General features: G+C 40.8%; 2 protein-coding genes across 3 annotated transcripts in view; both read right to left on the minus strand.

The window, feature by feature from the left end:
• STK24 (serine/threonine kinase 24) overlaps positions 1-21,997 on the minus strand; it is a 51,596-nt gene extending 29,599 nt beyond the window's left edge. The window contains exons 1-2 of one of the 2 annotated variants that reach the window (XM_041478252.1): positions 21,836-21,997; positions 10,340-10,570 (exon numbers count right to left, since the gene is read on the minus strand). The gene's annotated coding sequence lies outside the window, so the exon portion shown is untranslated. Of the gene's footprint in view, positions 1-10,339; positions 10,571-21,446; positions 21,524-21,835 lie in introns of those variants that run through there. The other variant, XM_041478253.1, reaches the window with a different exon arrangement.
• Positions 21,998-34,483: 12,486 nt separating this feature from the next.
• On the minus strand, positions 34,484-60,748 carry SLC15A1 (solute carrier family 15 member 1). The gene is made up of 23 exons (XM_041478298.1): positions 60,738-60,748; positions 57,827-57,863; positions 54,622-54,706; positions 54,397-54,538; positions 51,523-51,642; positions 51,270-51,369; positions 50,941-51,031; positions 49,019-49,102; positions 47,846-47,928; positions 45,258-45,344; positions 44,215-44,304; positions 42,908-42,952; positions 42,778-42,807; positions 42,568-42,656; positions 41,298-41,379; positions 40,411-40,536; positions 38,893-39,042; positions 38,417-38,466; positions 37,667-37,777; positions 37,426-37,522; positions 36,829-36,975; positions 35,870-35,977; positions 34,484-34,891 (listed from the first exon to the last, which is right to left on the minus strand). The coding sequence occupies exons 1-23, from the start codon at positions 60,746-60,748 to the stop codon at positions 34,703-34,705; spliced, it is 2,154 nt and encodes a 717-aa protein (XP_041334232.1). The 3' UTR covers positions 34,484-34,702.
• Positions 60,749-60,948: the final 200 nt, after the last annotated feature.

Below are 60,948 nucleotides of genomic sequence, written 5' to 3' on the forward strand. Positions count from 1 at the left end.
CTTCTTCCCAACTGCCCAAAAATACAATTGCTCTAATGCTTACATCTGTTCCTGTTTACCCATTACATCAAATTAAATTCAAAATGAAAGTTACAAATCAGATTTACTTCTTAGCTCAGATATCAATCCATTTATCAGTTTAATCCCTTTTTTACCACTTACCACAACTTCCAGCATCTTCTGCACCCCTGTTCTGCAGCCTATCAAGCGATAACCCGCTTTTCCTACCCCTTTTGCATTCACATGCTATTAAATTCCATTACTCCCTTCACAGAACACACCTTCTAGGCCAATCCTTCTTCAAAACTCTTACGACTGATGGCGTTGTACACACATATCAACCCTACAATAGCTCAGCATCTTCAACTCAGATTTCTGTCAAGCTCACTGTCATGGATTGACCCTGGCACAGTGCCAGTGCCCCCATTAAAGGTGTATTTCCCAAAATGGTTATCACCATTCCAGTCCCAACAACACATAATTTTTCTGGAAACCCCTTATTATTTTCTACTTTTTGTCTTTACAAATTTTACCCTTACTCTTAATTACTGGTAAAATCACCTTATATTCACATAAATAATTTCCATTCTCCCTTCCTCTTTTATGTTTTTGTTCTGCTCTTAGAACTTGTTGTTTCAAGGAACTATTGAAGGAAGCAGAAAGGGAGAAAGCTCAGTACCTCCAAATGATCATTTTTATCTCAACTGTTATGCAACAGCACAGATTATAATAGTATAAAGAAAAAGCCTTAAGAATTTGTTTGAAAACACTAGCTACTGAATACAAGAACTGCAGTGTTTTAGAACTACTACAGTCCTTAAACCTATTAATTGGGCAACTTCCCTTTTAAAGTTCAGCATTTCTGAGTCTAACCAACTTTTTCCAAATAACAATTTCTGAACGTTCAACATTCAACCATTTAAAAATGCTTACTAACACATTTTGCAACACGCCATAATGTCCCTTAAGTGTAAAGAATGTGACTCCTCTGCTTTTATACCACTATGTCCACACAGAGCACACAGACACTTAGAATAAGTAATTTGACCCAAAAAGCTGCATAAATGCCAAAGCATACTTAAGTAAAATAAAGTTAACTGAGCAATGCAGACTACCTAACATTCATATTCAAGATGAAACAAAAACACAGCAACTACGTAAGAGCACCAGATTATGATGGACGTAAGTAAAGAAGTTTTCAACCAAAATGCTTTAGAGGCTCATGAGAACATCAGATCAATAGGCTGGCAGCCCAGGGCTAACCACATTCTAGATGAAAAGCTTTGTGCCAGAAGTGTATCCGAGAAAAAAAAGGGGAACCAGCCCACAAAACTAATGCACCTAAACCTGGGCATAAATACATACACACACTCTCTTTTTTCAGTTCTGTTGCTGGCTGGCTGATGGAAGAACCTCCATAAACATTGGCAGTGGGCTTGCATAAAACTTTAGACTAATCTGAACCATCAGTGTACAATGCTCTAATTCTTAAGACAGAAGATATAAAAACATAAATTAAAAAGAGTTAATTAGTTCCCTACTCACTCAGTGAGCTGAACCACTTCACTGAAAGTTCCAACAGCCTCTGTGGCCTCTTGTAAGGCACAGTTGGACCTCCTCTTTGCAGCAATAGCAGCAAAAATTTACACCTCAATGCCACATTAATACTCTCTAGTTATTTCAATTAATAATTGAAATAATTAATTTCAATTATTTCAGCAAGAAGTGTGGCAGTTAATGCACAAGTTATAGAAGGATATTTGACACAAGACTACATATGATTAGAAAGCAATGCTGTGTCATCCTCATCTGTATGGTCAAACTAAACACAGGGCTTCATGTTACAGCTAATCCAGAAGTAAGCCATTACCAAAACCTGTGGTACTTTTCTCTGCCCCTACCTCCCAGTTTTTAGGCCACCCAAGTCTACCATTGTTTTATATATTTTTTTTTTTGCCCCTGACCTAGCAGTTTCGTAGACACAAGTCAGAACTGGCTGATCTGTTAGTGTTCAGGGTTTGCTCTTTTCAAGGTTGTTTTTGGTAGGGATGGGAAAAGATATTGAAGAAACTTGTTTCCCAGATGAACCAAGTCATGATGCAGCCAACAGATCCAGCACAAGTTACACGGCAGGAACAGGTAAGCAGGATGAAGAACAAGATACTGCTGCTGCTTTTTTCATACGTGTTAGATCTGCCTAAAAGCAGGTACCAAGATGTGAAATTACACACATACCATTCAGAGATCAGCAATCACAGCAGTACCGAGGCAGCTGTTAAGGCCATCACAAGGACAACACAAACATATTACTTCCAATAAATTATATTTCCCATTAAGCTTTCTAAATTTTTATTCAAAGCAAGATCAGAATAATATGACACAGTTAAGTACTTACACAAAATATTAAATATAATTACTACAGACTCTCAGTTTTCTTTGACATACACTAGGTGATGCCTCCCAACCTTGATATACCTGTACAGTAAGAATTACTTAGCCATAAAAGGCTAAAAGGGCAGAACTGATTACACCGATGAACAGCAAAATTCTTAAAGTCACCATTGTTTACTGGGCAGATTTTTCAGCAGATGTGAAAAAACAGGGCAATATGATGCAGATTCCAAAAAGTGCTAAAAATCCCTCCAACTGTTAAAGGAAAATACTGGAATAACAAGTTACAAATTGAAGTTACAATTTGAAACAGTACCTTTGAATAAAGACAATGCAAATTAGGGACTTTTTATCATTAAGAGCACAGCAAATGATTACAAGGAAAGACAGTAGTAAAGACTCTGGACAACAAAGGTTTGGAGTTTAAGGTAACATCTCTGAAATAAGAAGAGACCAAACTATTTTAAATATGAAAACAGGACTTCACAGCAAAACAACATGACTCTAGAAACAGAGTTTATGGGTTGTCTGGCATCCTTTTGCCTTTGTCTTATTTATGTCTACTAGGGGCTCTATCAATGGAAGCTTCCTACTCGTTCTCTCAACCAGTAGACTGACAAGATCTGAGAGCCTATCAGAGCCATTACCAAAACCTATGTGCTACCTCCCTCTGAGCAGTCCAGCCAGATGTCATCACCACATTTAATACAGATAAATGAAGGCAACACTCATGCAACTTCTCTGCAGGCCAGGGCTGCCAAATGAGAACAGAGGGTTACTGGTCCTTCAGAAGAAGAGTAAGCATATCAGAACATGGGCTGGCTCACAGGAAAGTGAGCCTCATTTTGTTCTCAGCATTGCCACAAGAACAGAATTTGCAACCCCAGCCTTCCTCTCATTCCAGCTGCAGGAATTCCTAAAGGCAAAGACAATTCCTTCTAGCTTTGGTCAACAGAATGAAGAAGGCATTTCAGGACTTCAATGCCTCATAAAATGCAATGACAACATGATTGCAACTGTAGCAGGAAAAAAGAAAGATGTTTACAGCTTTTTAAATTTAGTCCTGCCTAAATGAGTCCAGAGGACAATGGGGCTAGGGAAGGGTGTGGAGCACAAGTCTCATGAGGATTGCCTGGGGGAGGTGGGGGAGAAAAGGAAGCTCAAGGGAGACCTTATCACTCTCTATAACCACCTAATGGGAGGCTGCAGTGAGCTGGGGGTCAGTCTCTTCTCCCAGGTAACAAGTGACAGGATGCGAGGAAACAGCCTCGAGTGTACCAGGCGGAGAAATTTCATCACGGAAAAATTTCTTTCACTTTCTAGAAAGGATTGTAAAGCATTGGAACAGAGTACCCAAGGAAGCAGTAGCTATCAGCCCTGAAAGTGTTCAGAAAATGTGAACACATGGTTTAATGGTGAACAAAGTGGGCGTGGTGCTAAATTGATGGCTGGGCCTCATCTTGAAAGGTCTTCTCCAGCCTTAACAATGTCATGACTCTATGGTTCTAACGCCCATCCAAAGTTCAGGGACTGTAGTTGCAAAAGTCAGCTCTGCAAGGGCACGAGCCGCTGCTGTGGGGCTGGGCACACAGCACAACGATGGATCATCAAGAAACTACTCACACATTTCACTTCTCCCTGTGCTGAGGTAGCAGCCCCTGTTGCAGGGGATTCTACAGTAATGAGGTAAAGCAAGAAAAATCTCTGTTCTGTCTCCCACCCCGACAAGCATGATGAAACGTGCCAAAGGCTGCCTGCTATATCAAATGACGACAGAATGCACTAAGTCCATTAACTTCTGGTGGACCCACAGCATACATTTAAGGTCACACCAGTACAGAGATGCTCGTAAATGTTAAAGTAAACCAGTTAAACCTGTAAAGCAAAAGAACACCAACTTTAAACTTATTGAAGTCCCACAAAAACACCCACATTCCAGGTTACATTACCTAGAATATTCAACACATCCACATTAAAGTTCATGAGTCTCCTAAAGCATTCAAGCTCAGGCTTTCTTAAATTCAGCAAACACTGACACAAAAAAAACCCCAAAAACCTGCTAGTGGCACAAAACCCACCTCATATAGCCTGTTCCAATATTTAAGCTGTCTACCCTTTAAAACAGTACACAAGATTATCTGACCACTCAACAAGTACATCTTGTCATATTTTGGCATAACTGATTGGAAAGCTCTAAACTATCAGAAAGGGCTTTCCTATATACACACTGAGTCACTTCCAACCTTCTCTTGAAAAAACAAAACCTAGCATGAACTTCAGGCATCCTCCGGAATACAGGCTTCCCAAACCTTAAACTGTTCCCGAAATGCTCTTTACTTTCTGAGTATCACTGATCCTGTGTATACCAAAGCCCTAACCAACACCACAAGACTTGCTACGGCTCAGCCACAGCACTGATTACCTCACATCGATCTGATTACCAAAAATAAAACCGCACATTAATTTCAGAATTACCACATTTCATAAATAATTTTTTGTTCTTGCAGGAGTTCATTTGCCAGAACTCACTGTACTACAGAATTCAGTTAATTAAACTTCATAAAGGCACTTTTTTTTTTAAATTAGGGTAGACTGTGTCACTCATAAAAGTTAACCAGAAGCTATTTTCTGTGTTCTTGCTGTCTACAGAAACACCAGCTTGACTTTCAGCAGTAGGTATAGTACATCCTAGACATGAAATAAAAAGCCATGCAGGTCTTATGTAACATAAAGCCTAAAGTTGAAATTATTGGCAGCTATCCTTTATGAACCTTCTATCACTGTTTTCTATATATTTTTTTTTTTTTAATTCTTAAAACACATTTATAAAATGGGAAGCTGTCTGTGTGAATTAAAGGGGGAAATATACTGTAAGTCTTATTCTTCTTGGGTCACTAAATTTAACAGTTCAAAAGAGGGTATTCTCTGAAGCTCCAAAGTGTGCTAGAAAAAATATATTTGGAGGATGAAGAAACAAGCTTAGAGACAGTAATATTTTTTAAAATACATACTACAAAACTAGGTCAATACCAGTTTGATATCATTTGCACCTAGTTACAATGGATGATGGAACTACTTATAAATTATCTGCTCTGCCATTACACACATATGTACAGAAGTCTAAGATGAAGAAATGAAAGAATTTTTAACATATACATACACATAAACACATCAATCTCAGCTTTTGACCATATACACTTATTAACCTAAGTTTGAAGTGTAATGTACATATACATATATGAAAAAACGTCAAAGGTCTTTAACCTTCAATGTTTTAAATATAAACACAAATTAATATGCTCATATATTTCTAAATAACAAAACAAGATCAAGACATATAAAAACACTATTAAGTTATAATAAAGCCATCCTTAAAGTTATTAACAAAACTGAAGAAACATTACCAGAGAGACACCTGAATCTTGAAAATAAAACCAATTTCAAACAACAAGGACAGGAGAAACAGCCATAAAACCCAATTTAGCTAAACTCTTGAAAAAATGGTGAAGCAGAATAAGATGCAAAAAGCAGAGTTGACAAGTTTCTAGACAGAAAAAGTTTTAGAATAAGTAGCATAGCAATACTTCCTAAGAGTTCCAACTCCGCAAAACTCAGAAGAGACAGCAAATTTCAGCAAAATTTATAAGAAATTTTTTAAAAACTAACAAAACAAAAAGAATCCCTAATCCATTACAAGGAAGAATGTGGATGCTGTTAAGCTAAAATCTAAAGAAGTAAACAGATCCAGAGAAGTTTCTTTAATTAATTCTGTAAGGATCTTAAAAGAACTACTATTCTTCTATCCTTGGAGCATTTAATCAGATCACAGAGGAACAGATGAACATTTCATTTGGAAGACAGCAAGAACTATTAACACAGGTTTTTAACACACCATGGCAGACAAGGAATGGCAATCCCTGTAGATATCTGCAACCATGTAAACCATGGAACTGTAATTTACTTGAAGAGCAACACTGCAGTTACTTAGTATATTCTACAGACAAAAGACCTTTCTTCCCAATAGAATGGGAACATTAAGATGTATTTAAAAAAGCAATGCCCTTAGAAAAAGGCATTTCCATTTCTGTTTTATATAAATACATCTTAATTTCTGACAAAAAGGTGTACCACAAAATAAATTTATATTCAGAATGACAACCTAAACTGGTACCATTTCACTATTGCTTTTGCTCTATTTGCATGAACTCTGATCACAGCAACTGCACATAAACCTCCAAAAACAGATGCACAGAACAAAGTCTGGAAGGAATGCAAGACTCGCTTTATGGGAGGAATAAGTTGCTTCTTATTTAAGACTCATTGTGCTAAAGCAATAATATTTCATATGAACAGATATGGCTTCGTTTTTGGATATAAAAGAAGAATTTGCTATAAACACACTTCCAAAATATTCAAATAGGATATACAGAGAATTGCAGAGTAAGAAAATTTAACAAGGCTTTTGGGTATATCACACTATTCTAGGTAGAACCTAAAAACTAACCAGTGTTTTTTAAAAAGTTACTAGAACAAAGAAACTTTCATTAACTCATTAAATTGTAATAGTTATTTCAAGCTGTCCTGCCATGCATATCATGTAGAAGGCAACAAGAGCTTGAAAAGCTCTTCTCACATCATCTCAAGACAGCAAGAGGCCTCAGGCAAGCACAGTGGTATTATATAAGCCTTCTAAAATTTCTAGCAACAGGTTCCTGTACACACTGGCATACAAAATCACCTAGCTTAAAGGAAGAAGGTGTGGAGTAATGTAGAATGAAGAACAATATAAAGATTTCTCAAAAACAGATTATTTGGTTTACTAAAAAATAAACAAAAAAACTCAAGCCCAAAACAATCTGCCTACTTAGAGAAAGGATAGCAATTCCAAAAACAATTTCAATCTGTCTGCCAAAATAATTAATAGAAAATCAAATTAAGAGTTCCCTACAAACAGTAACTCTTTCCATCTAACATCCATCAGAAACATGGTCAACATGCATGAGACCGCACAGACTAGAGAATGATAACTGGTGAAGTGGCAGGCAATATAAACTGAGATCCTATTGTTTTCCTACTTGCTTACTTCAAAGAAGTTTGTTCTGTGACAAGACATTATTATCTTTCTTGTAATTATTGCTAAACTGTCCAATCACAGAAGAAATACTGTCTCCTAATCACTCAACACATGGAAAATTAATGTATTGAACATTCTCAGTGACGGATTATCTGCACTGTCAGAAACAGAGCTAAAACATGGTCAGACCCTTAGAACTACATATGGCAATCCTGGCTTCCAAACACAATAGAAACCTGCAGCAAATAAACTTTGATTTCTAGCCAAGAATATGAACCAATTCATTTAAATATTAATATAATCCCTTTTGTGTGTGTGTGTATATATATGTGATGACAATATCTCTACCTGATAACAAGACCTTACTCTTATTTTAGAAAGCAAATAGAACTGCAAAACGTTTCTTTTGCACAGATTCTACCACTTATCAGGAACACCTAGTAACCACCACATATTAATTTTTAACAGCATAAAGAAATCAGCTTTTTGTTTTGAAGACCAAAAGTCCTACAGTAGCAAGTGTCTTACAAACAACACACATTCACAAAGAACTGAAGCAATGAGTACGTGAGTAGCTTCACATTCTACTAACCGTAGAAAGAGCTGTACTTCACCGCAAAAGTAACTGAGTCACACACAGCCACTATTGGTCCTGTATCTTGGAATGCTGACACAAGCTGAAAAACTCACAGGCTACTACACTGAACAGAAAAAACGGATTTAGAAGGTATCAGACGGTCCCCCTCACAACAATGAGCACAAGAATCCCTATTAACCCTTCAAGCCAGCCAAACTCATTCAGGGTACAGAGCCCTACAATCTTCTTTCACTTTCCACTAGGAAAAGCAACCACTGTCATAACACCTTCAAAAAACATCAACATTCACTTAGTTCAAATTTGAACACTGGATTTTCTTTTTCAGCCTTATTGTATTTATACACATCTTTAAAACTAATAAGAGGTTTTCCCATCAGACTTTTTCTTATATTCTGTTTCTTATCCTGTAAGAGCTAACACCCCTTGCTGGTTTCTCATGTAGGCACAAACAACAACAAGGGTAATAGGAACCATCACATTCAATATCAGGGCTCTGGAGATGAGGGTCTGGAGGCCCAGGTAGTCTTTTCCTTAATTATGCCACTTTGGGTAAATGATGAGAGGAGAAGTAGATGGATTTACAAAGTAAACTGGCTGCACCACTGGCGCTGGCAACAAGTTTTTGGTTTAGGACTCTGCTGATTGGAGAGATAGAACCCACCTCATGAAACAGGTCACATAAGCCTGTGCCAACAGAATGGCCAACCTGGTAAAGTGAGCTTTGAACTAGAAGTGGGAGAAGAGGAAAGGACTGTGTCACAGACATTCCCTTGCATCCCCAATTGATCCACACACAAATACCTCTGTGAAGTGCTGGCACACCAATGAAGGCAGTAGAGGGAACAAGCAGCAGGAATTTGAGATCTCTGTGCAGTTACAAGGCTTTGATCTTATTGCAATTACCAAGACATGATTGGACAGCTCACACAGCTGGAATGTCACAGGGAAGGGCTACAACTGTTTAGAGCAAACAGACCAGGAAGGCACAGTGGTGCAGCTGCCATACTTCATTTAACTATCAGTCCTTGACAGTGTAATTTCAAAAGCAGTGGTAGAAGCCATGAGGAAAACTTTATCCAATTTACTGTGCTCAATTAACTACCTTCTGATGCTTCTGAGATCAAACCCATACCTAACACAGAAGTCCAGCTCTGGTAACAGGTTATCAGGTCTAAAAACCATTACCAAAGCCCTTCACTGATAAGATATACAAGCAAACTGGTTCAGAGCACAAGGAAGAAAGGAAAAACTGTCTCTCATTTGAGTAACGCATATCCCAGATCCAGAAAAAGTCCTTTTTTCTTTGGAAATCAACTGGTAATCACACAAATACAGAGAGAAAGCAGGGTCCCCCTTTCAGAACCTTCATGTCTTTGCAGATAAATAGAATACTTCTACAAAAGCAAAAGCAGACTGAATAAAGTATTTTCTGCCTACTTCTTACTTCAAATCCTGCCAAGACAACAATCTCTTATCTAGATTCTTATCTCACTCTCATAAAAGAAAGAGCTGTTGAGACGGGAACAAAGTGTGCCCAAGGAATAAAGTAATACCAAAAGCTTCCAGATACTTCCACTACCTTAAAGATGCAATAAATCATTACATCCATCCAATTAAAAACAATTACAAAAAAAGAAAACCTTAACAAAAGAGCAAACTATCTGGCACACTTCAAACCAAATCCTGACAATAATAATAATGTGGCAGTGGGAGGAAAGGGAAACAGATTCACAAGACATTTAACAGAAACCCCTTCCATTATTAGCTTCACTTATGTATAACGTGCAAAATTATTTACTTTCAGATTTTAATTTTTAAATCACTCAGATGAAGGCTGAGTTCAGTCTCCTCAGAAGAATAACCTAAGAGCTTAGAATGATCAGGGATCAAACCTTGACAAAAAATTTCAAGCTTCACAAAACAGCTGATACTAATTGCTTTTAGTGTTTTGATAATTCAAATGCAGACTTAGGTTGAATTTTCTGAATTTAAATTAACTAATATTAAGAGAATCTAAACATATTAGAGCTCAACAAACTCATGTTATTTAAAGGGGTTTTTGTACAGAAATAGCAATAGACGTGCATTTTTTCTTATTAGATTCTGTCACTTCACAAAATACAGTAACGCATTCTTTCTTTAGAGTTGAAAGGACAAAAATATATTTTTCGTCGACTGAGGTTTGACAAACCTCACCAATAAAAACAGGCACAACTGGACAGCCTGGAAAGGAATTACCTGTAAAATCAAATCACCACCATCTGTGAGTATCTTACCTTTAAATAGGATCCATAATATTTAGTTACATATGGACTGTCACACTGACTCAACACCGTGATTTCTTGCTGGATGTCTTCTATTTCATCTTCTGCTTCTTCTAGGTCAATAATTTTTATAGCAACAACTTTCTGAGTCCGATTGTCAATTCCTTTAAAAACTTCACCAAAAGACCCCTTACCAATTCTCTCCAGTTTCGTAAACAGTTCTTCTGGATCTGCCTTCAGAGTCTGTTAAAAAGAAATATAAAAAGACAAGTTGCTCAGTATTTGTAGCAAAATATGGTTTTTTAAAGGCAACAAATGCTTCAAATTCTGCATATTCCTATTTATCTAGCTACCTTTTTCTACCTCCATATAATTGTCTAAATTATGCTCTAAATCCCTTATATGCACACACTGATATGTTTCTATTTTGCTGTACATAAAGAACAAATTTAACACTGTCCATGTGTCAGGGTTTTATCCTATTTGGCAACAGAAAATAGTGCCATCTCAATTTCTCTTTCTTTGCCAATAGAGTATCCAGAAAGGAAGATCATTACAAAGATTTTGTTTTTATTAAAAGCAAATAGATCAAACACCACTACCCATAAAAGTAAGCCTTTAGTCTAACCTTTTCTCTGTAAATTGGCTCTCTCCTAGATCCCAGAATCCCTCTTTCATATTTTTCTCATATCTCATCCTGCCAAGGATTTCATTCACCTTCTTCAGTGCACAGAGCACTATTTCCTTTTGTTTGTGTGACAAACAATCCTCTTCAATTTTCTCTTACTAAGGATCACCTGCAAGAACAGCCATGCTTCCTCCCTCTCCCTGATGCCACAGTCTTCTCAATCAGGATTTATCTTTTTCTTCGTCTCTCAGTTGTGTAAAGTCATTCACTCCTAGAAAACATCCTGTTCCCAGCTTTCTTGATTTGAGCAGTCACACAAAAGCCACAAGTGCTCACCTAAACATGCAAATGTAGGACTGAGGTGGACCACACCACCACATTTGCTTTTTCTCCACTATTAAGTATTCAGTTCACTATTGCTTCTCACTTTCAGTGCACAGATGGTAAGTTCCACAGTATACCTTCTAATCTAACAGCATGGAGTCTCACTAGCTAACAAAAAATACATACATTACAACTACAGAGGGGTTGGACTGTATGACCTTTAATGAGCTCTTCCAATCCAAACTTTTCTATGATTAAACTGAAAAAGTCATAAATAGAGGTAATAGTCATAAAATTAAGACAGGACAGGATTATTTAGAATCTGGTCCTTAAAAAATAAAATTAATACTTCAAAAGACTTCAGACATTTGTATTTTAAAAGGATGACACTCATGCTAGCAAAGTGAAAATACATAGTTCATACAGAAAAAGGCTCATACAAGAAGAATTCAGTAATGCCTAAATAAACATAAAACCACAGGTTTATGCTTAGCTGAACTGTGTAGTAGCATGAAGAGGGAAATGAGAATTTCTAGGTGACCACTGACAAGCACTGAAACAACATTTTCTTTAACAATTGAATTTAGCTTATAAAGCACCTCCCATCTACACTTTTCTGCTCTCACATCTCAAAGTTACATAATTAACCCATACAGCTGCAAGAGGAAGATAGCCTAGAACACAGATTCTCCAGAGGTATCTAAATTTCACAGCTGAAAGAAGTGTTTTGAGGACCAGGTAGCTGGGACTGACTGAACCCAAAGATAAACCCATTGGTTCTCAAAGCACTTTATCATCATCTGGCACAAACTGGGCGTTCAACTTTTAGTACTTTAAAGTCAGCTGTAAGACATCGCAGCTTTCAGATAATCATTCCAGGAACACATCACTTGTGAGATCAGCCCAAAGCAAAAACACTCTAAGTGTACCTACTGCATGACTTCAGCAGCCCCAAGAAATTCCCCCTGCTTTACATCTTACTGATCCATCCTTTTATCCAAAGTCAATTTTGGGAAGCAAACAGAAGGGCATAGGGTTATATCACCCTCTTGCCATTAAAGGAATGGAGCAAAAGATCCACATCCCTTCCACCAAAAGCAGCTTGTTCCTCCGTTAATTTCAATGTAAAGAGAACAATATACTATTACACACTATTAACTATTACATAATATATCTATATATATATATATTTATGTATCTCACACTTAAGAAACCAGATGAGGGCACTTCATGTTTTCCCACAGTCATCCCTGAGGTGCACAGTAACCCATACCAACACTTCCAGAGACACAATTTCTAAGAGATCACTAAACTACAAACCAAATGGTGCTTACAGGTTCTTCTCATGCCTCACAGAATGCTCTGCTCTCAATATTCAAACCAGTCTTCTCTGAGAACTCTCCATGAATAAAAATAACCTTAACACCAGCATCAGATGTTTTCCCTTGTGGAAAACAATTATCTGTCTACACTTTCATACATCCTGTGCTAGAATTTGAGATGATGTGCTGTAGAGAGCTGTGCACGCCTAATCCAACCACACAAGCCTTCTAGTTCCTTTCACTAGCCACAGGAATCTGAGCATTACATCATCACAAAGGCATCTGGGTAAACCACAAACCAATCCCAGTTGCAGCTGCCTAAAACATTCCATGTTTCACCTCCTGAGACTAAAAAGCCAGCACTGCTCAGTTGCAGTGCACTGCAGTTGTTCATATGGAGAAAATGCAAGAGCTACCTGCCAGCAGCTTTTTTAAGTTCTGCTGGCTGTATGTATACACCCCCTATTTTCCCTCTTCCCCTCAACAATCTATGACTATCGTATATTAAAGCTCCTTGTTTCAGAGCACCGCAGTCTTCAGAGACTTTCAGGAACCTCACAGCTTCTTTTCTACAGTGTCAAGCTCCTGGGATTCTGGTGTTAGGCTGGCAGTTCTAAAAGACAACTGTAAAACAGAATTGACAATTACAGAAAAGTGAGGAAGATAACTTGCTGGAAGATCAAAGAAGAAGGGAACAACTATTAGCTTAAATTTTTATAATCAAAATTTTGCAGCCATTTTGAAATGTTAATTGTTCAATAATAACTTAATGGGATCAAAATCATTATCAATAATGAAGCTTCCTGTGAAATGAATTAAACATCTTAATCCTAATTATTAAACAAACAAACCCTTCCTTCCCAGTTCACAACTTTTGTAAATTCATTCCTTTGTTCTAAAATGTAACAGTTGCCATTCCTGAATATTCTTCTGAGCAACAGGAGGTAACAGTTGCTTCAAAAAACCCAAACAACACCCTCTTGCTCTGTAAGAAAGGTCTCAGTTTTCTTCTCAGAACACCAGGTGTTTGAAGTGAGAGCCTTAAACCACTGGCAACCTGTGTTTTTGCAAGAACTAAGAGCTGGTTTCTTTAATGACCTGCTGTCTTTCAAAAAATATAGAGATCAGGTCTCCAGATACTTAATGAACTGCTTGAATCTGAAAGTGCATGAGTGGTCAATTCCCACCCTTTTTTCCAAAAATCACATCTGGAAAGGTTTCTTGCCAAATTTGATTTTGCTTGGTTTTCTAAATACTTCCAACAGAGACAAAATAAACAAATAGCTTTATAAATACTCTCTCTACACAACCACACAGAGAAAATTACTTCCACAGACAGTGTCACTATAGTTTTGCTGATTCTATTCTTTGCAAACTTTTACTAAGCACAGAGTTTATTCTTACTAATATTAAAATAATGGAAGCTGATAAAAGAACTTTCATGTAATGGAGCCCATCAAATATTGCTAGAAACCACAGATGAGAACATCAATATCTGCTGCAAATGGGTAAAGCTGATCACCTTGATAAAGAACTAAATTTCTACCACTACAACATTTTTTTCAAAGCTTATCACAAAATACATACAAATCAAAAACAAGTTATGGAGCATTCAGATTGAATGATTCCGGAACTTTTGATTTACACAGACACTTGAATTACTTTGGTTTTTATTTCAAATAGTTTTTCACACTTCTGAACACAAACTGCAACCATCTTGTCTCACAGTCCAGCTTGTTCAGCCATGCAGAACAAAGTCCTTTTCACCATAAGCAAAGCCACCATTCATCCAATAATTTGAGTAATCTCTCTGTACTTGTTCCACATTAGATTCATTACTTTTGACCTTAATCAGCCAGAAAAACATACTCCATTTAAAATTAACTCTTCTTAGTACCTAACAACACTGTTGCCTACTTCTACAGAATAAAAATAGTCCAATACATTCTCAGATCCTATTTGTTCAATTTGGTCTCATTGCTCAGCTGCAGCCAACTAAACCAAATCACCTCCTCCTAATGCTCAGTATTTCCAACTAATGAGCTGCCAGACTTTTGCAAAGTCTCTCTCAGCTCTTTGTAGCACTCATGACAAGCTGCACTTTATGCTCTTTTGTTCAATAATTCCAATCCCCAGGGTTGCACAGTTCTTCAGCACTGCCTCTCACATATAACAGGTGCCTTTAAATTTTGTCTTTTTCAGGCGTTGCCTTTTTCTATGCAAAGGTCACTTTTCAGTCAGCAATTGACAGGAACAGTCCTGGAGGAACCAGCAGTGTCACCCACTCTGACACCACCTCTGCAGTACCCTCTTCACACTCAGGATTACATACATCTTGCAAAATATTTATTTTTATGAATCCCTAATTCTCATCCACACTAACTGTCCCTCAAACCTCAATAGAAAATGTCACTGTAATTTAAACTAGTTACATCCAACTTTATCCATAACATTCTGAGAGAAGATAGAGCTTTGAGGCATTTTCCACATCTCACTCCACTTCTTATTTCTAACCTCTTTTTATGAAGAGTTGTTCCAGTTAGTCTAGAAAGCATTAAAAATATTTCTCTTTAACTTACAAGAATTATAAAGCAACTCCATAATTCAAGTTCCTAAGCTTTACTGTGCAACTGATTGTACTTGCAGATCTGTTACGTCTATTTGCAGCTTGTTTGAAATAGACAATCATCTTTTAACATCTCATTTTGTACACTTTTCATTTCACCAAATCAATTTCCCATTTTTCAGTCCAATTCTCATTCCTTATCAAGACTAAACCCAAGATATGATAATCTGAAGAGGCTCAGAGATTTCTGGGGATTGTTTAGCATGGAAAAGAGAAGCCTGGGCAGCTGGAAGTTTTACTGTGTGTAACTACATTCCATATTTCTCACTTTCCATCTCCAATACTATAATTATTCAATTCAGACACATGCTACCATAAGGAAATCGTGTTTTTCTGGGAGAAATACAATATGCCAAAAATACGGAGAATTAGCAATAGCGATACTTTTAACTCTCGAGAAAAAGGATCAACTGCCATACATTTTGCTGTGAAACTTCAACGGGTTGAAACAGGGGAGAGAGGAAGCAAAAAATAAAGCTGTAAACCTTGTAACTCAAACACTGAAGGTAAAAACATTTAGCATGAATCACTATGGCCTACTAATACTCATATTTGTCACACAGTTAACTCTCTTGTTCTGATTTCTACCTATAATGAAACAGGGTGTAAGCAAGTTAGCCTATCATAAAAGTATTCCTCAGCCCTTGTATAACTCTCTTTACACTTATTTTCAAGGAAGGTGCACTTATCTTACATTCAGAACACAAAATATTCAATTCCTTATCAGTAACACAAATATGCAAAGCATGCTTCCAAATTTCTAATTAACCAATACCATTTTCTGGGTGCAATGTGGCCTGCACAAATCAGTCTGAAACTTTCTGATATTTTTCATTCAGAAAACTGCTTAGTGTAGACCCCTAAGAGTTTAATTCCAAAATAAATAGTTACCTAACTGTAGCCTGCTTCCAGAAAACATATTTAATTTGAATTTTTTCTGAGTTTTTAGCACAACATCACAAAAAACTTTCATAATGCCGTACCTGACTTCCTCCCTTCCATCCATTACACTTCTAAACTCTAAATTACTTCAATTAAAAATCCCTCCATGCCTTGGGCACACAGTGAAAACAACACGCCAGTATCAGCAGTATGTACAATATAGCAATGAAACACATGATGCATTTTAGACACCAAGAGAAAGATAGCTAAGGAAAAATGTCCCAAAAACAGTTTTAGAATAATGTCTCTCACTTGTTTACACTTGCTAAAAAGCTAAAACTTCCTTGATGAAAATCACTCTTAATTAGTTAAGCTACTGATAAAAAGAAAAATAAAAAAGTAGCTCTTTAGGGAAAACCCCATCATTATGACAAATGGCTGAATAAAGAATGCTAATAGAGGCAATTAGAAAGTTATGTTGCATTAATACTACTTGAGAAAAATAAGAAAAATAGTGAATTTCAGGTTCTACAGCAATCCCGTAATTTGAGGGGAGACTCCTCTTGCACCCATTGTATCTGACAGAAAACCCAGATGTCTGTCTCAAGAAGCTGCCAAGCAGAGCAACTATGAATACAATAAATTCTCCTGATTCAAGCCTCACTTTTTATCAAGTTACACTGCAGAAGGCTCTTAGTTCTATACTAATATACAACAGCACAGTCTGACATTTGTGCATACCTGCACATAGAAATTTACCCAGATCAACAAAGAATTTACAAGTAAAAACAGTTTTGGTTATAAAGCTGCATCCACACAAATTATAATGTTTCAGGCACACAGAGCATCTGTGTTCTAAATTAAACGGTACTCCACAAAAGGCGGATCATCATAAAAGCAATAACCAGATCAAAACTAATCACAGTCATAGGGCACCAGGTTGGAAGGGATCTCAAGGAAAACCTGGTCCAACCTTTCTGGTCCAAAAACACAGTCTAGACAAGGCAGCCCAACAGGCAAGACTTAAAATTTTGAGTCCAGCATTGGGGAACCCACCATCTCCTCAAGAAGATCATTCCAATGGCTGACTGTCCTAATTGTGAAGAATTTTCCTTTTGTGTCCAATCAGAACCCTCCCCAGGTGTAATTTGTACCTCTCATCCCTCATCTTTCCATGGGATTCCTAGTAAAAAGGGAGTCTCCTTCTTCTCTTCAGATACCTTTTAAATACAGGAACATAGTGATAAGGTCTCCTGGGCCATCCTTTCTCAAGGCTAAACACATCCAGCTCAGTCCTCCCATGTGAAAGGCTTCCCAGTCCTCCAGTTATCTTTGTGGCTCTTCTCTTGATCCTCTCCAGCTGTCCACGTTATTTTTTGTACAGAAGGGACCAAATTATTATAGGATGGATGCAGTATTTTTTATTATTATTAATTTATATTCAATGCCTTGTTGACTTTGTCCATCAGTGTTTTGTGCATCTTCTATTCCCCTTCCCATCCCACCCACAAGAAAGGGAGTATGAGAAGAATTTAAGCAAATTTTGAAAATGCAGCCAAGATAATTTTCTACTTCAGAAACACAAAAGATGCCACTATGTAACAGCTGACATCAGAGCTTTGTACACCACTCCTAGCACAAGGCCCGGTATTTAAATGTGTCTGCTGCATCAGTAGCCTTTTGTCTCTCTGGGGAACAAAGATGCCAGCTGGCTAAGAGGGTACCCTACACACACATGAAACTTGCCACAACACAGGGCCAGTGTGGCTGGTCTGTGAGGACACCTGAAGGACACAATCGCCGTAAGCCGCATCTATTTACCTGTTCTGGAAGGCCACACAATGGAAATAGGTTTTCCTGACTCTCAAACAGCTCCATACATCTCTTACACAGCGCTGAAACAGCCTTTGACTACAGAGTGAGAAGATGCCCACTTCTTTTTCACCAAATAAAACTCTTCTGTCCTGGAACCCGAGGGCTGGGCTTGTAATATGTCACAGAACCATGACATCTGTATTCAGGCTATTTTAAAACTGATTAGCCAAGATCATAACAATCCAAGGATCTGTCCAGTATTTAGGTGCTGTAAGTTACTGCAAGGTTTTGTCAAACTGTAACATAAACAGTAACAGTGAGCACAAACTCGAAAAGGAAAAGGAAAAGGAAAAGGAAAAGGAAAAGGAAAAGGAAAAGGAAAAGGAAAAGGAAAAGGAAAAGGAAAAGGAAAAGGAAAAGGAAAAGGAAAAGGAAAAGGAAAAGGAAAAGGAAAAGGAAAAGGAAAAGGAAAAGGAAAAGGAAAAGGAAAAGGAAAAGGAAAAGGAAAAGGAAAAGGAAAGAAACTGGGGAAAGCTAAAAAGCTAATCTCCTACACAGAAGCTGCAAATGGAAAGCGGGAGAAGCTAAGTGGCCTTTCCACAGTGCCTTTGATTTAGCAACACAATATTTTGCAGTTACCAAACACAGAGCTCACACGGGAAGTACTTAAAACAGTTTATTGTAAAAGGAGAATGAGTTACAATAAGGAACACGGTAATACCTATAGTGTGTAACTACGAAAGAACAGCCATGCCAGATCAGAACAATGGATCCTCTAGGCCAGGACACTTTTCCTACAATAGTCAAAAATTAACATCTTGGGAACAGCGCAGAAATAGACAAGTAAACAGCAGCATTTCCCAAAACACCCTCCCAGTCTCCAGCAAACTGACACTTCAGACACTTTCTGTGCCCAAAATGGTGCCTTCATGCTTAAAAACCTTTTCTGTTCATTTGTCAAGTTCCCACTTAAATTTAGTTAAACTTCTAGCATTTCTTGAAGCAACACAGCTTGAATGTCAACGCTTATTTACATTTTGCATTAAGAACCTGCAGCTCTTGTACTGAAAATACAATGAAGAATGAATAAAAATAACTTACTGCATAAACATTGTTATTGCCACAAAAACAACTGAAAAGGGAGGAAGATAAAAAAAGGGATTTATCACACAGAAGAGGCTTGTCTTAAAGATGATGGAATTTTAAAGCACCACAGGAATTTATTACCATAAATTTATAAACACAGTACTTGATTTAAAGTACAGCTTCCTGAAAGAAGCTCCAGAAGCTTACCACAGCCTTAAAATGCAGGCCAGTCTAAAAAATCAAGGTCGTATACATACACTTACTCCGAGCCAGTCTTGCAGGAATCTCACACATTTACAGGCAAACACTCTGCCCAGGCCACTTCCACAAGGCATGAAGAAGCAAGACAACACATCCTCAGTTTAGTCATAATGCAGCTTCACCCTGCACACTCAAACTCATATCTATACAGAGCCCTCAAAACAACAACAGCAAAAACTTTGAGTCCAAACTTAAACTGCACACACAGAAATTTAGGTCAAAACCCAACTCTGTTTTTATTCAGGTTACAACATGCCCACTGTGCAGCAGACAGCAAATCTCAGGTTTTGACAACCTTCCAGCACCATCCTACATTTCCTCCACAGTTTTTCATTCCTTTGGCTCACTCTCTACCCACTCATTTTATGCATCACTCTTCAAACATCGATCAGACATCTTACTTAGGGAGAAATACATCAATCCTTTATTCCTCTGCTCTACTGACACTAACATGCTGACGCCAAACAGCATTAATAAAGTGATGTCCCTCCAAGTAATTTTTTGGGGCCAAGAAGTTACCCTGCTCACACAAGCACAATGGCTGCTCTCTTGTGTGAGCACAGCAAAGAATGTCAGAGAAAGCTGCACAACTTGTCACTGACACTGCTTGCATCGTTTGTGGCAGAAGCTGGTAGGTGGGGAGGAGGGATCACACTACAGAAAAAGAAGAGATAGTCCCGTGATTTAGGAAATTTAATTATAACCCAGAGAACTAAGCTCTATTCCTCTCTTCTACACAACAAAAAAGTCCCAAATCTTTTTCTTATCTTAGCAGATGTCACACATTGTATGCACTTTACTCTTTGAACATTTATTTGGAAGTAAAGTCAAAGAGAATCGTGTACTGAAAACAGACCGCTAGAAAACTGCTATATATTCTGACAGAATGGAAATGGATATAGACATCTTGAACTGGGCACAGACAATTAGTAAGCAGCATTCACATTACTCACAGATTTTATGCCTTTACCTATCAGCAGATCTCCAGTTTGGTGTTCTGGGGATTTTCTTTAGACCATGAAAATTCACACTTGAGCAACTCTCATAGTAATAGAATAAAAATCATGAAAAAAACCCACTATTTTGAATAAAACTATTTGAAGCAAAGTCCCAAATTACATAGACTAACAAGAACCCTGAAGATCCACACATTTAGTACAGCTAACAGTACTACAAAGCAAATAATAAATCAAGTCAATAAAAAGCAGAGGTCCTTGAATCATGCAGTGACATACATCATCAGTACATGCATACTGATGGAATAATCTTCATTCCCTCCCTTCCAAGCAGCTACAAATCTGATTTTTAAATGCTAAAGTGTTATAGGTTTTGTCTCAAAGTAGGTAGTTGTCTTATTTCTAATATGTCTCAAAGGAATAAAAAAAAGCCCAAACAATATCCATAGCCAACCAAGAAACCCTCATTCCTCTGTCTCTGGCAATCAGCAAACTGCTCATATTTGGAAGGTGAACTTGAACTCTCAACAGCAGGACCTACACAGCAATAAATTAATTAGCTCAGAGAGTGGGCCTACATAGGCTACGGGGCATCCGGTACTATGTATGAGCACATAATTCATGCTATGCCTAAGCATGTAACATTTTCAATTCAAATCCTCAGATTTTGGAAAGAAAAGAGATTCATGACTTAGAATCCTGACTCACAATAAAACAAACCACGGTAAATCAATATTTAAACCAAATTATGCACAGACACTTTCAATCCAGAGAACAAATTTGAGAGAGACTCTTACATGTCATTCAGAAGTTATTCCTTTGGAGATAAGGACAAGAAAGTTTCTAATCAGATGTGGGAAATATTACAGTAACAACACACAGATACCAATGACCTTAATGTTTTCCTGGCAGCAGCTTCCATTCAAACCAAGAAAAACGAGGTGTGTGTGGGGGGGAGGCTCAGACTGAGCCAGCTCAGCCAGCACAAAAACGCACTAGGTTATTTCAAATATATAGTTAAGACACAGAACGAGCAAATTCCACCGCATAACAACAGCAGCTGACCAACTCTCGGAATCAAACACAGGAGCCAAACACGATCCCCGAGCACCCACCACGGAGCAGCACCACAGACATGGACACTGCAGCATGCGTTGAAGGTCAACATTTCCAGGCCCTGCTTGTACGGACTGGTTGTACGTATGCTTCCCCTACGCACCTCAAACTAACGGGGCCGAAAATCGCCCACTGAGCCGCGGCTGCCTTCAGGAATTAAAACACCGAGAAGAACTCCCGGCCGGGGGAGGGGGCCACCCGCTCCGCTCCGCACGCCCGCAGCGACAGAGCGGCTGCCGAGCACGGATGGAGGGCGGCGGAGGCAGGCAGGGACCGCCGGGCGGAGGGACCTCGCTGGGCTCCACGCCAGGCGCTGACAGCACCTTTCGTCTCCATCCCGCTCCTCTGCCCCCAGCCCAGCCCCTGCGGCCGAGCCAGGGCCAAGAGACGCTTTTTCCCCTCGCCCTGTCCCCCCAGCCCCGGGAATTCCCCCTTGACACCCAGCCCGGCCCGGGGTGCGTGTCCGTGCCTGCCCTTGGGGCAGCCGCTCACCTGCATCCCCGGCAGCCCCGCCTGCACGGGGGAGTGAGCCATGGCGGCGGCGGCGAGGGAGGCTGGGAGGCAGCCGGGTCTCCTCAGGCGGCTCCAGGACACAGAGCTGAGCTCATCTCCACGCTCTCTCACACACAGCACCGCCGTCCTCCTCCTCCTCCTCCTCCTCCTCCTGGCCCTTTCCCCGGGCGAGCAGCGCCTGTGCGCCGGCGGTGGGAAAGGGGCCGTCCCAAGCCCGGGCTCTCCAGGCCCCCGTCACGGATGCAAAGGCGGCAGCGGCTTCCTCATCCCTCCTCCTCCTCCGGGCCGTGCCGGCGACACGATGACAAACCTGAGGCGGGAGGAGGAGGCGAAGGAGGAGGGGGCGGAGCGGCGGCGGCCCCGCCTGCCGTGCGCGGTACCTGCCCGCCCGCCCGCCGCCATGGGCGCGGCAGGCTCCCCTCACGGCGGGGCCGCGCTGCTGCCGCCGCCCCTCGGCCCGGGCCCGGGGAAGGCACCGCAAGGCCGGTGCTCCGCCGAAGGCTGCGCTGCCAGGAAGCGCTTGGCTTGCTGTCAGAAGCTGCAGAAGCCCCAGCCCAAAATGCCAGTCGTTCTTCTCCTGTAGTTCCTAAGCGGGAGCACAGTGGGTCAGCACTGAGGTCTCTCCCACGCTGAAGTTCTGCGTGCATGCAAATCCCTTGAGAACTCGACAATGTTCTCTTCTTTGTTACAACTGGAATTTAGCAGCTCAGTCGCGCAGCTTCCCATGTGCTATGGAATACCCTAAGATTCTCTCCTTTTTCCGCCAGACACAAAAACCTAGGGAGTTTCATGAGTGTTAAAAGTTTTTGAAACCTGTCAGTCCCGGTGGGGCGGGGATCCATAGGACAGCGAGGCTCGCTGTCTTTTCGAGTGATTTTTTTAAATGATGCGAGCATCCACTGCAGCACAAGTTGCTTTTCATTAGATAATTACTAAAGTTTGTACAAATCTCTTAACTGCAAGAAGCATTTGAAAATAGAAAATGGCCTTATTGAAATGTGGTTGGAACTTCCACTGAAGTTTTTTCTACAGTTATGATATTCTTTGTTGTCTTATGTGGGCTGAGTTAATGCTACACAATCTGGTTTTCCTGAAACTTGGAGATACATAAATGTCTACTCAGAGTATTATTCAAATAAAACTAGCCAACAGCCTTATGCAGGCAAATAAGTGTGCCCACACACAAGCACTTTGGTTTTTTACCTGAGAAACTATATCGGCCCTTGAGTACAGTGAAACAGGAAACGAGGATTCCTTTTTCAGTTGTTCATGAATGAGTTGAAAATTTCCTTAATGCTGGGGTGGAGTTGAGATTCTGTGGGGTTTGGCTTCAGGAAATATGAACAAGTTTTTACTGTTTTCTGGTATGTAATTTTCAAAGAAATGTAAAATCTTTTCATTCAAATCAAAAATCAAATAACAGTCATGAGAATCAGTATCAAACTCTCTATTTAGATTGTTTTCTAAAGCATTTTTGCAATGCTCTTATTAAAAAAAAAAAAAAAGATTTTTTTTATTGTAGTCCAAAGAAAGGCAGAAATCTTTATTAAATAGAATGATTACATGTTATACTAGCCAGCCATCTCAATACAATGACTGAGACTTCAAAAATAAACACTTCTTATCATTAAGACAGTTCCCTGATGTATCTTTTTGAAGCCAGATGTTCCAAGCATTCAAAAATCCAATTTATTTTATGTATCAACTTCTCAATAACTGGTTTGCTTTCAATTTCACATGATACTTTGCATATACAGAGATTTTCTGCCTTGCTGGTTATGTTTAAGCCATAAATTATAACATTTCAGTCTCTAACAGTAAGATAAAAGTTACAAAAGAAAAATATGATTACGTAATTGTAAAGGCTGTGACTGTGAACTTTTTCTTATAAATACCAGTGAAGAAAAAATGTTTACTGACAAAGACTGAAACTTCTCAAATGAACAATGTAAGATCATTGGTGTTTTCTAATATGAAAGGCGTACCAGGAACCCAGCTTGTTTTAAATTTATAATAATAAAAGTGTGACTCTTGCCTGTATCACACAATGCACAGCAGCTTTAACAACATTCTTCACAAATGGACCTTTAAGAATTTAAGTGCTCCTGGGGCAAGAGGGGAGGTCCTCACAGGGGTCTCTAACTGAAGATAGAGAGGAAAGAAAAAGACAAAAACCTTTCACAGAGGGGGGTGTTACTAGTAGGCTGTTGCAGGACCAATATGGGACCCATCTTGCTCAGCATATCCATGAATGAGCTAGGAAATAGACTAAAGAAAATTGACAGTCTCATATTGCCAATCATCATGAGGGAGAAACTAAAAGCCCAAGGAGCTGAAGAAAAATCTCAGAGTGAGTGACTGCTGAGTGACATGCCAGCAGATGGGGGCTCAGCACTAAAAATGGGCTCCTTCAGCAGAGCAGAAGAATGTCAGAGTGCTGTAAATATCCTCAATGTGGCCCTACAGAAAAGCAGCTTCCTGGTAAAACTTTATAAACATGAAATATCTAAATATCTAAACCAGATATAAGTACGTTCATTTCTGCACACTGAGTCGTCCTGACTGTGCTTCTCTTTCCAGATCAATGTCCAGTTCTTTCAGCTTTCCTTTCTGGGAGAATTGCTCAAACAGCAACTTAGTCTCCCAGGAATGAGCCAAGGAACCAGAGAAGGTTAGGATGCAATTTTATTTAAAAAAAAAAAGTTTAGTGATAAAAGCACATTTCCCTGTAAATAACAAAAAATATTCCTCTGTTGTCCAGGACTGATGTTTTCCCTGCTTTTGGTTGTGTATGCCCCACAAGATTAGTTTCCAGTGTACTTCCAAACTAGGCAGCAATGATACACCTACAAAACCACTGGAGTTTTCTCTGTTTCCACCAAAATTTTAAAATTTCAGGTTTCAATTTCCGTTGGAAAGGGTGTCCCTTCTACAAAGTTCATGGTGGAGCCTTTCTTCCTCTCAAGATGCCATGGGTAGCCCTGCAGCTGTGTATTTCTTCCAGCAGAGGAAGCTTGTGTAGTTTCAAAAGCACACAGCTTGCCTTCCACAGCTAGATTTGGCTGTGCATTTACGTTGTCAGAAAATGGTTTTGTCAATTACAAAAGTAGAACTGGAAGTTCAAACAATGGCATTCTAATTTAGGTCTTGTAGATGCTGAAGGGGAAAAATTTGGTTATTAAATTATGTTCCCCAAGGAAAAAGCCCTTTTTTTCCATGTTTGTATAAAACATGCTATTTTGTGTATATTTCGCTTCCTGTAGTGATGTTATTCATATCACTTATAGAAAACGGCAGGTTTTTGAGATTTGTAATAGAAGAAAATTCACTTTCTTGTAGCACTGAGAATCATAATGGATGAGCCAGAATGAGGCAGGAAATGGAAGGAACATCTTGAGTGTTATATGCTGTTTATTAATAATGAGCAGAATAGAAGTGCCTGAAAGTATTTTAGTATTCCAGGCAGACAATTAAAATTAGATGGAGACCTAGAGCTTGTTAAGAAACATGAGATTGATTTTACTGCCTCTGCCCCTGAAGAGCATCATTGCATTATATCTTACTTTTTATAAGCCTTCCTCTTAGCCCCTTGTCACACAAACCAAACATATGCAAATGGAACAAAATGTACCTTCTCTATCTTCTTCTCACATTTCACATTTTATAATGGAAACATCAGTTATCTCAGGTTAAGGCCTGTGTAGACAGCAGACTAGCAAACTCTCTGGACTAAATGGATCCATTAAGGGTGACCTTTAATGGTTTTAAACTAAAATAGAGTCAATTTAGATTAGATAGAAGGAAGAAGTTTTTTACAAGGAGGGTGATAAAACACTGGAACAGGTTGCCCAGTGAGGTGGCAGATGGATGCCACATCCCTGCAAACATTAAAGGTCTGATTGGACTGTGCTCTGAGCATCCTGGTCTATTAGAAATGTTCCTATCCCCAACAGGGGGGTTGGACTAGATGACCTTTAAAGGTTCCTTCCACCCAAACTATTCTGTGATTCTGTGACCCTGTAATTATGCTGAGACAGGTGCCTTAGACAGTCCATGTCATCACAGATGTGAAATGTTTGCTTGCAGGTTACAGTTGTCCCAGCAGAAAAAAATTGCACTGTATCTCATTGATAACTGATAAGTAGCAGTCTTAAAACTGACTGCACTACTTCACTATTTTAATTCCAGGATTATCTCATTTTTTACTCTTCATTAATTTCATTATATACCAGCTGTTACCTGTAAAATCTTGAGTTGACAGAAGTGTATTGTATTCATCAGTTGAATAAATAAACATATGGATTCCTGCAAGTACCAGTTGTCACTCTGGAGTGTAGTTACCAAATGAAAATCATCATGATGTGATGAGTTTTTCAGAGTACAGCTTTGTGCTGTGTTTAATCCAACTTAACTGCAGTCTACTGCCAAAGTGCTGATCCCAATCTTCCTTTCTCCCAGCCCTGGCTCCAGCCCTTGCATTAGCAATCACATGCCTGCTTGGTGATTTGGATCAGTTCACTGATCCCATGGGAAATGCATCCATATCCTGCTGGATTAGTCTCCTGTGGCAGCAGTCTCTGGGCTTCACGCAGCAGGGACACCATGTGGAGGGAGTGAGGGAGGGAGGTCAGCACCTCCCATTCTCTGGTAGCCCACAGCTCAGATGAGCTAGGAGGTGAAACTCCATCCAGAATGTCCTCTATGGAGTGGGATGGTGGCTCCAGCTCTGTCATACCACAAAAGCCACCTTCTCCGCTTGCAGGAATGAATGGTCCTGCCTGTGGTTTAAGCCCAGAGCTGTGTATTCATAGCAGTCAGTCTCCACAGAGAATGTGCAGAAGGAAACAGTGGAGGGATCGGTTTGCTGACAATAAACTCTTTGCTGGGCAATCGGAGACCCTGCAGCCTTCATGGCCTAAAATTTAACACCAAAAAGGAAAAGCCAGAAATCAGATACCCTAAAAAAAAAGTGAGCTTGTTATTTTGGGAAGGTTTTTATTAGGCCATGAGCTATTTTCTAGCACTTGAACCTGCCATCATCCCCACTAGGTATGTGTGGGGGACAGCTACGCCTTGTAACTGTGCCCCACAAAAATGCAGCTCCTGTGCATGTAGCTTCCTATTCTGCCCATCATTCCTTTTCCATTTAGCCTTCTAAAAGTAATTACCCAGTAAGTTCCTGTTGTGCTCACAATGCTCTGACATGATCCAGCCATCTTCCACCTCCTCTCATCCACAAAAATCAGCTGCAACTTCCCACTTGCCCCGGACCTTTGGCAGGATCCCAGAGCCTTGCACACCCTTTACATCTGCAGTTGCCAGCTCAGTTTTCCTCCTATCTTTTTCATGAGAGCAGGTTTCCTGGGGATTTTGGACTGTAGATATCTCTTCTGTCAGCTGAGGCAGTGGGTACCTGTTGCTTTTATTGCAAACAAGAGCAGATCTTTCTGTTCCACATCAGCACTACCGTTCTTCCCTGCACAGAAGCAAATTTACGGAGTGAGCTATGGTAGGCATTCTATTTACGCTTCAGTGGAGTAGTAGAGCTGCACAGTCTTCCCATCCCACTGTCTCCTGACAGCAGAAGGATTTGCCTCAGCATCACAGCTGCAGAAGGCCACAAATCTACATCTTTTTCTGTTGAAGCTTAAGTGAGAAAAACACATATAAGCCCTTGAAACTACTACCAAGAATTACCATTGTGAAAAAAAACAGAGATGATTCTTCTAGACATTTTGTATACAGACTTACTTGGGTTAAAGGGAAATTTCTGCTACACTCAGTGTGCAGAACTCACCTTGACAGTCTGTTCTTCCTGGATGAGGTTCTCATTTCTTACCTGAATACTGCAATTTTGTCACATATTTACTCTCAGTTCTGCTCATTCTGCATCTTGGACTTGGAATATATCCCGCCCCAAAGTGCACCTTCCCAAACTCTCCAAGGTGCAATTCATTACTTTTCCCACCACACGGGTACTGTGGATCAGGTATTATAGCTCATTTTATACATATATATATATATATATATATATATATATATGGTGATGTGGTTCTGATTCTCATCAGCTTCACTGGACTGTTGATTTCTGATGTTTGTAGGTAGTACAAAAGTTTCTCAGCCCATGGCAGGAAAAGGTCTTTCTTTTTACCTGCATAGAGGTTGACACTGTTGTCACTGATACATTTCCACGTGCAGTTTTCTCAAAGAATGCAATACAGCCCTATGCTTGCAGTTACGTATATTTATGAAAGTAAAATAAAAATTTATAACCTGTTCCTCACTATAGCTCAAGGTTTTGCCATGTGTCTTTACATCATTCTTCCAGCAGAAACACAAGATCACGTAGTTTTTATGTTCTGACTGTTAACCAAAGAAGCACTTTCAAAAAATGCATCCCTGTGGTTTTTATACACATGAAGTATTTATATTTAATGACTTAAGTGTTCAACCAGCTTCTGTAGAGATTATTTTAAAAGCATTTCAGTTCAGCTTTAAGATTGTATTCCAAGCTTCCCAAGATGTTGATGTGAGGATGAGGGTGTAGCATCATTAAGGTGTTTAACCACTCAAAGACTGTCCTTCCCAACAACCACGTCTTTCTTCAACACTGGCATCATTTCATGTTGACTTAATCTGATCTGGAAACCACACCTCTCCCCTACAGAGATCCTAAGCTGAAGTTTCCTTTGCTTTCCATGGGGCAGACACAGTGGAGGACAGAGCAGGAAGGTGCAGCCCCAACAGTCCTTGCACACAGGTCCTTGGCCCCAGTCTGAAGATCTGGTTAGAAGTGCCTGAGGAGCTGCCATCCAGTGACTTTCCTAACTCCTCCCATCCCAAACCTTTGTCACTGAGCATCTCAAATGCCCACATCAGCCCTTCCTAAATTATTTCAAGTATGTGATTTTTGGGTAATGTAAATCTCCTCTGAGCAGTCCTGCCTCCCAAAGCTCTCCCATCCAAGTCACAATTCACTGCAAATCCCTTCTGCTTTGATGACCTCCCCGGGTCCAGTTGCCTGAGGGTCCATCCAGGGGCTGATCACAATTCTCTCAACCCTTATAGCAGCAGCAGCCATAGCCCCACAGGCTATGGATGTTCCTTGTTGTCCTCTCAAGGACTATAACCAAAGCTCTTTTCGTAGCATGTCCGAGTTTAACTCTAAAGTTTGCAGGATAGCTCTAAAATCTGCATCTCTACACAACTGACAAGATGCCAGGATGAAAAGGGCAGTGCTTAGGAGATGTCTAAAATGGAATGTCATTTAGGAATGAGGTGCTCTTCCAACAAACTCCCTTAATGGACAGTGTCTAGCTGGCATGGCCTCACCAAGAGCCATCTTGGAGAGCTGGGGCCCCTATCAAATGCAGTGATTATGGCTTTCTTGTTAAAGACAAGGTGGGCTAAGTAGTTGTACAACAGATTAATAGTCTAGGAAGTCATCCAGGAGGCAGGATTCTGAAATCAGTGAATACTCAGTCTGTCAGAACCAAATGCAGCCCAATTTAGCCCAGATTTGTATCCATTTAATGCTTAAGTGTCTACACATCCCTCTGTTTAACATGGTGCTGGTTTTTCCTGGGGATTAGTCTGCTGTGCCCACAGAAGGCAATATTGCTTTGTCTGACTGACATTTTGCCCAGTTACAAAAAACCCCCTAAACTTTCTCGTGTCTTTGTTTCTTAGGGCAGAGTTTCATGCCTGGGGTTTGAGTCTTGCAGTTAAATTTAATTAAGCACAACATGAAGCTGTAGCGAGTGATTTTATCATCTTTTGGGGTAAGAGTGTTGGGTGCTGCAGCACAGTCAGCTTTATTCTTGTTCTTTACTATTCTTCAATATCAAAGTATCTTTTTTATAATACTATGTGGTATTTTGGCAATTTTAATAAGTTTTTAAAAGTTTATAAGAGAGGCAATTTCCACTAATGCTGCCAGAGACTCATTCTTGCTAAAATCCACCCAAATATTTTTATTTTTCTAAACACACAGCGGCCCAGTGGTCTTCAAAAGCGATACTGATCTATGTGTCTGATATGATACAATAGTGATCTAGGTATTTTCATAGGGTAATCTGAAGCTTGTGATACCTGCGAGCGAAGAGTGATTAAGTTAATGATGTAGGGGGGTTTTCTGGGTGTGCCTCGCTGTCCCCTTCCCTGCCACTGTATTTTTCTGCCACCTGGTGGTGGAAATTGAGGTTCTGGTGAGGGACCCCGGGCTGCATTTAAGAAAGCTTTGCCTGTGAGCAAGGAGCCTAGAATTGGCAAAGAAAGAAAGGTTAAATAAAGGTAGGGAAACGTCGTGTATTTTGTACCTACCAATATTACCTAGAGTCTGTAGTCACGGACTGGCGTTCCACTGCAAACAGTCCAAACCAGAAAAAAAGCAAATAAATCCTTCCTGTTAAACAAGCTGCCTCTAGGCAGGCGGGAAATGGCTCTGGGCTTCTCTAATTCCTCCTGGTTCTGCCAAGCTCCCTGAGCTGGAAATAGGTGTCAGAGAACAGCATCTTGGGTCTGCCCCCTACAACAGGGGTGGCAGCAAGTCAGGGAGGGAGCTGGGTTCATCACTTGTGTGCTGTGGGTGCTGGAGCAGCCATCTGCTCTGAGGCTGCAGTGGGGAAATCATGAGTCACACTTGCAATGACTGCATGAAATAAACACCTAAAAGCAAAAAACAGCCAATCAAAATATGCCAAGCCCCAGCCTGGGTTTCCATAACTCAATCAGGAATGTGTTGGTGAGTGACCACAGCCTGGTCCAAAACGGGGAAAGGAGATGGTCTGTGGCAGGAACACCTTGTTCTGCTGCAACAGAGAATATAATGACCATTAGTGTCACATTCCTGCTCCCTGCAAGGCAGAAGGGGAAGATGTAGAGAATCTGGAGGTTCTCTCTTCCCACCCTTCCCAATTTCCATGCTCAGTTTCTTAAACAAAATCTCCCCCTCCAGTTCCAGCACTCAGCCAGGCCCTGCCACCCTGGGACATTCACAGCTCTAATTTGACTATGCTTGTGTAGCAGTGTTCTACTCCTACCCTCCCATGTTTGGGATCAGATTTCAGTAAAAATGAATTCAATAGCATGAATTCACTTAGGTGTTTACAGAACTGGCCTCAGGCACTCTGTTGAACTAAAGTACCAGCCTAAAGGAGCTGAAAAAATTGAGTTAACCTTTACTTGAAATATTTTTTTGTACAATAAGACCTTTAGGAAATAGAACTCCTACCTAAGTAGAAAACATTTCCAATTTTCACTACCAAGGAAGGATGGTATAGCTCTGGGAGCATTGATTTTTTTTTTTTTAAATTTTATTTATTTATTTATTTAAGTTTGCAAGGCTTAAATATTTTTTTTTTTCCCAGCTGGGAAAGGACTTGGAATTTTTAAAAAACCCCTTTATGGGCTAAGATGGAAAGAAGCTCAGACAGGAAGGTGCATTGCAGTTCTCTGAATCTCACAGGAGGAGGATAAACATAATTTCCGGGAGCATTGATTTTTTTTTTAATTTTATTTATTTATTTATTTAAGTTTGCAAGGCTTAAATATTTTTTTTTTTCCCAGCTGGGAAAGGACTTGGAATTTTTAAAAAACCCCTTTATGGGCTAAGATGGAAAGAAGCTCAGACAGGAAGGTGCATTGCAGTTCTCTGAATCTCACAGGAGGAGGATAAACATAATTTCACATGAGCAGACAGCTGAAATTTCATCTTAATCTCATGAGAGTTTTATTTGCCACTTACAGAGGCAGCAGGTCAAATGAGGGATTGCAACAGCAGGTTGAGAACCAGTGATGTCACAGTGCCTCAATATTTCATGCTTAGCACTTAGATAATTTTTATTCATTATTATATTTAGTTATGCATATTCCACAGTTTCGAATTTTAACTCCCCTCACCCCCAAAATACAGCAATAGTGTTACAGAGACAGAGCCACTTTCACTGCAGATATCCTTCTTATGTGTGTTTCAGAAGGGCTTACGACCATTTTGGCATTGAAGGGAAAACCAGTTCTTTCATCCCAGTACATCTGCCACCAAAAGCAAAGCTGTCTGATTAGCACCTGCAATAATTAGGAAGTAGTTGCCGGCTAGCCAGTGTGACACCCATCTGCAAGAAAGGTCAGAAGGAGGATTCCAGCAGCCTGTCAGCCTGACCTCAGTGCTTAAGGAAGGTTATGGAACAGATTATCTTGAGTGTGATCACATAGCACGTGCAGGGGATCAGGCCCAGTAGTTTAGGGCAGAGGTTTAGGAAAGGCAGGTCCTGCTTGACCAACCTGCTTTCCTTCTATGACAAGGTGATCTGCCCAGTGGATGAGGGAAAGGCTGGGGGTGTTCTCTACTTGGATTCAGTAAAGCCTCTGTCACTGTCTCCCACAGAATTCTACTGGAAAAGCTGGGAGTCCACAGCTTGGACAGGTGCACTTTTTGCAGGGTAAAAAACTGTCAGGAGTAGTAGTGGATGGAGTTACCTCCATTGTACAGGGAACAGTCCTGTTCAATGCCTTTACTGATGACCTGGACAAGGGGATCAAATTCCCCCTCAGTCAGCTTGCAGGGGACACCAAGCTGGATGGGAGTCTTGATCTGCTGTAGGGTAGGAAGGCTCTGTGGAGGCATCTGGAGAGCAGGGATCCATAGACAGTGGCCAATGGTATGAGGCTCAAAAAGACCAAGTGCTGGGTCCTGCCTTGGGTCACAACCACCTGTAGTGCTACAGGCTGGGGACAAATGGCTGGAAAAGTTCCCAGCAGAAAAGTACCTCGGGGTGCTGGTTCAGCCAGCTGAACATGAGCCAGCAGCAAGCCCAGGTGGCCAAGAAGACCAGAGTGGCATCCTGGCTTGTTGCTTAACACATCAGCAATAGTGTGGCCATCAGGACCAAAGCAGTGATTGCCCTCCCGTAGCAGCACTGGGGAGGCCACAGCTCAAGTCCTGTGCTCAGTTTTGGGTCCCACACTACAGGAAGGACATGGAGTTGATGGAGTGAGTCCAGAGAAGGGCAGTGGAACTGGGGAAGGCTCTGGAGCACGAGTCCTGTGAGGAGCAGCTGAGGGGGCTGGGGGTGTTTAGCCTGGAGAAAAGGAGGCTCAGGGGAGACCTGGTCCCTCTCTACAAGGGCCCGAAAGGAGAGTGTAGCCAGGTGGGGGTCGGTCTGTTCTGCCCAGCAAGGGATGAGAGGAAACAACCTCAGGCTGTGCCAGGGGAGCTTGAGAGTGGATGTGAGGAGAAATTCCCTCACTGAAAGAGGGGTTAAGCATTGGAATGGGTGCCCTCCCACCAGGGAGGTGGTGGAGTCACCAGCCCTGGAAGCATTCAAAAAATGGTTGAATGTGGCACTTCACAATATGGTTCAGTGGGCAGGATGGTGTTAGATCTAAGGCTGGACTTGATGATCTTGCAGGTCTTTTCCAACCTTAATGATTCTGTCATTCATGTAAACACCCAGCTACTCTCTGAAAAGCACAGCTCCTGTTTGGCTCATCTTCCTGTCCTCTCTCTCCCCCCTGTACAGTCACAGCAGCTGTTAAACTCCCTGGGATGTGGACTAAAGCCCACCTCTGGGGTTAAGGTGGTTCATGCAGAGCTTTGACTCAGGACTGGGAATGAGCATGGGAAAGGGATAACATTTAACAGCCACATTAGAAAACTCACTGAATTACAGCTCTCATGGTACCCTTGTGCTGTGCTAAATGACACAAAATCCTGTCCTGCAGTGGTGGCTGTGAGAAGAACAGCATTGATTGAATTAGGGGGAAATAGGGCATCTTTGATTTTTCTGAACCTCTTCTTCGTGGAGTAGGATGATTTTACTTGTTACTTTCCCCTTTGCTCATTTGTCTCCCTTTCACATTTTAAGGCAAGACCCAGGTGTCTTATTACCACAATGGTCAGTGAATATTATGCTAAAGTACTACATCAAGCTGTGAAAGAAAGAGGTGAAAGCAAGTTGTAGATTATGTATAGGTGGCTTGCAATTGCTTCCAGGAAATTTTAAGAAACTCAACAACTTTGGAAAAACTTGACAAATGGCTATACAGAGATTGTGCTGCTAATAAACCAATTTTTAAGACCAGCAAACAGCAGAGGACGGATTCACGTGGTTCAGAGAATATGACATTGAACTATTTTAAGTCAAGTGTCATTAGGCTGAGCCAAAGGGAATATGGAAAAAACATAGAAGTTTTACATTATATTTGTAATATTATTAAGCATACAGACATAGACATTCCTGTATCTACCTGGCCACACATGAGTGTAGATTGAATCGCTAGAGCAGGGTGTCATAAGTCATTACTCTTGCACATTGTTAGTTTAGAATGATCAACTGTTAATTTGATTCTTTTCAGGGCATCTTCTCTGTAACAGAACGTTATACGCAAAAGACCCTCTCAGCAAGTCTGATAGGCTAGACAGCAGCATGCTAAACTTAACACTGTCACATTTAGAGGTTAATTGTACCTCTTTAATGCTTAAAACTAAGGAAATCAAAACACTCAATTTCAGCCCAAAGACCAGTTCCCTGTACACAACTTCCAAACACAATCACAGCAATGCTGACAGGAACTACCCAATATTTATATAAGATTGAGGTACATTAAGAGTGCAACTTCTGCTGGAGTTTCTTCAGGATACCACATTCAGTACAAGAGAGAGAACAATATTTTCCCGTTGCTTCCCTACAGAGGCTGCAACTTAAGTTAAAACAGTTTTGCTTAATGTCTTCCACAAGACACGTAATCCAGAGGTGTTATTACTGATACCCTGATTCCTCTGACTGCAGGAGAATGAGTGGGATTTCCATGATTCCATGATTTACAAACACTCCTTGAATACAGCTTTTACAGTCGAGAATCAGTTTCAGCTCCCTTTTCATTGCTGTCTCGATCCTTCTTGTCTTCTTCCTTTTCTTCCTTGCTGAACTGAGCTTCAATCTCATTTGAATCAATATAGGTATAAAAAGAAGCCATGACAGCAAAAATGACGCAAACTACCAACAGCAGGGCAGCAAACAGCACATATTCTGCCCACTGAAAAAAAAAAAAAAAAAAAAAAAAAAAAGCAGAATTTATCCACCAATATTTACTTCATTATTACACTATTTTAGTATCTTCAGGAAGGAAGCTCAAAATGTGAAACTGAGTGTACATAACAAGTATCCTATGGCTTACAGGACTAAGTATTAATTAAGTATATAATACGTATTAAAGCAACCCAGAATTGAGGCTCTTTCAGCATTTCTATCTTCACTGAAAAGATAAAAATTCTGTGAATGCTGAAAAATTCTGCAACATCCTTTTCCTGGAGGAAGTGGGAATTGAATGAAAGACTGAGAAGGAAACTCAGCCCCTTCATTTTGGTCAGATCTCTAAACCAGGCTGGCACTGATTCTGCTTCCACTTAAAAATTTTTACAGCTGACCTAGTGACCACAAATGTGGGCAAAGATCAGAAACTCTGCCTGAAAAGCCTCAAAATCTCTGTTTCATGCTCTTTCTGATTTAATTTAGCTTAAACTGGCAACTGCCAGAGCTGTTTCAGAGACAAGCTCTTCCCTCTCTCAGATATCCATTTTTATTCATTACTGAGCAACACTAATAAATAGAAACTCTTCTACAACTGCTCTTCACCAGGACAGACATAGTTTTTATGCCACATATAATGAGATTTGAAACCAATGAAGCCAGAAGAAGGGATGTGGCAAGGCTGTGGTATGCAGGTGAAGGCTCATTAGCAATTAACAGAACTTTGGTAGGTTTTATTCCATTCATGCAGAATTTCAGCTCAAAAGTTCACAGACTTTCTATACCATGAGAAGAAATTTATTGCAGAGATGCTAGAAACTGCTGCTTGCAAGCAAAGGAGCCTGCCAACAAGAGTTAAGGATGGCAAGTAATAGGTAAGTAGAAATCTTTGCAGAAAACTATTTATCTGCCATCATTAGCCACTGGATTGGAACTGTTTTCTCCCAGTGTAATATAATGGCACACCTACTGCTTGCATGCTTACCTGCTTTTGGATTGCAGATACCCCAGCCACAATAAGGACAATTATGTTACCAACAGCCACAGTCAGCAGCCATCCTGCCTGCAGCACTGCCTTCATGTTAGACGGGGCCTGTGGAGACACACATTTAAGTTTCCGTGGTTTCATTTATTTTCTGATGCATTTACTGCAATCTTTACCTTACAATAAACACTGTTTCTCTGTGGGGAAGAGGATGTCATGGTTTGCTAGGTTTTGTGGTGGTTGGGGCTGTTTTTAAATTTATTTTTTGACATTAAAAATTGCTAGAGAGCTAAACAGGTCTGGAGAAGGCTTTGAGGAGCAAGAGACCACGAGCACACTAACTATAACACCTTTTACTTACACACACCGAGTAACTAACATGTGCACAGGTGTAATTTTACATCTCAGGAATACATGGCACACATGACATGAAGAAATTGAGTGCATCACCTAGCAAATCACACCTGACAACATTTCCATCGCTGCAGTTTCTAGATTGGAAATTAAGAGAAGAAATACACACAGCTACTAAAGCGGAGTCAGGAGACAAAGGAATTAAAAGTGTATAACTAAACACTAAAAGGCTAATGAAAAGGCTGTACGGAGTAAACTCTTGTGGAGATGATGCGTCACTACTTCATCATTTTATATTTGAGAGCTCTCCAGTTTGGTTTTATTGCAGCAGTACAGTTGCACTTATTTTCAATGGATAGTTACATGGGAGAAGGAAATTTGAGGACTGGTAGTCAAGTCTTCAAATGATATAACTCACCATAGCTTCATGGAAAACACCAAATCCTATTTGAAACTGGGCCAACTTGCATCAGCCTATACAGTCCTTCTAGGAGCTGTGAGGGGCATAGGGATCAAAGCAGCAGCACAGCACCACTTAAAAACAATGCATCATGGAAGATCTTAACTTGCACCAAGATTCTTAGCTCAGGAAAAAGAATACCTACCTGTGAGTATGAAAACTCCAGCCCAGTGACAGAGAACAGCACTTCTGCACATGTAAGAAGAAAATACTGAGGGATCTGCCAAGCCATATGGACTGTATTTGGTGCAATATCTTCAAAGTGTGTAATGATAAGTTTGTTTTCAACACACTGGAAATTAAAACAGCATGTTAGGAACAGTAATAATGAGTGTGCACAGTTAAGGCATTCTAAGCAGTTCTATAATCATATAGAAAGTTCAGAGTAAATAACAAATATTGCACATGAAGCACTGCATACCTAGCTATAAAGTATAGCTTTTTTACAGCCCACTTCATTCAAATCTGTAGTGTCTAACAAGGCTAAAGGTTTAAGGCCATTAGTGGTGATCATGAATTCTTGCATTATGTATTATCATAACCATAATTATTTTTATAGTTAATAATGGCTTATTGTCCTGTTTAGGATACCAGAATTCTATCATATATACTTATATATGGTAGACAAGAGGAAATTTAAGGATTAAAGACAAGAGGAATAATTCTACAAGTGTTTTTTTAATTGAAGTATCAAGATGGAAAGGAATTCTATATTGTCCATCCAATAGCAGTGGCAACTCACATCATCAAGTGAAATGGTATAGACAGCACCATATCCAAATTCCTTTGAACCAACTGTACAATTGTATTGAGGCATTGAAGCCCTAATTGTATATGACCTGAAAAAGAAAAAACCCAAAACCCACAGCTGAGATCATAGATATAGTCAATTGTGTGCATCACATGTTTAAAAAAGCTCTGTGCCCTTTTCCCAAGGGCAGGTAGGCCTAGGAGATTAAATTAGGATAAAGGATAATGCTTACCAGCCTGGATGTGGAACAGCGCTGTAATTACTGACAGAAAGAGGATCCAGTTCTCCAAAAACCATGTCATCCATAGTAACATTGACAGTAAAATTGAAATTGTTTATGAACCTTTAAAATGGAAGAGTGATTAAATACTACACAAAACAAGCAGAAGTCAGAGAATACATGTTTTACTTTTTGTTATATATTGGCAGCACAACAAGTATCAAGTCTTCCCATTTAATACCTTTTTTTAAAAAATTCTATTAACATTCTGGAAAGAACTCTTAAATCTCCTAGAAATGTAGCTAATACAAAAAGCCAGTTACACTCCCATCAGCCCACTGCCTTAGGAGAACATCAAAAGCGAGCCACTACTACAACCAGTAGGTAATGCATCTGAAGTGGGAGATGCAGAAGAAAAGCAGAGAGGGGAGAGGTTATCTTGGATACCTCTAATGCAAGATTAAAAACAAGGTATAGATATGTAATCCATACCATTTGTTCAATAAAAAATCTAGGCAATGGAACAAAGCATACGCTTCCAATTTTAGCTAAATTACACTCAAAGCACGTGTGCAAGATAATTTAAGTGAATCATGACTCAGATATTATCCCATCCCCTAAAATGTCAAGGGATGTGTCCAGCAAAAGGTGAGTTCCTACAGTACAGAAAACTTTACTTCAACAAGAAGAGGCTACCCAAAGACCCAAGATTGAAGAGAGAGTCACACTCCTGTCAAAATGTAGACACCAAGAAAACTCTACCTGACAAGACTTTTTCCATCATTTGGTTTTGACGTGACATTGTCCTCTCTCTGGTGGAAGAGACCATAATCAAAATATGTTGTTGGCATCAGAGAACAGCTTAAACATGCACTATTACACAGCAGAGGGAATTAACAGAGGCTTCAGAGCAAGACTCCAGACCTTCCTCTTTAGGTTCCTACTAGCACACACATCTACTAGAAAACACTGTATGACCACACACCTAAGTATTGGCGAAAGTGTAGTTGTCAAGATACATAAGACATTGGTATTTTTTTTTTTCTAAAGGACATCCTGGTGTACTCTCTGCAGCATACCAGTCCTACTAGGACTTACTAGGTACAGCAGAGATAAGGAGAGACAGAAAACAAGACAATGGAAAAAATTTATCCAGAGCTTGTCCTCTCAGCTTCACACACTCCACATAGATGCTTTTCAGAACATTGATTTATATCTTAAGAAATAAGCAGACTTACCCAAGTAGAATTGATGTGTGGTGGAATCCATTTAAATGCCAAAGTGTAGCGCTGTCCCTCATGCAGCTTCAAATCCTCAGTTTTATTTTGATATGCAGAAATTATGTCTAATGATTGCAGCTTAGAAGTCTCAAATGTCAAGTAGCCAGTCTACAAAGACAAATTGCAATGGATTTATGTGCAACTGCATATTTGTCTACACTTTTGAGGGAACGTTGAAGGCTCTTGGGAGGGTCAGAAGTTTATACATGTTACTTCTGAAGTGCCAGAGATCACGAACATCACCTAACTTTCATTTTTTATTTGTTTTCTACATCAAGCATTAATTCCATTTGATCATTATTTTTTATTACTTTAATTGGTTAAACAAGTTCAAAGTTACATGAGCTTCCCACAAGCATTATGGAATAGCTCTTCTGATTTCCTGTTTCTTGCTCCAGATAAATCAGGCTTACCATAACCACCAAGAGAAATTCTATTCAGCCACAGAAGAAGCAGTAGCATAAGACTTGATGCTGCATTTTCCAAAAAGCAGTAATGATATGTTTTAAATATTCAAAACACATTTATTCAACATAACATACTTAAACCATTAGTAAACATGTTAGTACCACACTAAGATAGGCCTTTGTTTTATAGGATTATCAAAAGCACTTTATAATCCACATCTGGATGATGGCGTCTGTAATAGGGAATAGAGCGTTCTATAGCTTTCATTTTCAGGTATGTACCATGGTACATCAATTCCCTGACAGTACACAATTTGGGTGCCCTTATCTTCTCCTCACAACGCTGTTCCTATGTGAGGCAAATTTGGAGGAGGTTGGAGTAAGATCTCTCCTCTTCAAGGGAAACAGAACTCCAGGCTATCAGAGAACACACTTTCTAAGATCCCTTATCAAAAACATCCATCAGAGCCACCACATTTTGCTGTCAATAGAACTACCAGTGCTGTGCTGTATTAGAACCTGAAAAAGTTCTCAGGCAGCAAAATATGAAGCCTAATGTGTGATGTGGCCACAGAAGAAGCTCCCTGTTCAGGTAAGTCATTCCTGACAGTAATAGCAGCAGCTCACGGGAGCTGAATGGACATTTACTTCAGGATGGGGCTACTTTTAGGAAATGGAACCTTTTTAACAAGAGTGAAATTTTCATCTAGTTCCAAGCCACTTAAGTTTATGAAAGTTTCTTGGAAAAAAACCTATTCTTGTCAGAACAAAGTAGTAATACTTCAAATATTAACATAGTTACTATTTCTTCAACCGCTGTGTTTTCGTTAACAATTCATTCCACAATACAAAAAAAAACAAAAAAAACCCCAAAAAACAAACAAACAAACAAAAAAACCCAAAAACAAACAAAAAAAAAAGAGAACTCAGTAAAATTATTGGAGTAAAAATGCCCTAGAAAATAATCAATTTTGAACCATTAGTTAAGAATTACTCTGACTTACTCCATTAATTTTTAGCATAATTAGTTTTAATTTTTTTTTAATATTGCACATCTGCCCTTACTTACCTCTTTATTAGGTGCTACATCCACAGTCTGAAGTTGAGGCTGGAATTTAACTGTTGCAGGAACAGCACCCAGATTTATTAATTTAATTTGAGTTTGCCCAGCTGCAGGGAAAACTGGATAGGTTTTCTAGAGTACAGAAAAAAAAGTAAAATCAGTGCCCTAAGTCACTTGGAAAAGTTACTATAATTACTGTAATCTTTATTATTTCATGTTGAAGATTAGTGTTTGCCTGCTGGTCTGTGACTGTGACAGTGGAGACTGGAATCAGGTTTTGTTACTAGTCTCACAAGTTGCCTTAGGAAAGAAATCTCTCATCCACAACAGGCACCTCTAGACCGCTACTCAGATCTTGGGGTGCAATGGATCACCACCCAGAGGTGTTGCCAACATCCCAGCTACAGGGGAAAGATTCATTGGGTTCAGGCATGGCACCTCCCTTTGGGGCAAGGAAGGTTAGGGGAGACAAATCCTTCCTTCAACAAGTGTCATCTTGCTCCTGCTGTGATGATGCTTCCCAGACTATCACACTTCACCTCCAGTCTAAATCTCAGAAGAGGTCAAACATACAAAGCTGCCCTCTGGTAGGCCAAGCAAGTGTCTGGTTTCCAGTTTTTAGTCTCAGTTTAGTCTCAGTTTGAGGTTGCCTTTCATGCATGATTTGTGTTAACTGTAATGTGATGTTTTGCAGAATGGTGTTTGTTGCTTGTTAATTTTATGTGTTAACAACAGTATTGCAATAGATTTCCCCTCCGCTTCTATGCTTATATCATTGGCTGCAAATTTAGGAGTCTTGGTCCATTTTCCCCTTAAACACACCTTTTTTTTTTTTTTTTCCTGAATTATTAGCTAAGTATTAATGGTAAATACTTGCATGTGGCTGAACTTACATCTATTTGCACTTGCACAAGAGCAGCAGCAACAAAAGCCAGAGAGCCAAGGAACATCCCCACAGTCATCTTCTTCAGGGGCCTGGTACAACAAAAGACATGTAAGATTTAAGAGAAGTGCCAATTCAAAGCTTCAGCTGCTTGGTTTTTCTTTCCACCCTGGGAAACTCAAATGGCCACAACTGGCATATTATCACCATTTGGAGGGCTGATGTTATTACAGAAAGTGTTCTGCTGAGCTGGGAACCTCTCAATTCATAGTTACACTATCAGGAAATACATCTTTCCTGCAGTATCCTAATAACCTGTTACTCTGCATCTGCTGGGCTCAAACATTGACTGACCATGATTATTAGGTTCCTGAAAAAATCTGGTTTTGTAGGAAGAAAAAACCCAACCCAATACAGTTGTTAGCTGTAAAACAAGAGACAAGAAGATACGCCTTTAAAAACAGACTGACAACTTGTCTCCATATTGCTGTGTTTAAATAAGATCGAACAAAAACAATCAGGGAAATTTATTCAATTAAGAGACATCTACTTGCATGCAGTTAAGCTGTAAGGACAGATTTAGAGTATAGATGTCATTTGTGGCATCATTTATCCAGTGCAGAATATCCACAAATGAATGGCAGTGTTCCCAGCACAGCACACACTCCAGATATTTAACAGCTGTATGGAAAAACAGCAGTGCGCCTTAGCTGTCTGAAAATTATTTGAAGAACTGTATTCTCTTCTGCCTCTCCAAGCACTCTTGCAACTGCTAGCCACTTCATTACCAACATTGAAAAACAATGTGCAATGTCCCCAAAGCTCCACCTAGAAGGGTCCAGTAAACCAGACTCCCAGCTGAGACTGAAGAGGAAATGTCTTGTGCCTCAGTTGTTTTTTAGCCCAAAGCATGACAAACACCAAGGATGTATGTTGCATTTCTACCTCCTATTCTTCTGGAGAGGGGATAGACATAAGGGATATGGAAAACAATCGAGATCATCTCTTCTGCAATCAAAAGATGTTGTCCTTAACTGAAAAACATTGTTCCTCTTCTCTTAGATTCTCCTCTTCTAATCTGTGATGCCTATACATACCATTTGCAGTATTCTGGGTTTTTTTTTAATATTTCATTTCTTTAAAATATTAAACCCTTTTAAATACAGTTTTCTTTCATCCTTAGCTGAATGCTTGCTCTTGTTACTTTAGGGCTGGAAGAGCCAGTTAAAGAAACCACAAAAATGAGCCTCTGTTGAAATCAGATAATTACATCAACTTACGTAAAATTCAGCTTGCATTTCTTGATTAAAGGATAAACCAGAGAATCTACAACTGGGACCATTACAACAATCAGGATTGGATTCACAATCTAGGGAAGATGAACATGAGAGAAAAATTAAGTATTTTTCAAAGTGCTTTTTATAAGTAAGGGCAATAGGTATACAATCTTTCAGAAGTACTTGAAACTGGCAGATACAAAATTAACATACCTGCATTTGGTCTGGTTGAATGTGAAAACCCTGGTGAAGAAAAAAATAAATAGTTTTTAATATTGTGACAACATATAAAACGGGTCTGAAAAGTGTTAATTAAAGAAAAACTAAATAAAAAGTAACCTACAAAATCCCCATTCATTGTTGTGGCTTGCAGTGGCCATCTTGACCCCTTAAAAAGAGAAGAAGAAATTAGGTGTCACAGTAAATCAGTGTTCCAAAGTTCCTTTTGAATTGTTTTCATTAGTGAAGTGTTGGAAAAGACATGCAATACAAGAAAAAATAAAGCTAGCTTGCTATGGGAGTGTTGTCTGCAATATAAACCTTTGAACAAAGTGAGCCTCATGGCCCATTCGATTTCCTTTACTTGTTTTGTGAAACACAGCAGAAAGTAACTCAGTGCAGAAATCAGCTGGAGAGAGGGCAGGACCATCCTGTGCAGGGCACTGCCATGTGCTGGGCATAGGAGCCACCCCAGGGCCCATGTGCCACCGGCCTGAGCCCCAGCAGCCCACACATCCCCCTCACCCATCCTTCCCTCCCACTGCCCAGAGCCAGAGGACAAGCCAGGGCCTGACCTGTCTGGAGCCCTCTGCCCCAGAAACCTGCCTGTGGCTGGGACAAGCCGGGCAGACTTCAGGCCTGAGCCCAGGATGAGACAAGAACGCTACCACTGCATCTGTGACAAGATCCCTCAGCCACCCAAGACACAGCACTGCCCGAGATATTACCCATGGAATGAGTACTGAGCTCTGAATTTCATAGCAGAAATTCACAGCTCCAATTGCAACAGGTCACACTGGCAGCTGCAGCTCACAGGCACTGGACTGAAGCAGTAAGATATGGGGAGTCTGGACCAAACTTCCTCCTGTCTGACTTGGATAAGGCTTTCACCCCCGGTTCTCTCAAGCATCTTCCTAAATTCATACTTCAGTGCTTAACTATGAATGATGCTTTTGTGTGTCTTGAGAACCCAGTCCACCAAGTAAATGGGAATTACAGGCTTATATTTCTGCTTGAAGGTGTAAGGTATTTATAACAGGGTATGAGTGATTAAGCAAACTGACATCCAGATCATTTAAACCCTGGTTCTCCAGCTGATTTACACAAGGACCCTAAATTTCATCTGACAACTGAAAATTGAAGAAAGAATTCGTTTTCTTCTCAGCAATTAGCACTAAGAAAACTTTAAATTATTGTTTCGTCCCCTGAGTCCAGGCTGATACAAGATTTGGAGAGGCCTTGGTCACTGAATCTGTCCTGGGTATACTCAGATAAACCAAGATTGCTCCTGGCTGCAGATCATCTTGTACTGACGTGACTCAGTGACTACCCCTTTGCAATAAAACCATGATAAAGAATTTTTTTTTCCATACTCCTGTAGAGACTGACATGGTACAGCTCTACTTACCAAGCCCAACCATTGCTACTTACCTGCTGGTCAAAAACTGCCCAGAACATGGGGAGAGGGATGTAAAGGAAAAGCACCCTCAACACCATCTTTATCTGAGCAATCAGTCGTTTCTGCAGAAAATAAAAATTACACAAGAAGAATTGGTTCAAAAAAGAAAGGAAAAAAAAAGACAGTTTCAGACTGCTACTTGCATCACAGCAACAGGTAAAGACCCATCATGTAATGTTTACCCACACATTCAACTTTGCGTGTTGTGGCTACCTCTGATGATTTCTGTTAAAACAGTACAAAGTCTGCTTGTGTATGTGGGAAGGGCTGCTGGTTAAAGGTGACTGATACCACAAAGACTTGGGCCTCTTTGCATGTACACTGATGGCAGCAAGAGATTCAGCTCTTTGTGAAGTGGGCATTTGAGCAATAGGCAACTGAGGAATTTCACATACGAACAAAGCATACAGGCAAAGGAAAAAAAAGGTGACAGGCTAAGGTTTGTGCTGCCATTGGCAACAGGGCAGAGAGGATAATAGGCAAGGGACATGTTGGGAACTATGGGATACAAGGCTTTGAGAGTCATGATAAGAAATTGTACTGAGTGTGGAGGGGATGCAGTGTTTACCCACTTAAACTGAAATTCCAAAGCATAATTCTGATGTTTCATACCAAGACAAGTAATATGGCTCTGTGCATTAATCCTGACAGGCAGCATCATTTCCCTCTTCCCCTCTGCCGCCATGAGAGACAGGAAAAAGAGAAGGAAAGATAATGCTTGCTATTTTCCTAACCAAAAAACTTAAATGTCTGTATTTTTTTGGCAAGAGAAAGTATTTTTTTGTCTCCCTTGAATTTCCCTGGACAACCTATGATTACACAGAGCATTCAGTCACACAGCTCTACTTTCTCCCACAGGAGCTGAGGAGATAACCCGCAATGCCAGAAGAACACTGAGGATTGGCCAGGTCAGCTACTGAATGATGGAGAGCGCATGAGGCAATGGATCAGAGCAGACAGAGAGAAGCTGAGGGTCAGCAGATGTCACAGCTCAGGAGGCTCCCCCAGTACTTACATCATACTTCTCACTTGCCCAGTCCAGCCAGTGCTCTCTCTTGGGGAACTCCTTGCTGCGATGACGAAACCTGTTTTTGATGGCAAACTGAGGAGAGACAGTTATGTTTAGTGGTGATACAAATATTTAAAACTACAAACTGGTTTGTCATTAGAGATGATGCTCCTCACTTCTTGTGTTTAGAGGGTGCTACAGGTGACTTGACTTCTGTTATCTGCTCCAATCATCTAGGGGAATGTTGTTTTGAAGGCCTCACACTTCATAACCAGCAGAGCGTGCACCTGGGGTTAGGTGGACCAAACAGCTCAGAGCAGTCCCTCTCAACATGGGTTGCTGTGAGGAGCTGGAAGATCTGCCTTCTTCAGACTTACTTATATACAGCAGTAAATAGAGTAGTGTCATATGCACAGGTTTTCCGAGCTGAATGGCTGTAGGAGAGAAGCACCTATGACAAGCTCCATCTATGTAGGTATGTCTCACCCTTTGACATTGAATATACACAAATATGGTCCCAAAGAACTCCTAAGATTTTCTGCATGGAATAACATTTACAGCCAAGCTGAGCCTTAGGAGCAGCAGACTAAGCAATGGCCGAAGTCACCTACAGAGATTTGCTTTTGACAGTGCTTGCAAGATAGGCAACAGGCTGAGCTGTATAAAGTTGGCAGATCTGTAGGGGTGTGTTGATTTGGCACTGCCTGACTTTTGGTAGTGAGGGAGTGCCACAGCTTCCACCATGTCTGACAGAGCCAATCTCTGATGGCTCTGAAGATGGACACACTGCTGACCCAGTTTGAGAGGTTGGTAATGCCCTGTGATGACATATTTAAGAAGAAAGAACAGGGCACGTGCAGTTTCTTCCCCAAAAGTGGGGAAGCGCCATGTTGGCACTGCCCACAACAATACACTGGCTTGGTGAGGACCCTGCCTAACTGCCCCTAACTAACTGCACTGCGAGCAAAAAGGGCAGGGGTGGTGGAGCAGCTTCTCCTTCCCAACACCCCACATGAAGAGAGACATTAAATTGCACCAGCACCACCACAGCTGCCAGTACATGCACAATGGCAGCGGGACCACCCAGCCAACAGCAGAAGCATGACAAGCTATTCCCAGATGTAGAACCTAGATAAGATCAACTTCTCTGTGCTGCAGGATCCTGCAACAATCTTTGAATCACTGCAACTTGTTGACAATGGTACCTACAAGCAACAGTTTAAGTCAGAGAAGAGAAGGAAGTGAGGACATAAGGCAAAACAACATGGCGGCACCAGGGTCAGTGGAGAAGAAAGAGGGGGAGGAAGTGCTTCAAGCATCAGAGCTGAGGTTCCTCTGCAAGCCATGGTGAGGACTACAGTAAAACAGACTGTCCCCTTATAATGCATGAAGTCCATGGCAGGTGCAGAGATCCACTCACAGCCCATGGGGAAAGTGCTTACACGGGAGCAGGTGAATGTTAGAGAAAGCTGTGGTCTAGTGGGAGATCTGAGAGAGAGAGGGCCCCCGCTCCCAGAGATAGAAAGAGCCCTTGCTTCTAAACTAGAACAGCCTATCCTTAAAAAGCTACCCTCGGTGGACAAGTGACCCATGCCACAACAATTCTGGTATGACTGTTTGCCTGTGGGAGGGACCCCATGACACAGCAGAAAAAAGACTTCTCTCTCTGAGCAAACAGAAATGATTAACTCAAAACAGAAATGATCTCAAATGATGAACTGACGAAGATCTCCGCTACCTGTTTTTCTGCACTGTCATTGAGAAAGAGGGAGGAGCTGAGGGGGGAAAAGTGTTTTGAAAGCTTATTTTTGCTTCTCATTGTCCTACTCTGTCTCTGTTGATAGTCAATTTTATGTCTTTATATTTGAACCTGTTTTACCCTTGGGGGTATTTGGTTTTTTTTCTTCCCAGTCCTTGTCTCAGCTCATGAGACCTCCTTTGATCTTTTTCCCACTTCTTTGCCCAGCTGTAACAAAAAAAGCTAAGAAAACCCATTGCATGGGTGCCTGGCATTTGGCCAATGTCAAATCACAACAATGGAAAATGAAGAAACTCGTACATGAATAAATGTGATCTCAAAGTTGAGGCTCTGCAAAGATGGGACATGCGGCGCTATTCATGTAGATCCCACTCCTTTCCTTGCAGGATCACACTGATGTGCAACCCCCAGAATTTCCTTAACACAGTGGGGATCAATAAACTTCTGCATTGTAAATAATATTCTTTTAATAAGTAATAAGTTCTTGCTGATAAGATGCACTAGTAGCTCTGCTCTTGACTCAGCTCAAGGCATGTTTACCTCTTTCTGCATAAAGGGGCACAAATATGGAAGGAATGATTCCCAAAAGTTGGATTATATTTTTACATAACACTGACACCTTCTTTTGTTTCCTATCTGTATAAATCCACACATAAATCAAGATATAGAGAAAAAGACACCTTAAATGTGGAGGTGTCAGTAAGAAGCCTTCTGTAATAAAGCAAAAAACTTCAGAATCTTTCCTCATATTAAGAGAGATTTCTGATTTAGGCACATTTACAGAACAGCTTTGGGAATCACTGCCACGGGTTTGGGGAATGTAAGCAGTACTTACTCCGACACATTTGGAAAATTCAAGCATTACATTTCCTTGTGGTTTAACTTTCTTGTACATTCTGTTTCCAATTACGAACACAACTACAATATGCAAACAGAAAAGCAACTCAGGAATAAATTAAAATAGCGGCAAATAATTTGGTATGGAAACTGCAAATCAAGGAGGTAATAAGGGTGGGAATAAGCCTCCCAAGAAGCAATGCAATTGCCGATTCACATGCTATCATACAGTAAGACCAATCAAATTAATACCAGCAGATTGCTTCTATTCATAAATCTGGCGACACTTACAGTAAGTACTTAGTGGGAGATTTGCTCAACTGAGGGATGGTCAAAACAAGGGCATTTAGGACTTTAACTCTGGCCTTGCTGTAGGGGCTCCTTCTCGGGAGCTCACAATGCTGCAGCTCACATCATGCAGGGACACACAAGGCTCTGCCCAAACTGCAGGACTGGCCAAGGTGTCCTCTGCTCCCAGGCACATTGCTCAGCCTCATGGTCCCACATGCAGGGCAGGACACAGGCAAACCCCCACAGCCACCGTCCAGCCTGGGCTGGGCTCACAGGCAAGGTGAGGTCACTGCAAGCCAGGTGGGCTCCCAGTCAGGACCAAGAAGGACAAGGACCATGAGGGATGCTGTGGTACATAATGGCACCCCCAGTTTCTTGGTCAGCAGTAAGGCTCAGGGATTGACCTGTAGCACAGCTGGTAAAAATGCAGGTGTTTGAGAATTACTGGCATATCAAATACAGGATTTCTCCAGCTCAGGGACAATTAACTCACACAGTTTATAATCCTGGACTAGAGATAATGTCCAAAACACACATTTTCTGAGAGGTCTCATACTGCATTCAAAAGATCAATTTGTACACACCAGTAATCCAAGAAACAGAGCCAGTAGTTTACATAATGTACAGAATTCAAAGATATATTCATGCCTCAGCCTGGCCCCATCCAACTCTCCTGGCAAATCAGACTCTTCTATGAAAGCGAGTGCTTCAGATTATTCCCACCCACCTTCCCACCCAAGAAAAAATTTCAAGTCAAAAATAGCAGAAATTATCAGTACTGGTAGAGGTCAATACCTGGAGATTTCTATCACATTTTCATTATTCTGAGATTGTTATCATCTAATTACCAAGGCAACAGGATGGCAAGAGGATCACCTACCCAAGGCAACAGCCATGAGGATAGCAGGAACTCCAAAAGCAAGCGGGTAACATTCCTGTTTGGTATGAATGCCACACTCTGAAGCTAAAGTAAAAATAACATCAAACAAAAGTCCCAGTCAGCACTGCTGATGTTTTCCATATGGTTTCTGTTCTTGGCATTCACTGAAAACTCACAGGGGAACAACAATTCAGTCTACTGACATCCTCAGAGTGGAGGATCAGTATCCAACTTCTCTCATTATTGGAAAGGGGATTTATGTATCACAGAACAGTTCAGGTTGGAAGGGACCTCTGGGCATCATCTGGGCCAAGCACCCTGCTCAACTAGGGCTACCTGGAAGCAATTGTCTAGGACTGTGTCCAGATGGCTTTTGAGTATTTCCATGGATGGAGACTCCACAACCTCTCTGGCAGCCTGTGCCAATTGTTGATCACCCTCAGAGTGAAAAAGCGTTTCCTGATGTTCAGGAACCTCCTGTATTTCAGCTTGTGCCCATTGCCCCTTGACCTGACACTGGGTACCACTGAGGAAAGCCTGGCTCCATCCTCTTCATTTCCCATCAGCTATTTTTATACTTTGACAAAATGTCCCCTTTGCCTTCTCTTCTCCAGGCCAAACAGCCTAATGCCTCTCAGGATCTCCTCACAGGAAATTTACATCTAGTTTTACACTGAGATATGAAGAATTACACTGGAAAGGTCAAAAGCATGTAATTAGTGAGAAAGGAACTAGATTACAAAAGTTTTGGGCTAAGTTCAGAAACAAAGATTCTAGTGATGTAAGTGTAGCTAGTTGAAATCAAAAACAAAATCACAATCACCAGCCCCCTCCCCTCCTTGGCATTAGTCAAAGAAAGATTTGACTCTTACTGACTTCAGCAGTATAAAATAAAAGACTAAACAAAATTATTACATTCTTCACCATACTTCTTCTAAGAGGAGAATTAGAGAGTATGATTTGGAAAAAAATGTTAGCTTGCAGACAATTAATGTCTTGATTTAGTTGTATTAGTCTTCTAGTCAAACCTTTCCAGGTTGAAACAGGTTAGCACTTCTCTCAACTCAATTTGTCTTTTTTTTTCCAAGGAATTTTTCACCCTGTATCAGCAAGGAAGCAAACTACATGCTGTGCCTTATGCATCTCTACTTCCTTTTTTTTGGGAAAGGACAGAATTTGCTTTAAGCAAACATCCAACTCTTCTACAGGGTCTTTTCCAGTCAAGAAATCCCAAGGCCAGAAGTTCAGCTTTTGTGTTATTCCAGAATTCATATGCTATTTCCAGAAGGCCTTTGAGAAAAACAGCCTTCTGAAACTGCTGGCAGGTGCATCCATACAGCACCATCTGTGCAAGCTTGCCACAGAAATCCATATGCATATAGGCTAGCAAATTGCTGGCTTTTGTTTAGGATCATGCTATTCTTCACAAGCAAAAGAGAACATAACTTTCTTATTTAACAATATGAAAAATTATTTACTTTCTCACATGGATGAATATACTCCTACATGCAGAGATGCTTCTGTACTTAGCATGGGCACATTTCCAGAGGAGAAGGCTCTCTCTCCCCTTCCTTTCCCCCAGGAAGCAATACAATTCTTTCTAGTGTGATAATTTTAAAGGTGTTGCAAGATGTGACACATTTGTACCTTAGTGGAATTAAGATCTGCATTAGGCATACAAGATGCTAGCTCCAGCACATCTTTTCAGATCTAGTACTTCTGACCCTAAAGGCAATGAAGATCTTCAGCTGGCTTGTTTTTGAGAGTACCTCATCTCTGAGAAGCTGGATGACACACTGAAGACTATTTGCTAGATAACTCCAGTGTGTCAGAGAACAGAATTTTAATTTAAACCAGACTGGACTGCAACCCAACACGCCTTTTCTGGTGTTTAACAATTGTCAACAAACATGTCACCTTACCTCTGATAATTGGAGTGATTAAAGTAGATAAGAGACTTCCAGCATTAATGGACAAATAAAAGAGAGAGAAGAAGGTACCTCTTTGCTTTTCCTACAGTAAAAAAAGGAAGATGTTTAGAAAGGCTTAGCCACATTAATGAGCCTAGATCAAAAAAACAGCACCTCTATATTCAAAGTTCAAGACAAATAATTAACTAGCTCCTTCTTCAGCTCCTCAGGAAAACCCTGCAGTAATGCATCTATCTAAACATGTATATTACTAGAGTACTGTAACAGTCAAACATTAGTTAGAGTATCTGTATAACTGAAAATCTGAAAGACATTGTTACCTGATCATCTTCAAACTGATCTCCACCAAACGCTGACACACAGGGTTTGATCCCACCAGTACCAAAGGCAATAAGGATCAAGCCAACTATGGACAGAGCACTGGAACAGAGGAGAAAAGAAAAAAAAATTGTGTTAGTTCTTATAGCATACATAATAGATTGGTTGAAAGACAGTTGAAATTCAAGTAACATAAACTAAAGTTGTCCCATGTTTCATCCGCTTGGGACAAAAAATTTGTACAAGGCAACTCACATGTTCACTGCGATAGTATCGGGAGAGCCATCTTGGTTGTGATCCGTCAGGTCATTTATGGAGCCCACGGACAGCACTGCCTGCCCAATTGCATAAACAATGGACAGGTAGAGAATGGTCCTGTTGTCAAGAGAGGAGATACATTTTCTTAAATATGTTTACACACAGATAATTACACAGCTAATGCAGACTTCTTAAAGAATCCTGGTAATGAAAAAAACTAACAGATACAATAAGTTATGGATGAAACTTGTCAGAAGCTACTATAAAAATCTGGCCACATGCCACTGCCACAGTATTTCTATTCTTTTTATTATTATTATTCTAGATAGCTTTTAATTAATTAAGGTAGCCTTTAATTAATTAAGGCATCATAACAAATGGATTTTCTATAGGTATCACTAGGTCACAATATCTTCAGTGGTTGCCTTTTTAATGACCAACTCAAGAATGCCACTTTCATATTTTTCATGTGCTGAAGATCAAATGAACTACCCTGCAACACTAAAATCTGCAATTTACACTGATTTAAGTATCATTAAACATTCACTATGTTATTTTATATTTTAGTTGAACAAGTCAAGAAAAAAGAGAAATCAAAAATCTGCTTCAAACATGGAAATTCCCATGAAATACTGTTGTGAACAACAACTCTATACCCCCACCTTCTTTGCTGTAAGCATACCAACATTTTTACACTCAGATCTGAGTGAGAGCTGCACTGAAGAGTCCAGGCTGCAGTCTTTCAGCCTGACTACCTTGGCCAGGAGGTGCCTAGGATGATAGTACAGCATAATCACCAGCCCTCCCACCCTGGCTTGAGGGTCCAATCCTCTTTTCTGTAAGCAAAAACATGTTCCATTTTCACTTTGTTGGACCTGAAGTACATGGCTGAAGCTTAACCCATGTTCATTTGTGTCCTTGGGTGGGCGTCCGTTCACAACAGGCACAGACACAGGTCTCCAGTTTGGAGAAAAAGCAGGAGGAAAACAATGCAATGATGTGAAAATATTAAAAAACCCTGTTTTCAGGAGTAGTCCCAAACCAAGTGCAAGGCAGGAGAATGAAGGACAATGCTCAAAGACCAAGAACAACCCAACTACTTGACAAGAGATCCTCACAGCAAGCTTGGAGCAGCACCCTGGCACAAGAGGGACATTGACCAAGTTTCCCTCACTTTAAAACAAGGTTTCTCTGACTTAAAATTGCCCTTGCCTGTAGTGTACCAAAAAAAAAAAAAAAAAAAAAAAAAAAAAAAAAAAAAGGCGGGGAACATGAAGTCTGCTGTTTAGGGTTATTTAACAAAAATTACAGACATAACAGACACAGTTGAATGGGTTGGTTTTTAAATAGCACTTCCATCTAGTTACTTTATTTACCTAGCAACCTGGGAAAAAGTCTCCAATTAAAGTGGAACCCGAGCTGATCAGGAGTGAAACTTCTGAGTTCTATTTGTGAGGCTTATAAACCCACTGCAAAGACTTACTTAATTGGCACTGCATTGACAGCACACAATTTAAAAAATTACTGTGGTTTCTGTACTATTTTCCTCAAGAAATTCACATCCAACAATATGTGAGCACGTCCCATCACATTTCTTGACAGACACTACACCAAGTACATGGACTGTGGAAGATTGGAGTCTCTCCTTTAAGAGTGCTTAAGAGTACCTAGGTTATCTCCTCTTCCTCTTGACATCATAGATTTTTAAAAATTCTCGTTTAAGCCTTCCTCATGACACCTTGCTGCATTTGTGGGTGTTAAAGACTAATGGTATATCCTAAAGCATGTTTTCTGTTGTTTAGGCCATCCTAACAAGCTTCTGTTAAAGGTCTGGGCCTTTCAGTTGCAGCATTGGCATATCCAAGTACCAAAGGAGAAGACATGCAAGGTCTGCTAAGTTTCATCTTGATAAAACATGAAAAAGCCAAAATAAATTTAAAAACAAACCACAGCATCTAGACAAGCAAGTGCACAATATATTTAGGCTGCAATCTGTAAGACATCCAGCTAGTTGCAGTGAGTTTGCAGTGCTCAGAGCAGCTGCAAAGAGCACACAGGGCCGTGGTTGCAGCCCTGGGCTCCCAGGGGCTGTCCCTACAGCGGAAGGAGACAATGCAGCTGACTGCACAGCACATCGCTAATCTCTGGGAGACCTTTGGCAACACTGCTTACATTATTGGCTCATAACCATCCATAAAATCTGTACAGTGCTTTTTCTCAGGCAAAGTAAACACTTTTAGAATTAAAATATCAGGAAAGGAGAGGGAGATAAAGCTGTTGGAAATAAGTTGGTTACATTTCAAAGCGCTGCACTGGCACTATCCTGACCAACTAGCCTGCAGCTAAAGACACAAAAGACATCATTTAGAGAAAGAATTGCTACTCAGTAAGACTCCTCACTGATCTGTCAATTCTGAAATCGCACACTATTTTAAAACTTATTCTAAGGCCCAGTTAACACCAGACAACACAGTAATTCACTATTTCATTGGCCACTTGCAACAGGTAAAGAGACTGCCTATGTTATTATAGCCTCCGTAATCTATTTTCAAAGCTTGGTGAACACTCTCCTTAATTTTGCTTACATTTTGCCCAGGTGAGAGGAAAAACACGCAGCATGCTCAGAAAGCATGTTACCACACTTAACCAACTAGCAGAAGTGGAACATTTGTTAATTCACAGTGCAGTTTCAAGTCTGAGCTGAATCAATGAAAACCTCAAGCTTTGGTGAAATAAAACAAACTATCCTGGAGCAGTCAACACCAGCTCTGAAACTATTGCTCACAGCTGCAGTTTTAGGTGATGGTTTAAGTGACACTGGTTTTAGGTGAGCTTTCAAGATCTTTGACTGCTTTCTGAGGAAGTACTCACTTAAATTTTCCCAGCCAAGAGTCCGCAATGATTGCTCCAAGGATCGGCGTCAAGTAACACAGAGCAACAAATGTGTGGTAGATGGCAGTGGCAAAGTTGTCTTCCCAGTGTAGGAAACGTGAGAAATACAAAGTGAGCACAGCTGTAGGAAGAACAACAAAACAACAGGTTACAAACCCAAGTCAGGCCTCGATAATGCTCAGCACAAGGAGACAAGGGATGTACCTTTCATGCCATAGTAGGAGAACCGCTCGCAGAACTCATTGATGACAATGAAGAAAATGCTCAAAGGGAAGCCAAAGCAGAGCACCTGGAGGCAAGAGACAATGTGAGCTCAGAGCTGCACAACCCAGACTAACACTCTTCACTGCAACCCACACTCAAGCAAGCTCAACATGGACTCAGTGGGAGTGGGTAGGTACTCAGGGTCTGTACACTGCACAGGCTTCTGTGGGATGACAGTAGTTTACCTGAACCAAAGTCAGTTTTCACTTTCCTCTCTTGGTCCCGAGAGGTCTGCACACTTATCTGCCCTTTGCAAGAGAGCTTTAGCAATGCTAGAAATGACCTGCAAGTGTTCCACTATGTACATTTGAGGTCTCCAGCACCTAACCCTTACAGCAATCTTCACGGATATCCAAAAATATGCAAAAAGCCAATGTTTTTGGAAAAACAAAATATCAAAACCCAAGGCCAACCAAAAATGCACCAAACCCCTGCAGCACACCAGTTAGAAGCTCAGGGCTATTTTTAAGCACTTGTAATTAAAACAAATGAACATTTACACTTTTCATTCAAGGAAATCCCTCAGGAAAACTTCTTGCCCTCAAAAATACTCTGCTTGATGATGAATCTTTCATTTCTTCAAACCTGATAACAGAAAGGACTTTATTCCTAACCTAAATTGGCATGGCTTTAGCTGCCAGGTTCACTGAGCCTTCACCTGCTGCAAGAGGCATGTGCATGGTCATCATCATGCAGTTCTTGCCATTGAGACAACGGTTAAAAAGCATACATCAGGTACAAATCTGACATGGTCACTAGAACTGCAACTTTAATTTCTGATCACCTACTTGTCTTCATGCAGTGGATGAATATATGATATAATTTATATTAAAATTAGTGGGGATGCCATTTACACATAATCCTACCTTTTAATCTTTTTTATGGTATCAAAGAATCAGATTTTAAAGATGCTTCAGAACATTCCAGAGGCAAAACAGTCCTTTCCCATGCTCCACTTAATTAAAAATGGCACTGTTTGGATTGCAAAGGTTTAGGAATTCAACTAGTCTTTATTTTGTGTGAAACAGGAAGAAGTTAACTTTGCAGATCAAAAGGAAAAAACCTGAGGCAGGGAAATCATGCCTGACCCAAGTGAATTGCGAGCCACTGTCTCCAGCAAAGTCTCAACAAACAACACAGCACTTGGAGACTTGGGTGCTACAACAGGCTTTTTTTGGGAATCCTGCAAAAGAAATGAAAATAAGAGTGGCAGGAGAATTGTTGCCTGATCTGACTCAATCATGAGGATGCCTGAGCAGCCTGAACAACGTTGACCTTCACTGTTTGCAGAACCAAGTAGATACTGCATATCTTACCCATGATAAGCAGGCTTCACAGCAAGAACCCAAACTCAGCTGAGGCAAGTGACCCTCTAGCTTTAGAGAACAAAAACTTTGAGCTCTAAATTTTTATATTTATACTTGCCACTCTTGATTTATCACATCCTCCATTGGCAGAAAGAGGTGTTTCCAAAGGAAGACTATTCACATGTATCCCAAAATTAGATAAAATTCACTTGAGGATGCCCATTTCCTTCAGCTGAAAGCAGCAGGAAGTTTGGACAACTACTCCCACCTTGGACGCAGGTGTTGGTGGGCTGGAATTCACAGAGAAGAATGCCTTGTTCCCCATCCACACAGCATTCCCCTAAGCCATGCAAATGGCCACGGGATGGAGAGTCACACACTGAAGTTCTGGTTCAGCACACGTTAAGTTGGTGACTGAAACAGTAACCCAGGCTGCGTGACTTATAATTGGGAGTAGCCCAGGTGGAGAGGAGGGAATGTCTGTTCCTGAAGCAGAACAAAGACCTCCCCATGTCTTTATTTGCCTACAGAGGAAAAGAAAGACAGAGCAGTCCTGGCCCAGGAACTGGTGGGACCCATCTCCACCTGAATTTCACAAAACCTCACTAAAATCTTCTGACCACTTCAGGTTCTCACAAACCTCTCCAATGTTTGCACATCACCCTACGCAAGACCTTATTCTTTAGGAGGGGGTTACATGCTGGTCTGGGGAGGTCACAATCCAGCAAGGCTAGAATTTTGCTTCAAGCCATCACTGCTTCTATGCCTGGTGGAGCTGTCCTGCATTCCCATGCTGGCACAGCAGCCACTGGTGGTTTTTTAGTGGCTGCCCCCAAACTGGAGGGGGTCTGCATGTCACAGCTGGAGCTGAGCATGGACAGGGGCATGCAAGAGAAAGCTTCTGGGTCTTTCCCAGGTGACCCAGGCCTTCTGTTTTTCCAAGTTGCTACAAGCAAAAAGAGACTATACAATTAATCGTTGCTAATATATGATGTCTACTTGTCCTTGTTTTGCACTGTACTGTCCTCTCTTACAGTATTCATGTGCCCATACGCACATCTACCAAAACCTTTTCTGTTGTTACCCTCATTGGTCAGGAAGCTCCAGATACACCACCAAAAACGTAACCTGGAGGTTATGTTTTATAATTCCCTCCATAACCGTGTCCTGCCCTGGGGATGCCACCACCCTGCTGCAGAGCTATGACTTGGGCTGCTGAGGAAAAGTCTGTGGAGGAAAACCTTGCAAGATAAGAAATACAAAGGCAGAGTTGGGGTTCCTGAGACACATGTCGTCAGCAGTTCAAAGATTCAAGAGCAGCTGCAGTTCAAAGATTCAACTCATCTGCAAGAAGCATGGGCTCCAGGGACCAATCTCCTCCCTACCAACATCTGCTCAGTCAGCAAAGGCTCTTCAAGTATTTTATCAGGGCGTTGAGCAAATTAATGCTTAGCTAGAATTTATAAGTTACTAGGCTGCTTTTGCACACTTGGCAGTAAGTCTTTATTGTATACATTTAAGGTATGTTTATAGGGTGATTTTTATTTTGGGCACTGCTAACATTACCAAACCAATGTAACCCGAAGAGAATCAGCAGAGCAACTTTTGATGAGGGAAAATACTTACTGATTTGCCAGTAGTTTTTCCACCTGTGGAGGGAAAAAAATGAAATACAAGTTAATAGCAACTAATAAGTAATACTCCTTTAAAAACCAATGGAAGATTCAAAAAAGGTCCAACTCTAAATACATACTGAAATATAAACACAGTACTGGTCAGAGTGAGTAAATTTTCAGTTTAGTAAAGGGAGACTTCATAGTTATTAGGCAAAGCTTCACTGAACTACCTTTGGTTTTTGAGAGTGTGCATAAACTCCTAGGAGAAGCTCAAAAACATTGATGAGGAAAAGCATCCCACGGCTGCTCACCACACATCATTCAAGGGGGTGGTAAACCAGCAACCCACAGATGATGAGTCCTGGAACAACTCACTCTTGGGGATGTTACCTTAAAAGCAAGTCAAGATTAAAGAAGAGGCTCAAGATGCCCTGCCAGGGATGGAGGTCAAGTCCTGAAAAGGAACTTACTATAGGGACTAAAAGGAACTTACTAAAGGACTGACTATAAAGCCCAACTGAGTGATCCACTTCAGCAGGCATTTCCATAACCTAAACCTTTAACCTGGGAAGACCTGAAAAAGTAGAGGGGTCCCACTGAGAGCAGCAAGAGCAGACAGCTGCTTGCAGCCCTGAAGTCACTTCCAGCTGCTCTTGGCAGGTCCTCTACCCCTGGCAGCACTCCAAGTAGAGCCCTGCAGGGCTTCCCCTGCTCAGGAGACAGGCTTGGAGGCTGAGCTTCCACTGTGTCAGATAAAGGCCCCGTGCCCATAGTGGATGCCAACACTTTACACAAAATCACATGAGCAAGCTCATTATCATTAAGATAAGACCAAGAACAAGATGTGAACTTTGAAATCCCTGCTTGTAAATCAAGTCAGGCCATAATACATCTATAAGGCCATAATACATCTTATAATACATTAAAAAGTATGTTTGTGAAAATCATTATTTAGTCCATAGTCCACAACAGATGAAAACAGCTGACCACAACACTACAGTGTTTAACACAATATTACATCAAGTAAATATTTAGAAATCACTGAAACAGATTATTGCAATTCTTTCCTTCACTGCTGTGGACAAGTACCTTTACAAGAGAGACAGTAGTACTATGCAGGTGATTCAAGAACATATTTTCCAAGAGTGCAAGCAACATTCTGAAAGTGATAACACACCCAGTTCAGGGCACATGCAGGTACACGAGTTATTGAAGTTATTGGCAATGTCCCTTCCACAACCCACCAGAGAGGATACACTGAAGGACACCAAGGTGTCAGCAACAGCTCATCTTCATATCAGCTCCTTGGTTATTTCCACTTGTTGGCCTTTCCAGCACATGTGCATTACACTGCCAGTTTTTTATAACATGGACAGAGAAAAACAGATTGGGCAGCTCACTTCTGTCTCTAAACTAAGCCTTGGGAAAAAAATATTTTGCCTTGTTTGTTGGGTTTGGGTTTTTTTTCTGCTTTCCTGATGGCAAAAGTATCACCTCTGCAAGAAACCTTACCCACAGGACATGAGAGAGGCAATTTTTTTCAGACATCGTCTGACTTGAATGTTTAAGAAACACAATTATTTCTAAACATTTTGACTTCACCCCTCTATTCTCATTTTGCAGAGAGGGTTGGGGAAACTCTAGATTGCATTAAAGCCAGCCTTTCAACACAGGCACCTAAACTGAGCACTCCACTGTCAGGCAGATTCAGGGTCTGACCTATAAAGCGCCAAGCACCCACCTTCTTGCACGATAAATCTGAAGTTTGCTAGTGGCATGTTGGAGCAGTCCCTCTTTGGGGCAACCTTCAGCCTCTCTTATTCTTTCCCCACAAAGAATGACCCGCAGAACTGCTCATTTTCGTAACACCAAAATACCAAAGAGCTCCACATTTTTCAATACAAAGCTTCAAACAGTTGTGCACTTTGCATTCCCTTAAGACATTTAATATTTTTTAAGACATGTGAAGTCAACAGCCACTCAGTTCTTGGCTTCAGCACCACATCTAAATAATGATCCAGTGTGCCATTCTCTCCATCCCAACCTTGCAGGTCAGGCGGGGCAGCCTTATAGCTCCAGCCCCCTCCCACCAGGGTGGTTCCTTCCCTGCACTCACAGAGATGCAGTGGATGCTGCAGCTCTTACAGCTCACAGTCCGTGACACAAAATGGGAGCACACTGCCTTGTTCCATGCAGCCATCACATCAACTCTGCCCGGATGAAATGCTTCCTGTCCGTGGCCACAATAAATCTGCACACACCATGCTGTCACCTAGGATGTTTCTGGCTCCAGAGCAAGCCTACAGTCCTGACACCTGACTTGGGGCACAGACAAGCCTATTGCCTCTGCTCCCTGGAGCAGCCCTACAGCACCTTCACAAGGATGCTGCTACCATCAGGACATCCCCCTCCAGGAGTCCCTGCTTCAAACCTTGCTACTCCAGAAAAACACCCACACAGAAACTATCCAAGCAAATACATAAATCAACAAGCCTGATATTAAATGGGCAGACACAGCTGCACCACATTTCTTTCTCTTCAGAGAACTATCTCCATTCTTCTGGTTGTCTGCCCAAGCCAGCAAGACCCCTGGCAGCACCATTGACACGTCCTGCCTGCTCATCACTATGGTTGCTTGTCCCCACAACACAGATTTGCTTGCTGAAGATGCAATGGCACTTTCTTGGGTTTGGTTTTTTTTGGGGGGGGTGGAGGGTGGGAATTTCAGGTTCCTTTCCTATGTGAGACATGGTTTCTCCAGCACAGGAACCGCTTGCTGTGAGAGACACTGCAGGACCAAAAGTCCAAAGAAAAGGCAACGGAGAGACAAGTCACAAAAAAGTTGGGTTTGTACCTCCACTACTCAGTGTTCCAGTTTAGACAGTGAAAAATCTCCAGGACTAATTAGACAGATGGGTTCTGCCCTTATCTGAATCTTCCAGCTATGTATCTATGTATTTAGAAGTACTAGGTCAACCCTAGGCAAACACTCTCAATGAAAAAGCATTATATTACATCTGCAAGGAACACCACATTTAACTTGTGCTCAGATCTCAAGCGCCACATGCCTTGGAAGTGTAGTGTAGGATAAGCCTTACCGGCCAGGGGCTCAGCTCTCAGAGCTCACACAGACCGAGGCACCATCTCTCGGCTCTCACTCGGGTTTCACGGCAGGGTCGTATAAACCAGCATAGAGCGCTGGCAGAGGGAGAGCTGCCCCGGAGGAAGAGGGAGAGACCCAAGAGTAGCCGGGAACTTCCTCAGACTGACACCGAGCAGCAGCGCCAGCCCTGCGCTGGCGAGACCCTTGGCCACGCCGTCAGCTCACAGCCCAGCACGATCAC

Source organism: Pyrgilauda ruficollis, unplaced genomic scaffold (assembly GCF_017590135.1).
Source record: "Pyrgilauda ruficollis isolate IOZ18807 unplaced genomic scaffold, ASM1759013v1 scaffold44, whole genome shotgun sequence".
Taxonomy (NCBI): Eukaryota; Metazoa; Chordata; class Aves; order Passeriformes; family Passeridae; genus Pyrgilauda; species Pyrgilauda ruficollis.

What these genes read in the sequence shown, in the direction of transcription:
- SLC15A1 (XM_041478298.1), bottom strand. An exon ending in GATGGAAAAAGTCTTGTCAG is followed by an intron (nt 37,778 to 38,416) that starts GTAGAGTTTTCT and finishes TCCATTTTAAAG; the next exon opens with GTTCATAAACAATTTCAATT. An exon ending in GCTGTTCCACATCCAGGCTG is followed by an intron (nt 37,523 to 37,666) that starts GTAAGCATTATC and finishes TTTCTTTTTCAG; the next exon opens with GTCATATACAATTAGGGCTT.